The sequence below is a fragment of the Phascolarctos cinereus genome, unplaced genomic scaffold (genome assembly GCF_003287225.1).
Source record: "Phascolarctos cinereus isolate Bilbo 61053 unplaced genomic scaffold, phaCin_HiC Scaffold_8;HRSCAF=390, whole genome shotgun sequence".
In the NCBI taxonomy this organism is placed as follows: domain Eukaryota; kingdom Metazoa; phylum Chordata; class Mammalia; order Diprotodontia; family Phascolarctidae; genus Phascolarctos; species Phascolarctos cinereus.
In genome coordinates, this window is record NW_027556291.1 from 62,993,497 (window position 1) to 63,065,585 (window position 72,089).

Here is a 72,089-nt window from a genome sequence, read left to right on the forward strand (position 1 = left end):
CACACACCAATTATGCAGTATTTACTTTATATATGTAGCACCCTCTCTGGGCTTACTCTCCCAACCCACACTTGCACTGATGTGTTGAATTCCCACAGGGTGGCAGATGACAGTCAGATGGCAATAACTCCCCTCGGGATTCTAAGGAAACCCAGAGGGATTGTGACAGCTAGGTGGTACTGCAGTAGCTAGAGCTCTGGGCCTGGTGTCAGGAATATTGGTTCAAATACAGCCTCAGACACTTACTAGCTATCTGACCCTAGGCAAGTCACTTAACTTCTGTCTGCCTCAGCTTCCTTATCTGTAAAATGGGCATCATGGTAGCACCAAATTTGGACAGCCAAAGAAAGTATTGGATTGAAGAATGAGGTGTAAGAAGATTAGAAAGGTAGGGCCAGGTTAAAGGGTTCCTGATAGGATTTGCTCTGCACTTATCACAGCGCCTGGTACACAGTAAGTACTTAATAAATATTTCCTTCCTTTCTTCCTTCTTTCCTTCCTTCCTTTTAATACTACTGCTCATGAGCCCCCATCTGGTGCATTCACCAACATATATATCAGTCAGGTGACATCAATTAGCTTTTACAAAGGGATATTTATTAAGAAAGTATAACGAGGACAGAGAGTACAAATACATGCCCCAAATAGGAAGCCCCTTCTCCCCTTGCATATACAACGGCCCTGGAGAGAGTAGATTTGGTCTTATAGCAGTTGATTCTAATGCAGTGAGTACACATGTAGGTAACATGTGGGGCCAAGGAGAACCTTGTAGTGGATGACCCCAGGAGTCATCAAGTCCTCACTAACTTTGCATCAGGCTGTGGCATCACAATGGATGAGTTGCCCTCTTGCTCCACAGGGCTGGTTCCTTCCAATGGGGTCTCGAGGCTTCTGGGTCAAACTAATGTGTGCTGGGTCATGTGGCTCCTGCTGCTGGACCCAGAGGTTTCTGCTAGTGACTAGAGTTGCTGAGAGGGATCTCTGATGGTTCTTCTGAGCTTTGGAAGTTCACAAGGTCATAACCTGGTTACTTTCATCTCCAGATATTCATTCACCTAAAATCAGGAAAGAATAAACCAAAAGAAACAGGTAATGTATGTTCATAGGTACATGGAGGCTAGAGGTAGCGAATGGTGCTGGCTGCTGTTCTTCCCCAACCCTGCAGCTCATAGAAGCTCTCCACTAGAGACAAGACTGAGAGGCCATCCATTCAAACTTTTACATGTCCTTTCACCTCTGCCTCAGCCTTTACTGAATCATCAGTCCATTGGACCTTCGGCCAATCAGAAGACTTTTCATCATCCCATAGCACTAAGTGGGGGTCTTCAAGGCTGAAACTGACTTCCAAAGCTCACGTACTAGATTGACAACAGGCAAAGAATACTGCCCATACCCTGTGAAACCCACAAGGAAGGAAAACACTAAGCATGCTCTAAGGATTAGTTCCTCGTTGACCATCCCCACCAGGCAATTTTTAATGGACTTATCTGTGTTTATTTCCCCTACCCAGTATTCATTCCACTCTTCTACCACCTCTTCTCCTGACCCTTTATACCTCTCCCTTAAATCTTCCCTCCCATAGGTCCTTTATGTCACAGCATGATATCACATTGTTCTTTCCTTGACCACAGTTAAATTTCTTTTAAAAATAATAACCTATGAATAAACAAACGAACAAAAAAACCAAACGCTAACATTGCATAGTGGACAGGAAGCTCGTTTGGGAGTCAAATTACATTGGTAGAAAAGCTGATCAACAGAAATCTCACAAACTGATGAAATTACAGGTCTTGTAAAGAAAAAAAACTCCTACAAATATAAAAAAATGGATTTCACTACTTAACATTTTCCTGATTATTATATACTTCATTCCTTTTCTTGTGTTTCCATTGCTTGAGGCATCTGTTTGCAAGCTGAATATTCTGTTCACTTCCCTCCCTCACCCTCCCTCCCTCTGACTCTCTTTTCCTCCCTCCCTCTCTCTCTCTCTCATCCCTCTCTTTCTCTCTGTCTCTAATGCTTCAAATGCCTCTTTCATTGAAAGTTCATCTTTTAAAATTGACCAATAGACTTGGCTTTGAAGTTTATAATATTTGGACTTATATCCCTAGTTGCTTTGCTTTTAGGAATATACTATATTTTGTTTTCTTCCATGATTTCTCTTGACTATAGAACGATACTGGGTTATTCTAATTAGTTTTCCTTCATACTTGAAGGCCTTTCTGCCACGTTTACAAAATCTGTTGCTTGTTATTGACATTGTAAATTGTGAAACTTAACCAACTCTTCATCTCCCACCAGCTAGATTCAACTCTGTTGTCATCATGCCCAAGCCACTCTCACCTTTAGATTTGTAGCTTTTTTTGTATGTTGTCTTCCCCCAATAGATTGTAAGCTACTTGAGGTAAGGAGGGGATGTCTTTCTTTTTCTAATTTGTGTCCCTAGCACTTAGCATGGTGCCCGGCACATTGTAGGCATTTGATAAATGTTTACTGTATTATATTATCCCCCCCCCCAAATTCTCATTGGAGGCTCTAATTTCCAATCTAATGCATTCCTAATATTTTCTTGTAACAGTTTTATTTCTCTTTGGAACCATTGATTTCTAGGTAGTTTGTACAATTGTCTTTTTGATTCAGGAAATATGGTTCATTTCCCTTCATGGTGTAATATTTTTCATACCAGGCAGCTAGGTGGCACAGTGGATAAAGCCCAGGGACTGGAGTCAGGAAGCTTCATCTTCTTGAGTTCAAATCTGGCCTCAGACAATTACTAGCTGTGTGACCCTGGGCAAGTCACTTCACTCTGTTTGCCTCAGCTTCCTCATCTGTCAAATGAGCTGGAGAAGGAAATGACAAACCACTCCAGTATCTTTGCCAAGAAAACCCCAAATGGGGTCATGAAGAGTTGGACACAAATGAAATAACAGAACAACAAAAATATTGTTCATATTATTTCAGTCAGTGTCAATGTATTGAAGAATAAGGTGTAATAAGACTGGAAAGGTGGGGCTAGGTTAAGAAGGGCTTTGAACACCAAAGTGAGGATTTTGTATTTGCTCCTAGAGCCAATAAAGAACTACTGGAGTTTACTGAGTAGAGGGATGGAAGACATGATCAGACCTGTGCTTTAAGAAAATCATTTTAGGGGACAGTAGGTAGTACAGTAGATGGAGCTCTGGCCTTAGATTCAGGAGGGCCTGAGTTCAAATCCAGCCTCAGACACTTGACACTTACTAGCTGTGTGACCTTGGGTAAGTCACTTCACTTCGATCACCTCACCAAAAAAAAGGAAAATTATTTTGTGCAGCTGGAGGATGGTTTGGAGTGGGGAGAGCCTTGTGGCAGACAGACCCACCAGCAGCTCTTGCAATAGTCCAGATGGGAGGTGATGAGGGCCTGCACCAGGGTTGGGGCAGTGTCAGAGGGTATAAGGGTTTGTATTCAAGATTCTGCAAAGATGAAATTGACAGGCCTTGACAACAGCTTGGATATAGGGGGTGGGAGAGAGTGAGGAGTTCACCTAGGTTTTGAGCCTAGGGAACTGGGAGGATGGTATTGCCTTCCGCAGTAATAGGTGGCAGTGCAGTGAATACAGCACTGGCCTTGGAGTCAGGAGACTCCTTTTTCTGAGTTCAAATCCAGCTTCCAAGCTGTGTGACCTTGGACAAGGCAGTTCACCCTGTTTGCCTCAGTTTCCTCGTCTGTCAAATGAGCTGGAGAAGGAAATGGCAAACAACTCTAGTATCTCTATAAAGAAAACCCCAAATGGGATCATAGAGAGTCAGATAGGACTGAAAAACAAGTATAACTCTAAATGATCCTCCACTCATAGTAGGAGGCAAGAGGAAAACTATTTCTCCCTTTGGCCCTTTTACAACTAGGAAAAAGCTGTGTCTCAAAGATATTATGTGACTTGCAAACCTGAAAGGGAAGTTTCTTGAATGTCAATCTCATTTCTACATCAAAGAGCTTATAGGATCACATTTCCAATTTGTACCAAACACTGGCTCTCTGACTTTTCGGGTCCATTTCAAAAGGTGATATTAGTTCAAATTGGTTTGTAGCTCAAACTTAGCTGAGAGCAATTTCTGAGGCTGCCATCCAGAGTGGAACATTTCACTTGCCTATTAATCACAGAAATACAAAATGTCAGAGCTGAAAGGTGCTTTCGGGACCATCTATTCTAAATTCGGAGAGAGAAATTGAGGCTTGGTGAGGGGAAATGACTTGTCCAGATTCGCATAGCTAGTATGTAGGTCTTCCGAATTCCTACCAGTTCAGGGCTCTCTGTTTCCCTGTAAATGTCAGATGCATTAATAGCTTGCATTCCAAGTACTACATTTTTCTTGCAAAGGACAATTTCACTGAATTACCAGTTTGCTAGTAATGTGTCACAGCTAGAATTCTATTTTTGCCCCTGAATGAGTAACACTATTCCTCCTTACCCCAACTCTGCCCTCCCAAATAACAAGGGGTTTCTAGGAAAAGATATTTCCAAAGGAAGTCTTGCTTGCACTTAAAAGTTAACCTGCTAATATGGATCAGTTGGTCAGTCAATGAATATGGGGAAATTAGGAATGGGTTTTTTTTCTTAAAATTTCAGTTTTGGGCATTTGGAGTTTAAAATATCTATAGGACATCTAGTTCAGGAATGTTTAATAGGCATTTGGAGATGTGAGACTTGAGGTTAGCAGAGATGTTAGGGCTGGATAAGTAGATTTGGGAATCATCAGTATAGAGATGATAATTAAATCCATGAGAGCTGATGAGATCACCAAGTGAAATGGTATAGAGAGAGAAGTGAAGAGAGGCCAGAACAGAGCCCTGTGGGACACCCACAGTAAGCAGGTATGACCTAGATGAAGATCCAGTAAAGGAGACTAAGGAGCATAGTTCCAAACTGTTTTCCAGAATGGTTGGACTAGTTCACAGTTCCACCTACAATGCGTTAAAGTACCTGTTTTGCCACAGCCACTCCAGCATTTGCCGTTTGTCTTTTTTTGTCCATTTAGTCAATCTGATGGTTGTGAGGTGGCATCTCAGAGATGTTTTATTTTACATTTCTCCAGCTATTAGTGATTTAGAGCATTTTTTCAAATTGTTATTGATAGTTTGACTTTCTTCCTCTGAAAACTGTCTATTCTTATCCTTTGACTATCAATTGAAGAATGGCTCTTTTTCTTATACGTTTTACTTGGATCCATATATATATGCATATATATATATATATATATACACATACATACATATGTATATATTATATATATTTTAAAGAGAAACTTACTGCAAAGATTTTTCTTTCCAATTTTCTGCTTCTCTTCTAATTTTAGTTGCATCGGTTTTATTTGTACAAAAACTTTTTAATTTTATGTAATCAAAATTGTCCATTTTATCTCCTAGGAACCTCTCTATCTCTTGTTTGGTCATGAACCCTTCCCCTATCCATGGGTCTGACAGGTGATTTCTTCCATGCTCCTCTAATTTGCTTACACCTTTGTATGTCTAAATTATGTTCTCATTTGGAGCTTATTGGAAAACAGGGTGAGATATTGGTCCATACCTAGTTTTTGCCAGACTACTTTCCAGTTTTCCCAACAGTTTTGAATAGTGAGTTCTTTTCTCAATAGGGATCTTTGGATTCATCAAATACTAGGCTATTGTGTGCATTTGCATATATTGTGTACCTAATCTATTCCACTGATTAGCTATTCTATTTCTTACCCAGTAACAAATTGTGATGATTACAACTTTGTAGTATATTTTGAGATATTATCCTTCCTTTTTAAAAAATATTGATTCCCTTAATATTCTTGACCTTTTGTTCCTCCAGGTGAATTTTGTTATTATTTTTTCTAGTCCTATAAAGTAAACCTTTGGTAGTTTGATTAGTATGGCATTGGATAAGTAAACTAATTCAGGCAGTCATTTTTATTATATTACCTCAGCCTATCCATGAGTGCTTACTATTTTTCCAATTACTTAGATCTTCTCTTTTTGTAAAAAGTGCTTTATAACTGTGTTCATAAAGTTCTTGTGTGTTTCTTGGCAGGTAGATCCCCAAGTATTTTATACCTCCTGTAGTTTTTTTGAAAGAAATTTCTCTTGCTATTTCTTCCTGCAAGATAATACGCAGAAATGCTGATTATTTTTGTCAGTTTATTTTATATCCTGCAACTTTGTTGAAGGTGTTAATTATGTCACTTAGTTTTCTAGTTGGCTTTTTTTTTTTTGGCTAGGCAATGGGGTTAAGTGACTTGCTCAGGGTCACACAGCTAGTAAGTGTTATGTGTTTGAGTCTGGATTTGAACTCAGGTCCTCCTGAATCCAGGGCCAGTGCTCTGCCCATTGCGCTACCTAGCTGCCCCTCTAATTGACTCTTTAGGGCTATCTAAGTAAACGTCACATCATCTGCAAAAGGTGACAATTTTTTTTCCTTACTGCCTATGTTTATTCCTTAAATTTCCTTTTCTTATTTTATTGCTATAGCTAGCATTTCTAGTACAATGTTGAATAGTGATGGTGATGAGCATCCTTGCTTCCCCCTTGATCTTACTAGAAAGGCAACTAACATACTCATTACAGATAATGTTGGCTCTTGGTTTTAGATAGATATTACTTATCATTTTAAGGGAAACTCAATTTATTGCTCTCCTATCCAGTGTTTTTCTTTAAAAAACAGGAATGGGTATTGTACTTTGTCAAAAGCTTTTTCTACATCAATTGAAATAATAATATGATTTTGTAGTTTTTTATTATTAATAGAGTCGATTATGTGTATAGTTTTCCTGATATTGAACTAGCCCCACATTTCTGGTATAAATCCAGCCTGGTCATAATTTATGATCTTTGTGACATATTGCTGTCATCTCCTTGCTGACATTTTATTTAAAAAATTTTGCATCAATATTCATTAAGGATATTGGTCTATAGTCTTCTTTTTCTGGTTTGATTCTCCCTGGCTTAGTATCAGGGCCATATTTGCGCCATAGAAGGAATTTGGGAGGACTCCTTCTCCTATTTTTTCTAATAGCTTATGTAGTATTGGGATTGTTTTTTAAATGTTTGGTAGAATTTGCTTATAAATCTATCTGGTCTTGGGTTTTTCCCCACTTTGGGAGTTCATTTTTGATTTGTTCAATTTCTTCTTCTAAGATAGGGTTAAGTATTTTATTTCTAGGTTTGTTCATCTAAGAAATTATTATAGTTTCATAAACATCCATCCATTTCATTTAGATTATCCATTTTATTGGCATATAGCTGGGTGAAATCACTTTTAATAATTGCTTTTATTTCTTCCTCATTGATTGTGAACCCACTTTTTTCGTTTTTGATATTCCTAATTTGGTTTTCTTCTTTATTTTTAAATCAAGTTAGCTAATGGTTTTTCTATTTTATTTTTTCCCAAAACAACACAGCTTCTAGCTTTATTGGTTCAATACTGTTGTTTTTTTAAACTTTCAATTGTGTTAATCTCTACTTTGATTTTCAGGATTTCTATTTTGGTGTTTAATTAATGGTTTTAATTAATTGGTTTTCTAGTTTTTTAGTTGCATGCCAAATCCTTGATCTGCTCTTTTTCTCTATATTGATGAAAGCAGTTAGATATATAAAATTTTCCCTAAGCACTGCTTCGGCTGCATCCCACAAATTTTGGTATATTGTCTCATTGTTGCCATTATCTTTAATGGAATTAAACAAATAGAATAAGAGAAATCTATGATTTGTTTTTTGACCAACTCATCCTTTAGGATTAAATTATTTAGCAGTCAATTAATTTTTAGTGTTTGTTTCAAAGGCTCTTGTTGAATTTATTGTGTTATGGTTGGTAAAAGATGCATTTTATATATTTGCTTTTCCACATTTGTTTGTGAGGTTTTTATGCCCCCAATAAATTGTCAGTTTTTGTGATGGTGACATGCACAGCTGACAAATTGGTATACTCCTATTCCCATTCAATATTCTCCAGAGGTCTATCAATCTAACTTTCCTAACATTCTATCAGGTTCTTAACTTTTTTTTTTTTTGTTATATGTATCTAAGTCTGGGAGGGATAAATCGAGGTCCTCCACTATTATAATTTTACTGTCTATTTCTCCTTATAACTAATTTAATTTTTCCTTGAGATGCTATGCCATTTGGTACATATGTTTAGCATTGATATTAATTCATTATCTATGGAACCTTTTAGTAAAATGTAGTTTCTCTGTTTATCTCTTTTAATTATGTCCATTTTTGCTTTGGCTTTGTCTGAGATCATGACTGCTACCCCTATGGTCTCTAATTTTATAGAGGAAACTGAGGCCCAGAGAGGGCCAAGGTCACATAGCTTGTTAGTGCCAGAGCCAGGACTAGAAGCAGGATCTCTTGGTTTCTGTTCAGTTTCCTTTCTACTATACTGTGCTTCCTCCCTACCTTCTTGTATACATTTACCTCTATCTAGTCATCAAAAGGTAGTTAGGATATAATATGATGATAGGACTTGGGGAACACATAACTCCTTAAGCAATTACATGGTCCCCAGGCCCCATCATCACATTATGTTACATATTATAATTGCATCACATCATACTGTGTTACAAGATCATATTACATATTATAATTATATCACATCCTATTTTGTTATGTGATCGTGTTACATATTATATTATATCATATTATGTTATATGATCATGTTACAGTGGAAAGAGGGTAGGATCTAAAGTCGTGCCTCTACCAATTATTACTTTCCTCTGTGACCTTGGGCAAACCACTTTCCATCTCTGAGCCTTAGTTTCTCCAGCTGTCAAATGAAGGGATTGCATTATATGACCTCAAAGGTCCCTTTCAGCTTGAGCTCTCGGATCCTTTTGGTGAGTTTGGGCAAATTGCTTTACTTTCCTGAGCCTCAGTTTCCCAAGTAGAAAATTAGAGGGTTGATCTCAATGGCTTCTGCAGTCCCTTCTAGCCCTAAATCTATGAATACTTCAAAGAAGGGAGTAAAATTGATAGAAGGGTCAACTCATCAAGATCTGTCTCTCTAGCCCTAACCTCCACCTGGAGATAAAGTCCAACAGTGCTGACTGTCCATTGGACTACCCATTGGACTGCTCTACCTCAAGGTCATGCTGGTGTATATCGAACTCTTAACTCATCATCTTCCCCAAGAAAAATTGCCTCTTTTTCTAACTTTTTTTGGGTTTTGTTTGTTTTTAGGCAATTGGGGTTAAATGACTTGCTCAGGGTCACACAGCTAGCAAGTGTCAAGTGTTTGGTCTAAGGCCAGATTTGAACTCAGATCCTCCTGACTTCAGAGCTGGTGCTCTATCCACTGCACCACCTAGCCACCCCTCTTTTTCTAACTTCTTAAAATGTCTGTGAATGGCACCATCATCCTTCCAGTCTCTAAGGTTAAAACCTCAGTGTCATCCTCTTTCCCCAGCCACATAGTTGTAAAGGTCATTTTTTTGTCATTCAGTCATTTTAGTCATGTCCAACTCTCCATGTCCCCATTTGGGGTTTTCTTGGCAAAGATACTAGAGTGGTTTGCCATTTCCTTATCCAGCTCATTTTACAGATGAGGAACTGAGGCAAACAGGGTGAAGTGACTTGCCTAGGGTCACACAGCTAGTAAGTGTCTGAGGCCGGATTTGAACTCAGTTCTTCCTGATTCCAGGCCTGGAGCTCTAACCACTATACCACCTAGTTACCCACGTGCTTCTTAAGTGCCATACTACATTGTTGGTTCATAATGAGCTAGTCTTTCTCAAATAATCTTCTCTCTTTTCACGCCTCCCCCATTTTATAGTTGTGAGTTTGATTTTTTTCAAACCATAGTTATTCTTACTGAATTTCATTTTATTAGAGCCAGACCACTGCTCCTGTCTATTGAAAATTTATTGGATTCTGACTCAATCATCCAGTGTGTTTGCTTGCCCTCCCAGCTTAGTGTTATCTGCACATTTGGTTAATTATTCCATTTATGCTTTTATCCAAGTCATTGCTAAATGTGTTAAATAGCACAGGGCCAAACACAGATCCTGGGGTCCTCCACTAGAGACCTTTTGCCAAGCCGACATTGAACTCTTCTTTCAGTCTGGCCATTCAACCAAGTGTCAAATTCTGCTGATTGTATGTTCTATCATTTAGCCACATTTCCCCAGTAACAGGATGAGATACTTTATTAAATCCTTTGCTCAAATCAGTGTATACTATTTCACATTCCTTGGTCTATCCATTTGAGAGGCACCAAACATGTGATTTCATTGGCATAGATAACTTCCTGTAAGGAAACTCCCTCTACCCATGTAGGTTAGCATCTGCTCTTCAAATTCTGGTCTTAGAGGAAGAACTGTGTGGAGTACAATGTAATGGGTTTGGTCAGTGGGGGTCAGAGGTGAGATCTGAAGCCAGGTAGGAGTCAACTATCAGGCATTTGCTGCGTGTTTGAAACCCTTGAATGTGGTTAATTTTAATTTATAAGCAATGGAAAAATGAAATGTGACTGACAGGAGGAATTAATAATATTCAAGCCTTAAGTTGTTGTTAGTAAAATTTTGCTATTTGAGGTAAAAACTCTCAGGACTATAATTTGACATTGTTTTGAGTTTTGATTACAGGGATGGTTGTCTGAATTGTCTTAAAGCCAATAGTAGAAAGTAGCATGTGCTGCAGTTTGAGAACTGCTACAGGTGGATGCCGTGCCTGGGAAAGGCTTTGGGGATGACCTTGGCGTGGCCCTCTTGACTCAGGTTCCCCATTCTTATATTTCCTTTTTGAATGGGAAATTGCCCCACCTGGTTAATCCTGAGCCTGGTTTTTGATACCCTGTGACTACATGACTGATTGTCATGACTCATGCCTGGAATCAAACAGAGCTGAGGGAGATTTTCCCCCTATTATGGCACAGGTCAGATCAGTCTGTACCCTGGAGGGAACTAGTCTTGACATTATCATAACTATGTCTCTCCTTTTCCTTTCATAGAAAATTTCTATAATCGAGGCAGGTGAGCAGTAGAGGTTTTGTAAGTGTAATACTAAATCTGTTAATTAACAGACTGATACTGGAACATCTCTGAGTTACTGTAGTAGAATGCAAGTATGAACAATCTTGGCGGGGTGGGCAGCCAGGTGGCACACTGGATAGAGCAGCTTCCCTGAAGTCAGGAGGACCTGAGTTCAAATCCGGCCTCAGACAATTGACACTTCCTAGCTGTGTGACCCTGGGCAAGTCACTTAACTCCACTGCCTAGCCAAAAACAAAGAAACAAACAAAAATCTTAGGGTCCAGCTAGGTGGCACAGCAGTGGACAGGGTGCTGGCCCTGGAGCCAGGAGGACCTGAGTTCAAATATGGCCTCAGAAACTTACTTGCTGTGTGACCCTGGGCAAGTCATTTTACCCTGTTTGCCTCAGTTTCCTCATCTGTCAAAATGAGCTGGAGAAGGAAATGGCAAACCAAACCAGTATCTCTTCCAAGAAAACTCCCAAAAGGGTCACAGAATTAGACAAAACTGAAAAATGAACAACCATTGCTTCTGACTCCAAATCCAGCATTCTATCCACTCTACTCTATGGTCTTGCTCAAGGTTGCATAGCTAATGGTAAGTAGCAGAACCCAACCTCAAAGTCCAGGCCTTTTCCTACCATTTCTATGTACCACACTTCCTCTCATGCCCAGAGATGCCTCTTTCTCCTCCCCAAATGGATCATCTCCAGCACCATAGGCTTCCCTTTCTTTTTTTTTAGGCAATTGGGGTTAAGTGACTTGCCCAGGGTCACACAGCGAGTAAGTGTTATATGTCTGAAGCCGGATTTGAACTCAGGTCCTCCTGACTTCAGGACCAGTGCTCTATCCACTGTGCCATCCAGCTGCCCCAGGCTTCTCCTTCTTTAGAGCCTCCTTCAGACATTAACTACTTATGACTGGCATCCAAGTCTCAAAGTGTTGCCTCCTGGCAAATAATACAGAAGGTTGTTGACTTTCAAGTGAGTCTTCTACTTAGAGTAGAATTCTTCTACTTTGAGGTTGGTACACTTGGGACTAAAAAAAAAAATTTTAGGTCTCTTGTCTAGACCTATGACTTCAATTTTCAAGTATAGGAGACAAAAACGGGAGTAATGGGTAGAAATTGTTGTTTTTGTCAATTTAGTCATATCCAACTCTTTCTGATCCCATTTTTGGGTTTTTCTTGGCAGAGATACTGGACAGGTTCGCCATTTCCTTCTCCAGCTCATTTGACAGATGAGGAAACTGAGGCAAACAGGGTGAAGTGAGTTGCCTGGGGTCATGAAGCCAGTAAGTGTCTGAGGCCACATTTGAACTCAGGTCCTGACTCCAGAGACAGCATTCTCTCTACTGCAGCGCCACCTAGCTGCCCAATGGGTAGAAGTTACAGACAGGTAAATTTAAATTTGATGTAAAGAAAACTTGCTAACAAAAGAACCATGCCTTCAGAGGCTACTTTAGTGACTACATGTTGAGGATGCTCAATGGAGATTACTGGCCAGGGAGGGTTTAGACTAGATGTTTCTTAGGCCCCTTCCAACTCTGAGATGCTATAGTCATATACTTCTAGGTGTAGACCTGTAAAGGGGAATCCCAGAGGCCATCTAGCCCAATCTCCTTATTTTACAGATGAGGACAGTGAGGCCCAGAAAGGTTAAGTGACTTGCCCCATGTCATACAGGCATAAGTGGAAGAACTGGGATTCAGACCCAGGTAGAGGACCTAAGTTGAAACCCAGCACTCTCTAATGGACTGGACTGCCTCCCAGTACATGTGTGCAAGACTGGATTTCTTCAGTTTTCTGGATTAGTCCTTTAAAAACTCACATCTGACGAGTTTCTGAATAAGAAGTAAACTCAGCAGGCTTCTCCTTCTCTCTCAAGATTCAGGCAAACAGCTTTTGTGTGCTTCAGCCTGGCCACTGAATGACTGGACTCAAGCAACAGGCAATGGATGGTCTGTGGTTTGCTGATGCTCGCCCCCTGGGCAGTGGGAGTGTCAGCTGGAATGCTTGGGTCCTGCTCTGCCCCTCATCAAGGCTCACTGCACACAGATCCTGACTGGCTGCCTTCTCCCCACACCCCACTGACCTCGGAGGCCAGCAAAGAAAGGGCCATACTTAATCGCCAGTTGAGTGTGTAATTCAGTTATCTACATGGTTGAGTGGTTATCAGTGTGAGGAGCTCAGAAGCATGGGGCTTGTTGGAACGATTCCATAACACCAGGGAGGGTCTGAAGCCCTGTTTATATCATTGAGAAAGAAAGAGGGGACAGTGAGGGAGAGAGTAGCAGACTTGGAGTCAGGAAGACCTGGGTTTGAATCCCACCATATTAGATGCTTGACCCTGGGTAAATCACTTCACCTCAATGGGTCTCAGTTTCCTTATCTGTAAACTGAGAGATGTGGACTCACTGACATCCAAGCTCCCTTCCAGTTCTAGAGCTACAATCCTGTAAGCTTACAGGAAAGACTAAAGGGCTATTAAGCAGAATCAAAGGGATCGAGGACTTGAGTTTTGGGAAGAAAGACAGCACAGCCTTCTTGTGATGGTGAACTTCTCCAGAATCAACAAGTAAAAGTGCCTGCTCTGTGCCAGGCACCATGCTAGGTGCTGGGGATACAGCCGTAACAACGAAAAAGAAACAGCCCCTGACCTCAAGGAGCTTATATTCTATCAGGGGAGATGACTTATACATATGTAAGCATTTACAACAAACAAATGGTAATGGGGAGGGCAGGGAGGCACTAGCAGCTGGAGGTGGCACTAGATCTGATCTTTGAAAGAAGCCAGCAGGCAGCATGAAGAAGAGGGAGGGCATTCCAGGTATGAGGGACCACCTGCACAAAGGTAGTGATGGGAGATGAAATATTATGTGTGCAAGAAAGCCAGTTCAAAGGGCAGCTAGGTGGCACAGTGGATAGAGCACCAGACCTGGATTCAGGAGGACCTGAGTTCAAATCTGGCCTCAGACACATAACACTTACTAGCTGTGTGACCCTGGGCAAGTCACTTAACCGCCTAACTCCTCCCCCCCAAAAAAGCCAGTTCATTGAAGTGATGGAGGCTGGGTGTGGTGGTGGTAGTAGAGGGTGAAATACCTCATAGACCTTAGCCATAGAGACTAAAGAGGAGAAAAATTCATCTCAGGGTCGCCCTGCTACTTTGTAGGGGCGGAAAGTTTGAAGCAGTCATATGCCTTATTCAACTTCTTTCCCCTACTGAATTGTTTAGGAATTTTCTTTTTTTTAATTCTTGCTCTCAAGGTAGAAGCCCTTCTTTGACACCAACTAGATTCATTTTTGGAAAAAGCTGTCCAGCCTGGGGTGTAATGAGCCAGAATTTTATCCTGCTTCCTCTATTATCCCCATTCCTTAAAAGATAAGAATCAGAAGGAGATGTAGCCAGAGCAGATTGAGTTCTTGGCAACAAACTGAGGCTAAAAATTGGAACTATTTGGGTTTTGAAGTATTTCAAGGTCAACTCTTTCAAGGCGCTCACATCTGTCTGAATTACGAGATCCAGAACAGCCTTGATTAAGGAATCAATGTTAACATGGAGAGAGGTCACTAGGAATATGTTGCAAGATGTGCCCTTGCCCTGATTTTCCTTTTGTTTACCCCAATGTATTTATCAGTGAGCTTGAATAAAAATGTGCACAAAAGCTTTCTAAAATTTTGCTTCTGGAAAATGATCTGGAAAATTTCCAGAACTGAAATGTCTAAAGAAAAGCAAATGAAAGAAAATGCATGTGACATTGAACCTCTTCACCCCAACTTTCCCTCCTTTCCTCAAGGATAGTTTGGGTCTCAAAGAGAAATGTTACTGAATACCAACAAGTGTAGCTTTGAGCAGCTGCTCAGGTGCTATATCATTACAAGCCACTAGATGGCGCTCAAAGCTCAACTTAATAGTTCATAGCCCCAGAGCTGGAAGGTATCTCAGGGGTCTCCTATTTTTTTTTTTTTTAACAGATGAGGAAACTGAGGCCCAGGGAGGGGAAGGGACTTGTCCAAGGTTGCCCTTGTAATGAATGTTAGAGCAGGGACTTGAACCCAGGTTTTCTGACTCCAGAGATAATGCTCTTTCTAGTGTATGCCAGTACATTCACAGCCTTACTAGTGATTCCAGGTACTATCTTTAAAGCTCCAAATAACCTGGAACCAATCCACAAAAGGCAAAAATACATTTGAAAGTGGGCACAGTCTTGTTTAAGTCTTACTTGTATTCTCAGTCCATTCCCAAAGAATCTACTTAGTTCACTTATCGGCTGAATGGATTTGCTATAGTTAAAATGATCAGAGATTTAGAGCCAAAGGGACGGTAGAGGCTGTGGAGTCTATCCCCCACCCCCATTTTACAGCTGAAGGAACTGAGTAACAGGAAGAGGCATGTAGCTAATAAGTGGCAGAGGCAGGATTTGAACTTGTAGCTGCTGCCTCCAAATCTGGTGCTGTAGCTCTGTGTATTACTCCAAAAGTAAAGTGTTATCAACATTAACCCCCCAAAAAGAAAAGAGCAGGGGTAGCCAAGTAGCTCAGTGGATAGAGCACTGGCCCTGGAGTCAGGAGGACCTGAGTTCAAATTTGGCCTCGGACCAAACACTTGACACTTACTAGCTGTGTGACCCTGGGCAAGTCACTTAACCCCAATTGCCTAAAAAACAAAAAAAAAGCCAGACCAATCTCTTTCTTTTTCAATGGCAGTGTGGTACAATGTATAGTGAGCTGGCCTCAGAGCCAGGAAGATCTGGGTTCAAGTGCGACCTTTAACCTTACTGCCTCTATGGCTGTGGGTAAGTCACCTAACCTCTCAATACTCCAGGCCAGTGGGGTCAAACTCAAATAGAAATGGGGGCCGCTAGACTTGTATCTAAGGATCCCTGTGGATGTATACTGGCTTTGAAAGCCACATATGAATATTAGCTGTGTTTTGATGTATTTTTATCCATGTTGTGAAATATTTCCCAATTACATTTTCCTCTGGTTCTCGCTATACCCAGCAGTATTGTGGGTCATGAGTTTGATACCTCTGCTCTAGGTGACTCTCAAAGATGGTCAGTTGCAGAAGTAAGTGCCTACCTGCATTGGCAGAGAGAGGTTCCTTATCCAGGATCATACCGCTGTTCTGGATGACAGGGAAGACTCACAACCAGGTCCTTCTGGGTCCTGAGGCCAGCTCGTCACACAATGCTGTATGGTTGCAGATCAACTAAGTCCACATTCTCTGGAAAAGCAAATCTGCAGGTAAGCCAAAAGTCTCATGCCTTTCTTAAAATGCCTGATTCTTAAGCTGGCACCAGCCTGTTACAGGCTCTCATCAGCTAACACTTGGACTACTGTAATAGCTGCTGGTTGGCCTCCCTGCTTCCAGTCTCCCCTCATTCCAGTCCTTCCTATACTCAGCTGTCAAAGTGATCTTCCTAAATCACAGGTCTGACCTGTCACTTCCCTATTCCATAAACTCCACTGGCTCCCTATCACCTCCAAGATCAAATACAAAACTCTCTGTTTGGCTTTCAAAGACCTTCATTACCTGTGTCCCCTCTCAGTCCTGTCACAAACTATGCAATCTCCTAACACTGGCCTTCTTGTAATTCCCCGTACAAGACACCATCTCCCAACTCCATGCTCTTTAACTTGCAGTCCCCCATGCCTGGAATGCTCTTCTTCCTCATCTTCACTGCCTCATTTCTCTGGCTTCCTTCAACTCTCAGCTAAAATCTCACCTTCTGCATGAGGCCCTTCCCAATCCCCCTTAATTGAACATTCCCCTCTATTGATTATCTCCCATTTACCCTGTATATATCTTGTTTGGACATAGCTGTTTGCATGCTGTCGCCTCCATTAGATTGTGAGCTTCTCGAGGGCAGGGACTGTCTTTGATCTTTTTTTGTACATGTTGTTGTTCAGTCATTTTCAGTCCTGTCTGATTCTTTGCAACCCCATTTGGGATTTTCTTGGCAAAGATACTCAAGTGGTTTGCCATTTCCTTCTCCAGCTTATTTTACAGATGAGGAAACTGAGGCAGATAGGGGTAAGTGACTTGCCCAGGGTCACCCAGCTAGTAAGCTTCTGTGAGAGATGAGGCCATCCTGACTCCACGCCTGGCACTCTATGCACCGCAGCGCCACCTAGCTGTCACATAGTAGGTGCTTAATAAACGGTTCACTGATTTAATCTATCAGTTTGGCAAATAAGGGTTATACGGAATGGACCTGTGATTTTATTAATATGGAAAACAAGAAAATTCCCTTTACCAATGTAGGTCAGCTCCTTTTTTTTTTTTTTTTGTAATTCGTAGTCTTAGAGAGTTGCTTGGAGAACTGAGAAGTTAAGTGACTTGCTCAGCGTCTTGCAGCCGGGATGGGTCACAGGTGACATTTGGACCCAGAGGCCAGCTCTCTACCCACTATACCACATTGACTCCCTTTGGCCTCAATAACTTGCATGAATAAGTCAAGGTGCAGTTTTAATTTTATACCCTGTCTTTTTCTAATTTTATTCTTTCTCTTAGTTTTATGGTAATTATTATCTTTGCTCTAACAAACTGATGGTCTGACAGACTACCAATTCATATCAGGAACAAGTCATTTTCCACTCCATTGAAATATAATCAATTTCATTTGCTAATGTTATTTGGTACTCTCCATATTAAATACCTTTGTCTTTTTTTCTGGAAGAAAGTATTCATGACAGATAGTCATGACAGACAGATGAGGCTTCTTTATAGTCTACAAATATTTGGTCTCTCTCAGTCCTTGGCTCCTAAGCTATATTTTCCAACATATTTTTCACTGAACAGAAGAGGATAGCAGATGGATTAAAAAGCAGAGTCCAACAATATGGTACTTACAAGAAACATACCTGAAACTGAAAGATGTACACAAAGTTAAAAGAAGTGGCTGGAACAAAATCTCTTATACTTTACCTGAAGCAAGCGTAGCAATCATGATCTCAGATAGAGCAGCAGCAAAAATAGACCTAAAAAGATAAACAGGGAAACTATATTTTGCTGAAATATACCATAGACAATGAATTAATATTAATACCAAACGAAAGATGCCAAACAGCATAGCATCTAAATTCTTTTTTTTGGCAAGGCAATCAAGGTTAAGTGACTTGTCTGGGGTCACACAGCTAATGAGTATCATGTGTCTGAGGCGAGATTTGAACTCAGGTCCTCCTGACTTCAGGGCCGGTGCTCTATCCACTGTGTCACCTAGCTGCCCGTAGCATCTAAATTCTTAAAGAAAAAGTTAAATAAGTTATAGGGAGAAAAAGACAGTGGGGGGGGGCATCACATTAGCCCTCTCAGACCTAGATAAATCTAAACAAAAAAGAAGTGAAGAACCTGAATAGAATTTTAGAAAGGTTAGCTATAGATCCCTGGAAACTAGTGAATGGGAATAGAAAGATGTATACCTGTTTCTTAGCTGTGTGTGACACCTTCACAAAAATGGACCATGTATTACAGAATAAAAAAATTAAAAATGAATGTAAGATAGAAATATGAAATGCTTCTTCTATAGACTACAAGAAATAAATATATTCAATAAAGAGCTGTTGAAGAAATTATTAGAAATTAATTCAAAACTACATAACTTAATCCTAAAGAATGGGTGAGTCAAAGAAAAATGGAATAATGTAAACTATGGGTAGGCCAAGCCATGCTACCAACATCCTGATAAAGACTATGGGTTCAGAGTACAGATTCTGAGACATAATTTTTTGGAACTTGGCAAAGAGAGGAATTTGTTTCTAACTGGGGCTTTTATTTTTCTTGCTTTCTCAATACAGGGGATGGGGGAAGATGGGAAGGAGGTAAAATAAATATATCATTATTTGAAAATAATTTTCATTAAAATTAAAAAAAAATAAATGGGACTACAAAATAATACATGTATTTTAAGTACCACATGGACCATTTATAAAAAAACTGATAGCGTATTAGGGCACAGGGACATTATAAATAAATGAAAAAAAGCAGAAATAATATGCTCATCCATTACAAACCATACTGCAACAAAAAGAGTAATCAGTTCAGTGATCACATATAGGAAAGGCACAGACCCAAAAGGAGACTTAATAATGAAATTCTAAATAATGAATGGGCCTTTGGGTATTAAAACCAAAGTTAGCGCTTGGAATACATAATGGGCCTGATGAATGCACATTTAAGGGAATTCTGTATAATGATGATGATGATGATGATGATGAGAAGGAGGAGAAGGAGGATAATGATAGATAATGATAGTTAACATTTATATAATGCTTACTATCTGCTGGGCACTAAGTTACAATTACTATCTCATTTGAGCCTCACGACAACCTGGGAAGGCAGGTGCTAATTATTATTCCCATTTTACAGATGAGGAAACCGAGGCAAACAAAGGTTAAGTGACTTGTCCAGGGTCACACAACTAGTAAGTGTCTGAGGTAGGATTTGAACTTAGGTCCTACTAACTCCAGGCCCAGCACTCAATTCACTGTATCACTGAGCTGCTTTTATGTTTTCTTAGGGATTCCAAGAACAAAGGGGCCCACTGGAGAGCCTGGAGTGGCAGGTTGCATTGTGGATGTGAGTGATTGCTGAAGTAATCTGGTCACAACAGGTTTCCCTGTACCCCAGCTGTGGGGATCAACCAGCTGTTACTATGGAAGGATGAAGAAAAGCTCACCATAGAGGATTTGGTAGCCTGTCCAAATGGAAGAGGAAAGGACTTGACCAGTTTCCTCTAGCCACCTTGGGTCATGAACAAGGTGATATGTTTATGATATATAGCTAGAGTGCTATATATCATATAGCATATATGTGCTATAGCTAGCACATAGCTAGCTAGAGTGCCCCCTCTACCCTCCTCATCTCCCACCCAAGCGAAATCCCCTCTCTTACCTTAGCTTGAGTGGCCAATATAGTCACCATCTCTTTGGACCCCATCATCCTTCCCTAACTCTACCTTGATTCCATGTCACTTCTTATATATTTTGATTATAACTAGAATAGTAAGCATAACAATAATAATATTATTATACAACTCATTATTATATAAATAACATTATTATCATCATTATAGCTAGCATTAATAGAGCTCGTACTACGTGCTAGGCACTGCATTAAGCACTTTACAAATATTATCTCATGTGACCCTTAGTATAACCCTGGGAGGTAGATGCTACCTATCATTTTATAGTTGAGGAAACCAAGATAAATAGAGGTGAAGTGACTTGCCCAGGGTCACATAGCTAGTAAGTATCTGAAGCTATAATTGAACTCAAGTCTTCCTGACTTTAGGCCCAGAGCTCTAGCCACTGTGCCACCTAGCTGCCTCCAAACTTGACTGGGTGGAAAAGAGAAGAACAGTAAACAATGATGAATTTTTGAACAACATTTTGCCATGACTCACCTAACAAAACATCATATAACCTATTTGTATACCTTGTTCACCCCACCACCTGCTCTCCATACCCCCTGAATTAAGAATTAAAGCCTTGAAGCAATCCACTGGGATGGACTTGGAAACTTACTATTCACTGTGATTCCAAGTTCTGGAATTACCTGGGCTGAGGACCCCCTTCCCTGCCCAGGTTCATCCCTATCCCTGTCAACCCCAACTTTGTTGCTACCTCAGTCTTTCCTGCACTTTCACTAGGCCCTCTGTAACCCCTGATGTATTTTGAACAAACTATGCTTCATATCACACAGGTGATTGCCCCTACTATCCCCACTCCAGACTTAAGTACAGTTATCCCTTCCACATTGTGATTTTCTCCATCACGATTTCAATATATTGCAGGTCAACATAAGAAATTAAATGGGAATTTGGGAGGAGCTTTGCAGAAGCTGCAGATGACATGTGAAGGCCAGCAGACAACCCCAAAAAAGTTTAGAAATTCAGAAATGCATAACATATATGGATGGTCTTGTATAATATCAAGAAAAAAGAGAAGGAAATCTATGAAGCTGGAAGACTTCTCTGGTATGAACAGAGAGCCAAAAAATTTTATGTGGATTTCCCAGCTCATGGGGTGCCACACCCCTAACCCCTGCAATGTGTAAACGATAACTGTATGATTTTTTTGTATTTAATTTACTATGTATGCATCATTTTCCTGCAATAGCCTGTAAGCTCCTAGAGGCTTAGGGGGGCTTTGGATTTTGCCTTTATGTCCTAAAACTTAGCCTGGCACCTGACACACAATCCGGGTCTGCTATATGCATGTTTAAGGAAATTCTTTCTCTCAGTCTCTTTTTTATCATTCCTCAGGGGTGGAGCCTGGAGTGGCAGGCTTCATTGTAGATGTGGGTGATGCCCTGGGCTCCAGCTATGGGGATGATCCAGCTGTTACTACAGAAGGACAGGTGAAAGCACATAACACAGGTCTTGGGAACTTATTCCAAATGGAAGGGGGAAAGGACTTGACAGGTTTCTTCCATCTACTTTGGATCGTAAGAAATAGAACCCATAAATACAGTGCCCCCCACCCACCTCTAGCCTTTTCCTGAGATCACTCATCTTACACCGAAGCCAACTCAACTTCTTACCTTAGCTCAGTAGCCATTTCCTAACTTGGCAACCCCTCCTTTTTGCCCCCATCATCCTTTCTTACCTCTCTTTTGCCTCTTTTCATATACTTTTACTTTCATACAGTTTACTCTTCACATAGTCTGATTAGAAGTGGACCAGGAAACATGACTGCATGAAAGGAAAAGAGAAATACAACAATAAATTATAATGGCCTGCTGAGTAACAATGGGTACATTTTCCCATGAGTCACCAAGGAATAAATACATCATCAACTGACAGGTGTACCATCACCACCCACCCCACCCAAGCTATTCCCTTTCCCCACCCTCCCCACCTTGAAACAAGCATGAAAATCCCAATTTACAAAAATGATTCATCTTAGACACTTTGCTCTCTTTTTTCCGAAGGATGCCTTTAGAAAGTATATGGATACTCTTATGTATGTGAGGCATCAGCAAATGGACAAAGGGGACAAAATATGGTAATGGTCAATGTTGGAGGGTTTCAAGTTGACAGATGGATTGAGTCACTGTTGGTAGGAGTCTTTAATTGGTCCAGCCGTTCTGGGAATCAATTTGAAATTAATTTAAAAATGTGAATAACATGTCCGTGACTCTTGACCTCCTGATTCTACCACTAGGCATAAATTCTAAGCCATCAAAGACACACAGAATGGTCCCAGGAGAACCAAATGTTCATAGTCGCCATTTTTTTGAAGCTAGCAAGGAACTGTAATCAAAGTAGTACATTAAGTAAAAAGTTGTGGCATGAGATTGTAAAGGAACACGAGTGTGTTGTCAAAAATGATCAGTGTGAAGAGTTCAGAAAGCATGGAAATGTTTAGACTAACAGATGCAGAATCAAGTTATCAGGATCTGAAAAACAATATAGTCTATGACTACAACAATGGAAAAAGAATAACAAAAAGAAACTGAAAGGTACTGTAATGCTAATGATCTCATTTGGCCCCAGTGAATAATTGACAAAGTTTACCTCTTTCCCTTCACTTGAGAAGAGGGAGACTCATGGTGTGGAATGTAGTATAGACTTTTTGACTCAGTTTACATCTTGGTTCCTTTGGTTAAATTGCTTTTTCTTTCAACTCTTCCTTCCCTCCTGCCCCCATGGACATGGCTGGCTGGTTAGGAGGGAAACATGAGGTATACCTTTGGAGAGGAAGGTGATGTCAAAAGAAAAGATACCAATAAAACAGATTTTCCTTGAAAAGACAAATCAAAATGCAATTCATAAGCATATATTATGTTCCAGGTACTTTGCACATTGAGGTTAGGGGAAGGAAGATGCCCCCAAATAGGTTTTATTAATGATTTTGTGGATGCGAGGCATCTAGCAAATTGGCAAAGGTGACAAAAGATAGCAGTAGTGAACATTGCAGGACTTTGAATAATCGGGTAGACTGACCGACTCTCAGTAAAAAATGTAGTCTAATCATTCTGGAAATTAATTTGGAAGTATTTGAAAGAAGTTATCATAATTCTTGATCTCCAGGTTTTATAGCTAGGCATAAACACTAAGCCAGTCAAAGACACAAAGAAAGGTTTCAGGAGTGCTGGATATTCATAGCAAGGAAATGGGAATAAGCCATTGCCCACTGATGTTGTTGTTGTTGCCTTTTAGTTGATCAATCGTGTCTGACTCTCTGTGATCCTGTTTGGGGTTTTCTCGGCAAAGATACTGGAGTGGTTTGCCATTTCCCTCTCCAGCTCACTTTATGGATGAGGAAACTGAGGCAAACAGAGTGAAGTGATTTGCCCAGAGTCGCATAGCTAGTAAGTGTCTGGGTCCAGATTTGAACTCAGGTCCTGTTGACTCTAGGGGTGGCACTTTATCGACTGCAGCGCCACCTAGCTGCCCTTGCCCACAGACGGGGAATGGCTAAAAAAATTGTACTGGATTGTAAAAGAACATGAGTATGTCATCAGAAATGACAAATGTAAAGAGTTCAGAAAAGAGTGGAAACGTTTTGACTAGCTGATGCAAAATTAAGTTAGCAGGACCAGAAAAACAACAATGGAAAAATAAAGAATGACAAAACAAAACTGCAAGATATGTAAGGACAATGAGCCCATTTGGCCCCAGTGAAGAGCTGACAAAGTCTACCTCTTTCCCTTCACGGAAGTAGTGGGAGGATGCTCATTTGGAATGTGATGGACATCTTCAGTCTTAGTTGATTCCTTGGTTCCTTTGGCTGAATTGCTTTTTCTTTCTACTTTTCTCTTTTTCTCTCCTCCATGGCAGTGGATGGGTTGCTGGGAGGGAACCATAAGCAATACCTGTGGACATGAAGGTAATGTAGAAAGAGAAGATATTAGTAAAATTTATTTTCTTTGAAAAGTCAAGTCAAAATGCAATTAATAAACATGCGCTATATTCCAGGAACTATTTACAGAGAAGTTAGGTGGGGGAAGGAAAGGATACAAAAAAAATTTATTAATGCTCTTTTTTCCATTTTAGGAATTTCCCACTGTCTATATGCCCACCCACCTTGTCACATAATCCATTACTCTAGCCAAAGCAGTCCAAGAAAACCTATTGGCCCTGTCTGAGCATGGATTCCACACCTTAAGACCACCACTTGCCTCCAGAAAGGAGCAGGGGTGGTGGGGCATTGCTACACCATCAGTGTCCTGAAGTCATGATGGGACATTTCATTGATCAGACTTCTACATTCTTTTTGTTTGTTTGTTTGTTTTGTTTTGTTTTGGCTAGGTAATGGGGTTAAGTGACTTGCCCAGGGTCACACAGCTAGTAAGTGTTATGTGCCTGAGGCCAGATTTGAACTCAGGTCCTCCTGACTTTAGGGCCGATGCTCTATCTACTGCTCCATCTAGCTGCCCCTAGACTTCTACATTCTTGTAAGTCTTTACTTCAAACATACTCTAGATCTCTTTTACAAGTGACTCCTACCTTCCTGTAGCCTTTCCCTGGTAACACTCATGTCAACTCTCCTTTTTACCCTAGCTTGGGTGTGTAAGTTCAGATTCACGCTCTCAGAGCTAGAGCACAGGGGGCCGATAGCCCCTTAATGATAACTGCTTTTGACTCCTATCATCCTTCCTTACCTCTTCTTTGCCTCTGAGTCAATTACAATATATTTTGATTATATCTGGACCAGACAACATGCCTGCATGACTGGAAAAGAGAAGAGGAAGAGTAACAATGATTATCTGCTCAGCTACCTCATTCTTCCCTGACATTACACTGTGCCCTCTGCAATCCCTGTTATATTGTAAACAACCTATCTTTCATTTTACACATAAGATCACTCTCACCACCCCACCCCAAAACTATTTTTAATACGCTTTGCATTTTTCTATGTATTATTTCCCAGCAATTGCTGGTAGGTTCTTAGATGCATGAAAGCCTTTTGCTTTTCTCTTTGGGTCCTGAAACTTAACTTAGCACCTGGCACATAGCCTGGGTCTGACAAATGCTTGTTCAAGGGAATTCTGACTCTCAGCCTCCAATGATGATGGAGCCTAATGAGGGGCATGGTATGGCAGGCTGCATTGGGGAAGTGAGCAATACCTTAGTGAAGCAATCCAGTTGTAGGTGGCCCTGCTGTGGGGAGAAACTTGCTGTTATTACAGAAGGACAAGGTAATACCCACAACAAACTTCTTGCTATCTTACACCAATTGAAAGGGAAATGAGCTTGACAAGTTTCCCCCAGTAACCTTGTATCACAATCAAGGGAACCTATAAGTAAAGTGACCTCACCCCCTCCTAGCCTTCCCTGGGATCACTCTTCTCCCATTCAAGCCAACTCTCCTTACCTTAGCTTCAGTGGTCAAGTTTAGATTCATTCTCTCAGAACTGGAGCTCAAGAAGTCTTTGCAGTTTGGTAACCAATCTTTTTGACCCCCTTGATTTTTCCTTACCTTTTCTTTTCCTCCAAGTCACTTCCTAGACATTTTGATTATATCTGGACCAGGTAACATAACTGGTTAAGTGGATAAGAAAAGAGGAGCAGTAAGCAACTAAGTGTAATTCAGCCAAATCACAAACACATATTGGCCATGTTTGCTAATGGATGCCAAACCTTTGGTCCACCTTGGAATTACGGTTTTGCCCCCAGAGCCTGTTGTACAAGGATGCCACTTTTACATCCCCTGGCACCATAAGAATTGTCACATCACCACCATGAATACTCTTACGTTGACATAGTCCCTTTCACATCTCTATCACTATCATTTCTGTAGCTCTACAGTCCTCATTGGCACATGGCCACTACCATCACTATCATCTCCAAGATCATCATTGTTAAATCAGCACTTTCTGATCATAACCATTACTTTCTTTTTTGGATACTTTTTGTTCTGAACTCAAACACACAAAAATAATGTTTCCAGATAAATATCAGAACATAAAATAGGATGTTTTATGTAACCAGGAATCTCCATTTCATACTTTTTATTTTTAAAATTATTAAGTTAATTCTGGACATTGCTCTCAAAACCATCCTGCTGTTTGTGTCCCCTCTTTACCTCAAACATACTCCAGATCTCTTTTATGAGTGACTACTTTGACTTGATTCTGTTTTCTTCTATTTTTTAAAAACTGTATCAATGGACCTATTTTTGAAATTATTAGTATTACTGACACAACCTTACAATCAATTGTCCATCTGGTTTTTTTACTTCGCTCTGCATCATTTCATACTACCCATGACTTTCTAAAATTATTTTCCATAATTTCTTGTGGCCCAATAATATTCCATTATCTTCAAATAACATAAACTTTTGTCTTTTGGTATATTGTATTCCATGATACTCTTCTGGTTTTTAGTAAAAGCTTCCAGGTTTTGTGTCATCCTGATTATAATGTAACATACAAAATTGATTCTTATATAAAATGATTCTTAAATACCTCTTTTTGACTTGTTTTCCAAGGCCATTGTTGTTATCATGTATATTATATTTGTTATACTTAAATAAGTTTTTTGGTACTTAAACTCTTTCTTTCTGGCTGCTTCTAGTATTTTTTATTTGCCTCAAGAGCTTTGGATTGGCTATGAGGTTTTTGGGACTTTTTATCTTTGGATTCTTTTAAGGAAGTGATAGGTGGATCTTTTCTGTCTATAATTTGCCCTCTGCTTCTAATAGATGTGGGGTAATTTTCATTGATAATTTCTTATACTATATAGTCCAAGTCTTTTAAAATTACGTTTTTTTTTTCCCAGAAAATCTAATGTTTGGTTTTTTGGGGGGTTTTTTGGTGAGGCAATTGGAGTTAAGTGACTTGCTCAGAGTCAAACCACTAATGAGTGTTATGTGTCTGCAGTTGGATTTGAACTCAAGTCCTCCTGACTCCAGAACAGGTGCTCTGTCCACTGCGTCACCTAGCTGTCCCTGAAAATCTAATGATTCTTAAATACTCCTTTTTTACTTGTTTTCTGAGGCAATTGTTATCATGTACATTACATTTTTTTAACTTAGCCCTAAATCCCTATCTTGCACCATATTAAGCCAAACATAAAAAAATCAACACACTGACCATGTCTGGAAATGGATTTCACAATTAATCCACCATATCTCTCCAGAAAAATGGGAAGCATGCCTCACCATCAGACTCTGGTTAGAATTGGATGCTGCCTTGATAAGACTTCTGAAATTGGCCATTATTGTTTTCTTTCACATTACCATGGCCATCTCTACCACCATCAATTTCACATCACTGGCACTGCTTTCACATTCCTACTATCTCATAACATTAGAACCATCAGCACTGCCACATCCTTACCACCTTCACTTTCAAAAAGTCATGAACAGCTTTGTCAAAATCCCATAAGCTTCACTGTCACATTCTCAGCTCCATTACTATTACATTCTTACAATCCACATTGTCATATGGTCACCATAAGTACTAGAACTCCATCATCATCATTTTCACATCCCCATCAATCATTGTTACATATGTACCCACTAATAATACTTTCACATCCCCACTATCAAAGTCATGTCAAAACTATAAACACTGTTATATAATCACCATTAGAGGCTATATCCCCATCATCACCAACTTCACATTGCCAACACACTATCACATTTATACCATCAATGAAAAGTGTTAGGCCATTCCTAGCCAGCCCAACACTTTCACCAATCCTCTTTCATGTTTTTTCAAGGTAAACACAAGAATAATGGGGGGGCAGAGCCAAGATGGTAGAGTAAAAGCAGTGACTTGCTTGAGCTCTCCCCCAAATCCTTCCAAATACCTGTAAAAATGGCTCTAAACAAATTCTAGAGCAGCATAACCCACAAAAAGACAGAGTGAAACAAAGTGACAGCCCAAGACAACGTGGATGGTTGATGGGAAAGGTCTGTTGAGCCGGGCCGGTAGAGGAGCACAATTCAACGTAGGCCACACAAACAAAGACCAGGCCTCAGCAGCCCTGGGAGCAGGCCTCAGGGGAATGAATCACTACCAGCTGTAGTGGTTTCCAGACTTCTCAACCCACAAACGCCAAAGACAACTTAGAAGGTCAATAGGAAAGGTCTGTTGAACCTGGGTGAGAGAGGAGTGCTGTCTGGCCCCAGTTCTGGCACAGCCCCAGGGCAGCGGCTGCTTCCAGAGCTCTCAGCCCACAGACAGTGGGGGGATCAAGTGGCTGATCAGAGGGGGATTGCAGGGATCTCTTGGCTGGTGCTGAGGCAGTATTCTCTTGCTTTGACCATGTTTGGAGCTGGGTTGCAGTCCTAGCTGGTGGTCCTGGGGTGAGGAGGAACATTGGCATGGTGGAGCTTGTGGTGGTGGTGCAGAGCGAATCCTCCTCACAGTTCCAAGGCAGAAAAGTGTGCTTGTGGTCACTCAAAGACTAGAGCACAGGCCAGGAAAGGAGTAAACACCTCACCCTTGATCAAACTACCTCAGAAGAAGTGAAAATTTACAGGTCCCTAGAAGTATCTCTGAAAACAGCTGCACAAAACCCCTGAAGCTTGGGACAGTACATTCTTCACACTGGAAGCAGATCCCTACCTTAACAAAGAGTTTAAAACTCAAGTAATTGGCTGGAAACATAAGCAAACAGCACAAAAAAGGCAGGCCACAGACTCTTACTTTGGTGACAAAGAAGATCAAAACATACAACCAGAAGAAGACAACAAAGTCAAAGCTCCTACATCCAAAGCCTCCAAGAAAAATACGAATCTGTCTCAGGCCATGGAAGAGCTCAAAAAGGATTTTGAGAAGCAAGTAAGAGAAGTAGAGGAAAAACTGGGAAGAGAAACAAGAGTTATGCAAGAAAATCATGAAAAACAAGTCAACAGCTTGCTAAAGGAGACCCCAGAGGGTGGGGGAACCAGTGGAAACCAGCTTGGAAAACCACCAGGTGCCTAGGCATTCTACAGCAACAGGCTTTCCCAGTGCCTCAGCAAAACTAAAGGAAGCAGTGCTCCAAAGGGCCCCGGAAGGATAAATATCCTGCAACATCCATATGAAAGGAGCTGAAGAAAACAAAAGGAAGGAAAGGCCTGGGCGAGCAGGAAATCTCCAAAGAGGCACACTACCCAATCCTACCCCTAGAGTTCCAGGGTTGCTGATTCCAGCCCAACACCAGGTAAGCTGCCAGAACCTTACAGCCTCCAACTGCCAGTACTGGAGGCCCCAGCACATACAGCCAGTGACTAGGCCCTAGGCTCCCAACACAATAAGCTTGGGTCAGTGCCCTCTGCACCCCAGAAGGAGAGCTCAACCTCTTTAAAGGCCAGGAAATAAGCAAACACCAGGAGCAAAAAGAAACATACGATAGATTCTTATTATGGGAAGAGTGAAGATAAAGGCAGAAATTCTGAAGAGGACAACATTGTCAACAAACCCATATCTGGAACCTCAAAAAGGAATATGAACTGCTCTGAAGCCCAAAAAGCCTTCTTAGAAGAGCTCAAGAAGGATTTTAAAAGTCAAAGGAGAGAGGTAGAAGAAAAAATAGGAAAAGAAATGAGAGGTATGCAAGAAAGAGTCAATAGCTTGGAAAAGGAAAGACAAAAATTAACTGTAGAAAACAAGTCCTTAAAAAATACAACTGGCCAACTGTAAAAAAAGTACACTGAAGAAAACAAGTCCCTAAAAAATACAATTGGCCAAATGGGGAAGGAGGTACAAAATCTAATAGAAGAAAACAATTTGTTAAAAATTACAATTCGGCAAACGGAAGCGAATGACTCTATGAGAGAACAAGAACTGGTCAAACAGAAACAAAAAAAGAATGAAAAAAAATACATGAAAACATAAAATACCTTATTGATAAAACAACTGACCTGGAAAAGCGATCAAGGAGAGACAATTTAAAAATTATTGGTCTACCTGAAAATCACAATGAAAACAAGAGCCTGGACAGTATCTTTCAGGAAGTCATAAAGGACAACTACCCTGAGGTCCTAGAACCAGAGGGTAAAATAGAAAGAATCCACTGATCACCTCTTGAAAGAGATCCCAAATTGAAAATGTCAAGGAATATAGCAGCCAAATTCCCAAACTACCAGGTCAAAGAGAAAATACTGCAAGCAGCCAGAAGGAAACAATTTAAATATCATGGAATCACAGTCAGGATTACACAGAACCCTGCAGCTTCTACATTAAAAGACCATAGGGTATGGAACATGATATTCCGTAAGGCAAAGGAGCTTGGATTACAAATAAGGATCAACTACCCAGTGAAAATGAGCATGATCTTTCAGGGGAGGAGATGGATATTCAATGAAATAGGGGACTTCCAAACCTTCCTGATAAAAAGAACAGAGCTCAATTGAAAATTTGATCTTCAAATACAAGACTCAAGAGAGACATAAAAAGGTAAACAGGACAGAAAGAAACAACACGCTATTAATAAGGGCAAACTGTTTACATCACTACAAGGGAAGATGACACTTGGAATCTTGAGAATTATACTGTTATTACAGCATGTTAAAGGGGTATACATAAAGGGGGTGGGTATAAGTTGACTTTGATGTAATGATAAAAAAATTAATCAAGTGGGTTAAATGGATCTAAGTAAGTGGATTAATCTGATCTGACTAAGAAAATGTATTGAGAGAAAAGGAAAGAAGGAGGCAGACAAGGGTAAATTACCTTACAGGAAAAGGCACAAAAACCTATTACAGCAGAGGGAAAGAAGGGAGGGAGATGAGCATTGTTCAAACCTTACTCTCATCAGATTTGGCTCAAGAAGGGAATAACATAATCAGTTAGGTACTAATATTGATAGACTTAACCCTTCTCAGCAACACAAGGATCTAAGATATCTCACAAAGGCCTCATGATGGAAAATGCTATACACATCCTAAGAAAGAACTATGGAATTTGAATGCAGATAGAAGCATACCATTTGCTATTTTTTTCTTCTGTTGTGTTTTGGTTCCTCTTTCTGGTAGTTCCTCCGATTGGTTCTAATTCTTACTTACAACATGACTAAAGTGAAAATATGTTTAAAAGGAAAGTATATGTATAGCCTAAATCAGATTGTGTGCCATCTTGGGGAGGGTGGGGGAGAAAAATTTAAGACTCAAAAGCTTATGGAAGTGATTGTTGATAAATCAAAATAAATTAATTTAAAAAAAGAGAGACAAAAAAGGTGCTCAGATTCTTAGTATCTAGCCACTGTTCAGGTTCCTTAAGAGTTTGCTCAATATGACAGATGTTCTAATAAACCTTGTCTTTGGATGGAAAAAAAAAAAAAAGCAGAACTGGCCAAATGGAAAAGGAAGTCCAAAAGCTCACTGAAGAAAATAATTCCCTAAAAACCAGAATGGAGCAAATGGAAGCTAATGGTTTTATGAGAAATCAATAAATTATAAAATAAAACCAAAAGAATGAAAAAATAGAAGACAATGTGAAATATCTCATTAGAAAAACAACTGACCTGGAAAATAGATCCAGAAGAGAGAATTTAAAATTACTGGATTACCTGAAAGCCACAATCAAAAAAAGAGCCTAGATATATCTTCTTTCAAGAAATTATCAAGGAAAACTGCCCTGATATTTTAGAATCATATGGTAAAATAGAAATTGAAAGAATCCATAGATCACCTCCTGAAAGAAATCCCCAAAGAAAACTCCTAGGAATATTATAGCCAAATTCAAGAGTTCCCAAGTCAAAGAGGAAAATATTGCAAGCAGCCAGAAAGAAACAATTCAAGCATTGTGAAACACAATCAGCATAACACAAGATTTAGCAGCTTCTACATTAAGATATCAGAGGGCTTAAAATATGATATTCCAGAGGTCAAAGGAACTAGGATTACAACCAAGAATCACCTACTCAGCAAAACTGAGTATAATCCTTCAGGGGAAAAAAATGGACATTCAGTGAAACAGAGGACTTTCAAGCATTCTTGATGAAAAGACCAGAACTGAATAGAAAATCTGACTTTCAAATACAAGGCTCAAGAGAAGCATGAAAAGTTCCATCTAAGCAGAAGGATAGAGGGAGAGGAAAAAAGAAGATGCAGCTACCCCCAGCCAAGCCAGTTGCTTGAAAGAAAGGAGGAAAAGTGTACTACTGCTCAAGACTTTCTGCTAGTCCTGTGTGCATGCTGTGGGGAATGAGGCTGCCCTATGACCCACTGAACAGTCTCTGCTGGGCTTCCTGGGCTCCAGGTCACAGCTACTGCTTCCCTCTCAGCCACAAAAGCTCCTCTTGCTGCAGCTTCCTCCCAATGCTGCTGGATCTCAACCCAAACTCTAAGACATTTACCTTATCTTATCTCAGCTTAAGAAAAAAGCAAACTGCTACTCCCAAGATGTCTAGCTGTCATACAAAATATTTGTTCTAGTGAGATTCTCCAGTTCTGACCATGCCTGTGAAGTGTTTCACTAGATTTTTACCAAAGAATATAATAAAGTATCTCCCTTCTTTTCGAAAAGATGGAGAAGTGTAAATTACAAAAAAAACCCAACAACACAAAAACAAAAACAAAAAAACCCACACAAGGACAAGGATTCTCCTTGATATTTCCCTTCCTTTACATAACTGAGTCCTTGATGTGCTCTTCAGAGGAGTGCTAGAAATGCCATGCTTACATCAACCTCTTGAACATTCAGAATCTCTGTCACAATTTAGAGACAGCTTCTTCATTTCACAGAAATTTCTAAGTGTGTACTCCAGAATGACGCAATAACTTTGATTGAGTCCAGGAAGGATATAGGACCAGCTCACACTATTGAGTCAATAAAAAAGTATTCACACCTAGTTAATGCACCAGAGCCCAAATGGCGGTGCTTTCAATTCTAACACACAATGGCCACATCTGAAATCGTATGTCTATCTTCGTGTCTGTCTCCTCTTCATTGAGGGTGGAACATGAGGGAGGAGGAAAGCTTCATTACAGGTACTCTAGAGACGTGGTCGTGGATTGCCACAGTTCTTAAACACAACAAAGCTGTAGGGGGACCGAGATAAGCTCACAAACATTTACTTTCATTTTTCACAATGATGGAAAAAAAACAGAAAATGGACCTGCTTTAATGTGAGGATTGAGGGGCACTCTGGGTTTTCAGTGAACTATCATAGATTTACTAACTACATGGAGAGAAGGAAGGAGGAGAGGCAGATGCCTTCTGCTGTGTCTTGACGGCCTCCTGCCTCATCTCCAGCCGCCACATGGAAGAAGAGAGAAGGAAGTAGGAGAGGCAGATCTTTCTGTTGTATCTTCACTGTCTCCTGCCTCATCTCCAGCCACCACATGGAACAGGAGAGAAGGAAGGAGGAGAGGCAGATGCCTTCTGCTGTGTCTTCACTGCCTCCTGCCTCATCTCCAGCCATCACATGGAAGAGGAGAGAAGGAAGGAGGAGAGGCAGATGCCTTCTGCTGTGTCTTGACTGCCTCCTGCCTCATCTCCAGCGGCCAGATGGAAGAGGAGAAAAGGAAGGAGGAGAGGCAGATGCCTTCTGTTGTGTCTTCATTGCCTCCTGCCTCATCTCCAGCCGCCAGATGGAAGTGCAGAGAAGGAAGGAGGAGAGGCAGATCCTTCTGTCGTGACTTCACTGCCTCCTGCCTCACCTCCAGCCGCCACATGGAAGAGGAGAGAAGGAAGGAGAGCAGATCCTTTTGTTGGCCTTGACTGTCTCCTGCCTCATTCCTGCCTCCACAGGGAAAGGAGAGCAAGGAGGGGAGAGGTTGGGATGCTTCCAGAATGCTCCAGGAGACTTCTACCTGAATTTCATGAGTCTCCTGCCTAGACTCTAGCCTCCAATGGAAATGGGAAAGGAGAGTCACTGCTTTCCACTCTACTTCATCTTTCTCTGCCCTGATCTCCATCCTCTGCAGGGGGAGGAGAAAGGAAGAGAAAAGGTGGGTGCATTCCATCATGCCCCATGCTGCTCCATCCTGATTACCACGAGTTTCCAACCAAGTCTCTAAATCTGAATCAAAGAAGAGAGGTGGATACCTCCATTGTGCAGGCGGTCTCCTGCTGATCTCCAATCACCAAAAGGAAGAGAGAAAAGGAAAGAGTAGATACCTTCCATCAGCTCCAAGCGTCTCCTGCTTGATCTCCATCAGTCTTCTGCCTGGTCTCTAGTCTCTAGGAGAACTGGAAGAGGAAAGGTGGTTCTTTCCATCATGCCCTATGCATTTCCTTCCTAATCTAAGTGAGTCTCTTGACTGGCCTCTGGCCTCTGGATCACTGGAGAGATTGGCACCTCGCATTATCCTCTTCATATTTACTGCCTGATTTCTTGAGGGGAAGGTACATAGTCTATCACTCTCCATGGGTCTCCTGCCTGATATCCATGAGGCTCATCTGTCTCTTCCCTGATCTCCATCCTCTGAGGGAAGAGGAGATGTAGGTACGTTTTATCATTCTTGTATATCTTCTACCTGATCTTCACAAGTTTCTTGCCTGGTCTCCTGATAGGTCTCCAGTCTCCAATGAGAATAGGAAGAGACAATGTGGGTGCATTCCATCATGTCCTGTGCTTCTCCATCCTGAGCTCCACAAATGTCCTGCTAAGTCTCCAAGATCTGGATTGAAGAGGAGAGGTGGCACCTTCCCTTGTGCCTCCTGCCTGATTTCCATCCTCCAAAGGGAAGAAGAGAGAAGGAAAGAACATGGGCAGGTACCTTCCATCAAGCTCCATGGGCCTCCTTTCTGCACTCCATGTATCTTCTGCCTGATTTCCCACCTCTGGTCAGAGTGGGAAGAGAAGTGGGTGCCTTCCACAATGCCCTGTGCATTTCCTTCCCGATTTCCATGAGTCTCATACTTGGTATCGAAACTCTGGATTGAAGAGGAAGGTGAGTACCTTCCATTTTCCCATACCTGTCTTCTGCCTGATCTCCAACTGCCAAAGGAAAGAGGAGAGAGAAAAGAGGAGAGGCAGGTACCTTCCATCACGTTCCAAGAGTTTCTTGCTTTATTTCCATTCGTTTTCTAGTTCATCTGCATAAATGATCTCTATAAAGCCTGGTCTGCAGCCTCTAGTGGAAATGGGAAGAGGGAGGTGGCCATCTTTCATTGTGCCCATTCTTCTCATTTCTCATCTCCATGAGTGTCATACATAGTTTTCAGCCTCAGGAAGGAAGAGGGGAAGACAGAGGAGAAGCAGAGGACTCATCATGCTCCACATTTATCCTGTTTGACCGCTATGAATCCCCCATCTGGTCTCCAGCCCCTGGATCCAAGAGAAGAGCTGGCACTTCCATTGTTTCTTGTATGGATCCTTTCTGATTGCTGTTACTCCGTCTGGTCTCCAGCATCCCCTGGGAGTGAGAAGAGGAAAGATGGGCACCTTACACTGTTTCCTGTGAATCTCCTGCCCGATCTCCACAAGTCTCCTGCCTGGACTCTAGCCTCCAATGGGAGTGGGAAGTGGAGAGTCAGGTGCCTTCTCACGTGTCACATCTGTCTCTTCCTTGATCTCCATCCTCAGCAGGGAAGAGGAGAGAAGAGAAGAGGTAGGCACCTTTCATCATTCTTGTTTTATCTTCTGCCTGGTCTCTATAAGTTCCCTTCCTGTCTCCTGCTGGGTCTCCAGTTGCCAATAGAAGTAGAAACGGAAAAGGTGGGTGTATCCCATCGTGTCCCGTGCTTTGCCATGCTCATCTCCACAAATCTCCTGCAAGTCTCCAGGATCCGGATCGAACAGGGGAGGTGGCTACTTTCTATTTGCTTTGCCTGCCTCCTACCTGATCTCCAACCTCCAAAGGGAAGATGAGAATAGGAAAGAGGAAGGCGGGCAACTTCTATCACACTCCTTGGGTCTCTTGCCTGATTTACATGAGTCTATCGATCTTCGCCTGGTTTCCCACTTCTGGTAAGAGGGAGAAGAGAAGTGTGCACCTTCCCATAGTGCTCCGTGCAATTCCTTCCGGATGTCCACAAGCCTCCTACCTGGTCTCCAGCCTCTAGATCAAAAGAGGAGAGCTGGGTGAGTTCCACTGTGCCATGGCTGTCTTCTGTCTGATCTCCAGCTTCCAGCCTCCAGTGGAGAGATGAGAGAAGGAGAGAGGAGAGGCAGGCACCTTTCATTACATACCATGCATCTCCCTCCTGATTCCCATGAGTCTCCTGCCTGGTGTCCAGCCTCCAGTGGGAGTGGGAAGGGGGAGTGGGTACCTCCATCATGTCTCGTGCCTCTCCTTTCTGATTTCCACAGCCTCTGGATGAAAAAGGAGAGATGAGTGTGTTCCACTGGATCACATCTGTCTTTCCCCTGATTTCTAGCTTCCAAAGGGAAGGGGAGAGAAGGAAAAGAAGAAGCAGGTCCCTTCCATCATGCCCAATGCGTTTACTTCTTCATCTCCATGAATCTCCTGCCTGGTCTCCACTCTCTGGATTGAAGAGCAGACATGGGCAGCTTCCATTGTGTCCTGCATATTTTCTGCCTTATCTGGAGAGACAGCTAACTTCTATAATGCTCCCTGAGTCTTCTCCCTGATTTCTGTGAGTCTTCTTCTTCACCTCTATAAATCTTCTGCCTGTTCTCCACCTTGGGTGAAAGCGGAAAGAGGGAGGTGGGCAACTTCCATTGTACCCATTCTCTCCTTCCAAATGTCCATGAGTCTCCTTTCTGGTTTTCAGCCTCTGCATGGAAGAGAGAGAGAGAAGAAAGGAGAAGCAGAGGCCCCACTGTCCTCCACATTTATCCTCTCTGATCTCCACGGATCTGTCGCCTGGTCTCCAGCCTCTTCGTCCAAGAGGAGAGAGAGGGGCACCTCCATTGTTCTTTGTATATATCCCTCTTGGTCGCTATTAGTCTCCTGTCTGGTCTCCAGCATCCACTGGGAATGAAAGAAGAAAAGATGGACACCTTCCCATTATGTCCTACATATCTCCGGCCTGATGTACAGCTTCCAGTGGGAAAAGGAGAGAAGAAAAGAGAGAGGCAGCCTCCTTCTATAATGCTCCCTGAGTCTCTTCCCTGGTTTCCATGATTCTCCTGCCTGGTCTCCAGCCTCCAGTGGGAGTGGAAAGAGAGGAATGGGCATCTTCCTTAATGCCCCACGCCTCTCCTTCTTGATCTCCATGAGTCTCCTGTCTGGCCTCCAGCCTCCAGCGGGAGAGGAAAGAGAGGAAATGGGCATCTTCCATAATGTCCCATGCCTCTCCTTCTTGATCTCCATGAGTCTCCTGTCTGGGCTCCAGCCTCTGCATCTATGAGGAGTGAATGCTTTCTATCGTGGCCTGCCTGTCTCCTGCCTGATCTCCAGCCTCCAAAGGGAAGAGGAGAGAAGAAAGAAAGAGGTAGTAACATGTGCTCCGTGGGCCTCCTCCCCGATTTCCATCAGTGTCCTGCCTGTTCTTCAGACTCCAGCGAGAGTGGAAGAGGGGAGGTGAACATCTTCCATCATGTCCATTCCTCTCCTTTTGTTAATAATTAATTTCATTTTAGTTTTCAACATTCACTTCCATAAGCTTGTGAGTTTTAAATTTTCTCCCCACCTTCCCTGCCTCCTCCCCAAGACGGCACGCAATCTGATATAGGCTCCACTTATACATTCATATTAACCATATTTTCACATTAGTCATGATGTAAAGAAGAATAAGAACTAATGGAAGAACCACAAAAAGATGAAACAAAACAAAACAACAAAAGAAAAGGAGAGCAAATACTATGCTACCATCTGCATTCAGACTCCTAAGTTCTTTCCCTGGATGTGGATAGGCATTTTCCATCGTGAGCCTTTTGGAGTTGTCTTAGATCCTTGCATTGCTGAGAAGAGCTAAGTCTATCAAAGTCAATCATCACACAGTGTGGCTGTTACTGTGTACAATGTTCTCCTGGTTCTGCTCATTTCACTCTGCATCAGTTCATATAACCCAGGAACTATATGAACACAATTACAAAACACTTTTCACACAAGTAAAATCACATCTAAATAATTGGGAAAATATCAGTTGCTCATGGGTAGGCTGAGCTCATATACTGAAAATGACAATTCTACCTAAGCTAATTCACTTATTCAGTCCACACCAATCAAACTACCAAAAACTTATTCCATAGAGTTAGAAACAATAATAAAAAGATCCATTTGGAATAACAAAAGGTCCAGAATATCAAGAGAAGTAATGAAAAGAAATGTAAAAGAAGTTGGCCTAGCCATACCAGATCTTAAATTGTATTACAAAGCAGCAATCATCAAAACTACTTGGTACTTTGGTTAAGAAATGTGTGGTGGATCACTGGAATATGTTAGATATGTGAGACACAGTAGTCAACGACTACAGTAATCTACTGTTTAAGAAGCCAAAGACCCCAGCTTCTGGGATAAGAACTCAGTATTTGACAAAAACTGCTGGGAAAACTGGAAAAGAGTACAGCAGAAACTACGCAGAGACCAAAATCTTACACCCATATACCAAATAAAGTCAAATGGGTACATGATTTGGATGTAAAGGCTGATACTATAAGCAAACTGGGAGAGCAAGGAATAGTTTTACCTATCAGATCTATGGAGAACAGAAGAATTTATGACCAAACAAGAGATAGAGACCATTACAAAAATGCAAAATGGATGATTTTGATTACATTACAAGAAAAGTTCTTGTATAAGCAAAGCCAATGCAACCAAGATTAGGAGCAAAGCAGAAAACTGGGAAAGAATTTTTACAACCAGTGTTTCTGATAAAGGCATGAATTCATACAAGTCTTTCCAGGTTTTTCTGAAGCCCACCTGCTCATCATTTCTCATAGCACAATTGTATTCCATTACATTCATATATCACAACTTGTTCAGCCATTCCCCAACTGATGGACACCCCTCAATTTCCAATTCTTGGCCACACAAAAAGAGTTGCTATGAATATTTTTATACATGTGGGCCCTCTTCCCGTTTTTGTGATCTTTTTTGAGTATAGACCTACAGGGGTATTGCTGGGTCAAAGGGTATGCACAGTTTTATAGCCCTCTGGGCATAGTTCCAAATTGTTCTCCAGAATGGTTGGATGAGTTCACAACTCCACCAACGACGCATTGGTGTTCCAGTTTTTCTCACGTCTTCTCCAACATTTACCATTTTCATGTTTGTCATGTTAGCCAATCTGATAGGTGTGATGTGGTACCTCAGAGTGTTTTGATTTGCATTTCTCTAATCAATAGTGATTTAGAGCATGTTTCCTATGGTTGTAGATGGCTTTAATTTCTTCCTCTGAAAACTGCCTGTTCATATCCTTTGACCATTGTCAACTGGGGAATGACTTGTACTCTTAGAAATTTGACCAGTTCTCTATATATTTTAGAAATGAGGCCTTCATCAGAAATACTGGGTGTAAGGTTGTTACTGAGCTTTCTGCCTCCCTTCTCATCTTGGTTGCACTGGCTTTGTTTGTGCAAAACCTTTTCAATTTAATGTAATCAAAATCATCCATTTTGCATTTCTTAATGTTCTCTATCTCTTTTTTGATCATAAATTTTTCCTTTCTGCAGAGATCTGACAGGTAAATTATTCCTTGCTCTCCTAGTCATTCCTCTCCTTCTTGATCTCCATGAGTTTTCTACCTGGTTTTCAGCCTCCACAAGGAAAAGAAGAGGAAAGGAGGAGTAAGGAGAAGTGAATGCCTTCACATGTATTGTGCCTGATCTCTATGAATCTCCCTTCTGGTCTCAAGCCTCTGGATCTAAGAGGAGAGTGAGCACCTTACATTGTGCCCCACAGGGCTTCTACCTAACCTCCCATCACTAGATAGAAGAGGAAGGAGAGGAGAGGAGAGGAAAGTGCCTTAATTCATGCCCTCTGTATTTCCTGCCTGCCTCTCCATAAGTCTTCTGCCTGGTCTCTAGCCTTTAGTGGAAGTGAGAAGAGGGCAGAAAGAAGTCTTTCACCATGCCCTCTCTATCTCCTGCCTGATCTCAATGATTGTCCTACATGGCCTCCAGTTTCTGGATCAAAGAGGAAAATGGGAACCTTCCATTGCATCCAAAACATCTCCTGCTGACTGTGGATGGAATAGAGGTGTTGCCATTCAAAGTGCCCTTCCTGTCTCCTGCCTTATCTCCAGCCACCAGATGGAAGAGGAGAGAAGGAAGGAGGAGAGGCAGATGCCTTCTGCTGTGTCTTCACTGCCTCCTGCCTCATCTCCAGCCACCACATGGAAGAGGAGAGAAGGAGGAGAGGCAGATGCCTTCTCTTATCCTTGACTGTCTGCTGTCTCATCACAGCCGCCAGATGGAAGAGGAGAGAAGGAAGGAGGAGAGGCAGATGCCTTCTGCTGTGTCTTGACTGCCTCCTGCCTCATCTCCAGCCGCCACATGGAAGAGGAGGAAGGAAGGAAGGAGAGGCAGATGCCTTCTGTTGTGTCTTCACTGCCTCCTGCCTCATCTCCAGCCATCACATGGAGGAGAGAAGGAAGGAGGAGAGGCAGATGCCTTCTGCTGTGTCTTGACTGCCTCTTGCCTCATCTCCAGCCACCACATGGAAGAAGGAAGGAAGGAGGAGAGGCAGATGCCTTTTGTTGTGTCTTCACTGTCCTGCCTCATCTCCAGCCACCACATGGAAGAGGAGAGAAGGAAGGAGGAGAGCATATGCCTTCTGCTGTGTCTTCACTGCCTCCTGCCTCATCTCCAGCCCACATGGAGAGGAGAGAAGGAAGGAGGAGAGGCAATGCCTTCTGCTGTGTCTTGACTCTCCTGCCTCATCTCCAGCCGCCAGATGGAAGAGGAGAGAAGGAAGGAAGGAGAGGCAGATGCCTTCTGTTGTCTTGACTGCCTCCTGCCTCATCTCCAGCCACCATGGAGGAGGAGAAGGAAGGAAGGCAGATGCCTTCTGTTGTGTCTTCACTGCCTCCTGCTCACCTCCAGCCGCCAGATGGAAGAGGAGAGAAGGAAGGAGAGGCAGATCCTTTTGTTGCCTTGACTGTCTCCTGCCTCATCTCCTGCCTCACAGGGAAGAGGAGAGCAAGGGAGGGGAGAGGTTGGGTGCCTTCAGAATGCTCCAGGAGACTTCTGCCTAATTTTCATGAGTCTCCTGCCTGGACTCTAGCCTCCAATGGAAATGGGAAGAGGAGAGTCACGTGCTTTCCACTCTACTTCATCTTTCTCTGCCCTGATCTCCATCCTCTGCAGGGGGAGGAGAAGAGGGAAGAGAAAAGGTGGGTGCATTCCATCATGCCCCATGCTGCTCCATCCTGATTACCATGAGTTTCCAACCAAGTCTCTAAGATCTGAATCAAAGAAGAGAGGTGGATACCTCCATTGTGCCAGGCGGGTCTCCTGCCTGATCTCCAATCACCAAAAGGAAGAGGAGAAAAGGAAAGAGTAGATACCTTCCATCAGGCTCCAAGCGTCTCCTGCTTGATCTCCATCAGTCTTCTGCCTGGTCTCTAGTCTCTAGAGGAACTGGGAAGAGGAAAGGTGGGTTCTTTCCATCATGCCCTATGCATTTCCTTCCTAATCTAAGTGAGTCTCTTGACTGGCCTCTGGCCTCTGGATCACTGGAGAGATTGGCACCTCGCATTATCCTCTTCATATTTACTGCCTGATTTCTTGAGGGGAAGGTACATAGTCTATCACTCTCCATGGGTCTCCTGCCTGATATCCATGAGGCTCATCTGTCTCTTCCCTGATCTCCATCCTCTGAGGGAAGAGGAGATGTAGGTACGTTTTATCATTCTTGTATATCTTCTACCTGATCTTCACAAGTTTCTTGCCTGGTCTCCTGATAGGTCTCCAGTCTCCAATGAGAATAGGAAGAGACAATGTGGGTGCATTCCATCATGTCCTGTGCTTCTCCATCCTGAGCTCCACAAATGTCCTGCTAAGTCTCCAAGATCTGGATTGAAGAGGAGAGGTGGCACCTTCCCTTGTGCCTCCTGCCTGATTTCCATCCTCCAAAGGGAAGAAGAGAGAAGGAAAGAACATGGGCAGGTACCTTCCATCAAGCTCCATGGGCCTCCTTTCTGCACTCCATGTATCTTCTGCCTGATTTCCCACCTCTGGTCAGAGTGGGAAGAGAAGTGGGTGCCTTCCACAATGCCCTGTGCATTTCCTTCCCGATTTCCATGAGTCTCATACTTGGTATCGAAACTCTGGATTGAAGAGGAGAGGTGAGTACCTTCCATTTTCCCATACCTGTCTTCTGCCTGATCTCCAACTGCCAAAGGAAAGAGGAGAGAGGAAAAGAGGAGAGGCAGGTACCTTCCATCACGTTCCAAGAGTTTCTTGCTTTATTTCCATTCGTTTTCTAGTTCATCTGCATAAATGATCTCTATAAAGCCTGGTCTGCAGCCTCTAGTGGAAATGGGAAGAGGGGAGGTGGCCATCTTTCATTGTGCCCATTCTTCTCATTTCTCATCTCCATGAGTGTCATACATAGTTTTCAGCCTCAGGAAGGAAGAGGGGAAGACAGAGGAGAAGCAGAGGACTCATCATGCTCCACATTTATCCTGTTTGACCGCTATGAATCCCCATCTGGTCTCCAGCCCCTGGATCCAAGAGAAGAGCTGGGCACTTCCATTGTTTCTTGTATGGATCCTTTCTGATTGCTGTTAGTCTGCCGTCTGGTCTCCAGCATCCCCTGGGAGTGAGAAGAGGAAAGATGGGCACCTTACACTGTTTCCTGTGAATCTCCTGCCCGATCTCCACAAGTCTCCTGCCTGGACTCTAGCCTCCAATGGGAGTGGGAAGTGGAGAGTCAGGTGCCTTCTCACGTGTCACATCTGTCTCTTCCTTGATCTCCATCCTCAGCAGGGAAGAGGAGAGAAGAGAAGAGGTAGGCACCTTTCATCATTCTTGTTTATCTTCTGCCTGGTCTCTATAAGTTCCCTTCCTGGTCTCCTGCTGGGTCTCCAGTTGCCAATAGAAGTAGAAACGGAAAAGGTGGGTGTATCCCATCGTGTCCCGTGCTTTGCCATGCTCATCTCCACAAATCTCCTGCCAAGTCTCCAGGATCCGGATCGAACAGGGGAGGTGGCTACTTTCTATTTGCTTTGCCTGCCTCCTACCTGATCTCCAACCTCCAAAGGGAAGATGAGAATAGGAAAGAGGAGAGGCGGGCAACTTCTATCACACTCCTTGGGTCTCTTGCCTGATTTACATGAGTCTATCGATCTTCGGCCTGGTTTCCCACTTCTGGTAAGAGGGAGAAGAGAAGTGTGCACCTTCCCATAGTGCTCCGTGCAATTCCTTCCGGATGTCCACAAGCCTCCTACCTGGTCTCCAGCCTCTAGATCAAAAGAGGAGAGCTGGGTGAGTTCCACTGTGCCATGGCTGTCTTCTGTCTGATCTCCAGCTTCCAGCCTCCAGTGGAGAGATGAGAGAAGGAGAGAGGAGAGGCAGGCACCTTTCATTACATACCATGCATCTCCCTCCTGATTCCCATGAGTCTCCTGCCTGGTGTCCAGCCTCCAGTGGGAGTGGGAAGGGGGGAGGTGGGTACCTCCATCATGTCTCGTGCCTCTCCTTTCTGATTTCCACAGCCTCTGGATGAAAAAGGAGAGATGAGTGTGTTCCACTGGATCACATCTGTCTTTCCCCTGATTTCTAGCTTCCAAAGGGAAGGGGAGAGAAGGAAAGAAGAGAAGCAGGTCCCTTCCATCATGCCCAATGCGTTTACTTCTTCATCTCCATGAATCTCCTGCCTGGTCTCCACTCTCTGGATTGAAGAGCAGACATGGGCAGCTTCCATTGTGTCCTGCATATTTTCTGCCTTATCTGGAGAGACAGCTAACTTCTATAATGCTCCCTGAGTCTTCTCCCTGATTTCTGTGAGTCTTCTTCTTCACCTCTATAAATCTTCTGCCTGTTCTCCAGCCTTGGGTGAAAGCGGAAAGAGGGGAGGTGGGCAACTTCCATTGTACCCATTCTCTCCTTCCAAATGTCCATGAGTCTCCTTTCTGGTTTTCAGCCTCTGCATGGAAGAGGAGAGAAGAGAAGAAAGGAGAAGCAGAGGCCCCACTGTCCTCCACATTTATCCTCTCTGATCTCCACGGATCTGTCGCCTGGTCTCCAGCCTCTTCGTCCAAGAGGAGAGAGAGGTGGGCACCTCCCATTGTTCTTTGTATATATCCCTCTTGGTCGCTATTAGTCTCCTGTCTGGTCTCCAGCATCCACTGGGAATGAGAGAGAAAAGATGGACACCTTCCCATTATGTCCTACATATCTCCGGCCTGATGTACAGCTTCCAGTGGGAAAAGGAGAGAAGAAAAGAGGAGAGGCAGCCTCCTTCTATAATGCTCCCTGAGTCTCTTCCCTGGTTTCCATGATTCTCCTGCCTGGTCTCCAGCCTCCAGTGGGAGTGGAAAGAGAGGAAATGGGCATCTTCCTTAATGCCCCACGCCTCTCCTTCTTGATCTCCATGAGTCTCCTGTCTGGCCTCCAGCCTCCAGCGGGAGAGGAAAGAGAGGAAATGGGCATCTTCCATAATGTCCCATGCCTCTCCTTCTTGATCTCCATGAGTCTCCTGTCTGGGCTCCAGCCTCTGCATCTATGAGGAGTGGTGAATGCTTTCTATCGTGGCCTGCCTGTCTCCTGCCTGATCTCCAGCCTCCAAAGGGAAGAGGAGAGAAGGAAAGAAGAGAGGTAGTAACATGTGCTCCGTGGGCCTCCTCCCCGATTTCCATCAGTGTCCTGCCTGTTCTTCAGACTCCAGCGAGAGTGGGAAGAGGGGAGGTGAACATCTTCCATCATGTCCATTCCTCTCCTTTTGTTAATAATTAATTTCATTTTAGTTTTCAACATTCACTTCCATAAGCTTGTGAGTTTTAAATTTTCTCCCCCACCTTCCCTGCCTCCCTCCCCAAGACGGCACGCAATCTGATATAGGCTCCACTTATACATTCATATTAACCATATTTTCACATTAGTCATGATGTAAAGAAGAATAAGAACTAATGGGAAGAACCACAAGAAAGATGAAACAAAACAAAACAACAAAAGAAAAGGAGAGCAAATACTATGCTACCATCTGCATTCAGACTCCTAAGTTCTTTCCCTGGATGTGGATAGCATTTTCCATCGTGAGCCTTTTGGAGTTGTCTTAGATCCTTGCATTGCTGAGAAGAGCTAAGTCTATCAAAGTCAATCATCACACAGTGTGGCTGTTACTGTGTACAATGTTCTCCTGGTTCTGCTCATTTCACTCTGCATCAGTTCATATAAACCCAGGAACTATATGAACACAATTACAAAACACTTTTCACACAAGTAAAATCACATCTAAATAATTGGGAAAATATCAGTTGCTCATGGGTAGGCTGAGCTCATATACTGAAAATGACAATTCTACCTAAGCTAATTCACTTATTCAGTGCCACACCAATCAAACTACCAAAAAACTTATTCCATAGAGTTAGAAACAATAAAAAAAGATCCATTTGGAATAACAAAAGGTCCAGAATATCAAGAGAAGTAATGAAAAGAAATGTAAAAGAAGTTGGCCTAGCCATACCAGATCTTAAATTGTATTACAAAGCAGCAATCATCAAAACTACTTGGTACTTTGGTTAAGAAATGGTGTGGTGGATCACTGAATATGTTAGATATGTGAGACACAGTAGTCAACGACTACAGTAATCTACTGTTTAAGAAAGCAAAGACCCCAGCTTCTGGGATAAGAACTCAGTATTTGACAAAAACTGCTGGGAAAACTGGAAAAGAGTACAGCAGAAACTACGCAGAGACCAAAATCTTACACCATATACCAAAATAAAGTCAAAATGGGTACATGATTTGGATGTAAAGGCTGATACTATAAGCAAACTGGAGAGCAAGGAATAGTTTACCTATCAGATCTATGGAGAACAGAAGAATTTATGACCAAACAAGAGATAGAGACCATTACAAAATGCAAAATGGATGATTTTGATTACATTACAAGAAAAAGTTCTTGTAAAGCAAAGCCAATGCAACCAAGATTAGGAGCAAAGCAGAAAACTGGGAAAGAATTTTTACAACCAGTGTTTCTGATAAAGGCATGAATTCATTACAAGTCTTTCCAGTTTTTCTGAAGCCCACCTGCTCATCATTTCTCATAGCACAATTGTATTCCATTACATTCATATATCACAACTTGTTCAGCCATTCCCCAACTGATGGACACCCCCTCAATTTCCAATTCTTGGCCACCACAAAAGAGTTGCTATGAATATTTTTATACATGTGGGCCCTCTTCCCGTTTTTGTGATCTTTTTTGAGTATAGACCTACAAGGGGTATTGCTGGGTCAAAGGGTATGCACAGTTTTATAGCCCTCTGGGCATAGTTCCAAATTGTTCTCCAGAATTGGTTGGATGAGTTCACAACTCCACCAACGACGCATTGGTGTTCCAGTTTTCTCACGTCTTCTCCAACATTTACCATTTCATGTTTTGTCATGTTAGCCAATCTGATAGGTGTGATGTGGTACCTCAGAGTGTTTTGATTTGCATTTCTCTAATCAATAGTGATTTAGAGCATGTTTCCTATGGTTGTAGATGGCTTTAATTTCTTCCTCTGAAAACTGCTGTTCATATCCTTTGACCATTTGTCAACTGGGGAATGACTTGTACTCTTAGAAATTTGACCCAGTTCTCTTATATTTTAGAAATGAGGCCTTCATCAGAAATACTGGGTGTAAGGTTGTTACTGAGCTTTCTGCCTCCCTTTTCATCTTGGTTGCACTGGCTTTGTTTGTGCAAACCTTTTCAATTTAATGTAATCAAAATCATCCATTTTGCATTTCTTAATGTTCTCTATCTCTTTTGATCATAAATTTTTCCTTTCTGCAGAGATCTGACAGGTAAATTATTCCTTGCTCTCCTAGTCATTCCTCTCCTTCTTGATCTCCATGAGTTTTCTACCTGGTTTTCAGCCTCCACAAGGAAAAGAAGAGAAAGAGGAGTAAGGAGAAGTGAATGCCTTCACATTATTGTGCCTGATCTCTATGAATCTCCCTTCTGGTCTCAAGCCTCTGGATCTAAGAGGAGAGGTGAGCACCTTACATTGTGCCCCACAGGGCTTCTACCTAACCTCCCATCACTAGATAGAAGAGGAAGGAGAGGAGAGGAGAGGAAAGTGCCTTAATTCATGCCCTCTGTATTTCCTGCCTGCTCTCCATAAGTCTTCTGCCTGGTCTCTAGCCTTTAGTGGAAGTGAGAAGAGGGCAGAAAGAAGTCTTTCACCATGCCCTCTCTATCTCCTGCCTGATCTCAATGATTGTCCTACATGGCCTCCAGTTTCTGGATCAAAGAGGAAAAATGGGAACCTTCCATTGCATCCAAAACATCTCCTGCCTGACCTGTGGATGGAATAGAGGTGTGTGCCATTCAAAGTGCCCTTCCTGTCTCCTGCCTTATCTCCAGCCACCAGATGGAAGAGGAGAGAAGGAAGGAGGAGAGGCAGATGCCTTCTGCTGTGTCTTCACTGCCTCCTGCCTCATCTCCAGCCACCACATGGAAGAGGAGAGAAGGAAGGAGAGGCAGATGCCTTCTCTTATGCCTTGACTGTCTGCTGTCTCATCCACAGCCGCCAGATGGAAGAGGAGAGAAGGAAGAGGAGAGGCAGATGCCTTCTGCTGTGTCTTCACTGCCTCCTGCCTCATCTCCAGCCGCCACATGGAAGAGGAGAGAAGGAAGGAGGAGAGGCAGATGCCTTCTGTTGTGTCTTCACTGCCTCCTGCCTCATCTCCAGCCATCACATGGAAGAGGAGAGAAGGAAGGAGGAGAGGCAGATGCCTTCTGCTGTGTCTTCACTGCCTCTTGCCTCATCTCCAGCCACCACATGGAAGAGGAGAGAAGGAAGGAGGAGAGGCAGATGCCTTCTGCTGTGTCTTCACTGCCTCCTGCCTCATCTCCAGCCGCCACATGGAAGAGGAGAGAAGGAAGGAGGAGAGGCATATGCCTTCTGCTGTGTCTTCACTGCCTCCTGCCTCATCTCCAGCCATCACATGGAAGAGGAGAGAAGGAAGGAGAGAGGCAGATGCCTTCTGCTGTGTCTTGACTGCCTCCTGCCTCATCTCCAGCCGCCACATGGAAGAGGAGAGAAGGAAGGAAGGAGAGGCAGATGCCTTCTGTTTTGTCTTGACTGCCTCCTGCCTCATCTCCAGCCGCCACATGGAGAGGAGAGAAGGAAGGAGAGGCAGATGCCTTCTGTTGTGTCTTCACTGCCTCCTGCCTCACCTCTCCAGCCGCCACATGGAGAGAGGAGAGAGAGAAGGGAGGCGATCCTTTTGTGGCTTGACGGTCTCCTTAGTCATCTCCTGCCTCCAGAGGGAACAGGATGGCAAATAAGGTGGAGAGCAGATGCTTTTGTTGTGCTTGACTGTCTCCTGCCTCATCACTCCAGCCACCAGATGGAGAGAGGAGAGAAGGAAGAGAGGCAGATGCCTTCTGTTGTGTCTTGACTGCCTCCTGCCTCATCTCCAGCGCCACATGGAGGAGGAGAGAAGGAAGGAAGAGGCAAATCCTTCTGTGTGCTTGACGTCTCCTATAGTCATCTCCTGCCTCCAGAGGGAACAGTGGAGAAATAAGGTGGAGAGGCAGATGCCTTTTGTTGTGCTTGACTGTCTCCTGCCTCATCTCCAGCCAGATGGAAGAGGAGAGAAGAAGGAGAGCAGATGCCTTCTGTGTGTCTTGACTGTGTCCTGTCATCTCCATCGCCAGCATGGAAGAGGAAGAAGGAGAGGCAGAGTCTTTTGTATGCCTTGACTGTCTCCTGCCTCATCTCCTGCCTCTAGATCGAAGAGGGAGCAAGGAGGGGAGGGTTGGAGTGCCTTTCAGAATGCTCCAGGAGATTCTCCTGCCTAATTTTCATGAGTCTCCTGCCTGGACTCTAAGCCTCCAATGGAAATGGGAAGAGGAGAGTCACGTGCTTTCCACTCTACTTCATCTTTCTCTGCCCTGATCTCCATCCTCTGCAGGGGGGGGAAGAGGGAAGAGAAAAGGTGGGTGCATTCCATCATGCCCCATGCTGCTCCATCCTGATTACCACGAGTTTCCAACCAAGTCTCTAAGATCTGAATCAAAGAAGAGAGGTGGATACCTCCATTGTGCCAGGGGGTCTCCTGCCTGATCTCCAATCACCAAAAGGAAGAGGAGAAAAGGAAAGAGTAGATACCTTCCATCAGGCTCCAAGCGTCTCCTGCTTGATCTCCATCAGTCTTCTGCCTGGTCTCTAGTCTCTAGAGGAACTGGGAAGAGGAAAGGTGGGTTCTTTCCATCATGCCCTATGCATTTCCTTCCTAATCTAAGTGAGTCTCTTGACTGGCCTCTGGCCTCTGGATCACTGGAGAGACTGGCACCTCGCATTATCCTCTTCATATTTACTGCCTGATTTCTTGAGGGGAAGGTACATAGTCTATCACTCTCCATGGGTCTCCTGCCTGATATCCATGAGGCTCATCTGTCTTTCCCTGATCTCCATCCTCTGAGGGAAGAGGAGATGTAGGTACGTTTTATCATTCTTGTATATCTTCTACCTGATCTTCACAAGTTTCTTGCCTGGTCTCCTGATAGGTCTCCAGTCTCCAATGAGAATAGGAAGAGACAATGTGGGTGCATTCCATCATGTCCTGTGCTTCTCCATCCTGAGCTCCACAAATGTCCTGCTAAGTCTCCAAGATCTGGATTGAAGAGAGAGGGCACTTCCCTTGTGCCTCCTGCCTGATTTCCATCCTCCAAAGGGAAGAAGAGAGAGGAAAGAACATGGGCAGGTACCTTCCATCAAGCTCCATGGGCCTCCTTTCTGCACTCCATGTATCTTCTGCCTGATTTCCCACCTCTGGTCAGAGTGGGAAGAGAAGTGGGTGCCTTCCACAATGCCCTGTGCATTTCCTTCCCGATTTCCATGAGTCTCATACTTGGTATCGAAACTCTGGATTGAAGAGGAGAGGTGAGTACCTTCCATTTTCCCATACCTGTCTTCTGCCTGATCTCCAACTGCCAAAGGAAAGAGGAGAGAGGAAAAGAGGAGAGGCAGGTACCTTCCATCACGTTCCAAGAGTTTCTTGCTTTATTTCCATTCGTTTTCTAGTTCATCTGCATAAATGATCTCTATAAAGCCTGGTCTGCAGCCTCTAGTGGAAATGGGAAGAGGGAGGTGGCCATCTTTCATTGTGCCCATTCTTCTCATTTCTCATCTCCATGAGTGTCATACATAGTTTTCAGCCTCAGGAAGGAAGAGGGGAAGACAGAGGAGAAGCAGAGGACTCATCATGCTCCACATTTATCCTGTTTGACCGCTATGAATCCCCATCTGGTCTCCAGCCCCTGGATCCAAGAGAAGAGCTGGGCACTTCCATTGTTTCTTGTATGGATCCTTTCTGATTGCTGTTAGTCTGCCGTCTGGTCTCCAGCATCCCCTGGGAGTGAGAAGAGGAAAGATGGGCACCTTACACTGTTTCCTGTGAATCTCCTGCCCGATCTCCACAAGTCTCCTGCCTGGACTCTAGCCTCCAATGGGAGTGGGAAGTGGAGAGTCAGGTGCCTTCTCACGTGTCACATCTGTCTCTTCCTTGATCTCCATCCTCAGCAGGGAAGAGGAGAGAAGAGAAGAGGTAGGCACCTTTCATCATTCTTGTTTTCTTCTGCCTGGTCTCTATAAGTTCCCTTCCTGGTCTCCTGCTGGGTCTCCAGTTGCCAATAGAAGTAGAAACGGAAAAGGTGGGTGTATCCCATCGTGTCCCGTGCTTTGCCATGCTCATCTCCACAAATCTCCTGCCAAGTCTCCAGGATCCGGATCGAACAGGGGAGGTGGCTACTTTCTATTTGCTTTGCCTGCCTCCTACCTGATCTCCAACCTCCAAAGGGAAGATGAGAATAGGAAAGAGGAGAGGCGGGCAACTTCTATCACACTCCTTGGGTCTCTTGCCTGATTTACATGAGTCTATCGATCTTCGGCCTGGTTTCCCACTTCTGGTAAGAGGGAGAAGAGAAGTGTGCACCTTCCCATAGTGCTCCGTGCAATTCCTTCCGGATGTCCACAAGCCTCCTACCTGGTCTCCAGCCTCTAGATCAAAAGAGGAGAGCTGGGTGAGTTCCACTGTGCCATGGCTGTCTTCTGTCTGATCTCCAGCTTCCAGCCTCCAGTGGAGAGATGAGAGAAGGAGAGAGGAGAGGCAGGCACCTTTCATTACATACCATGCATCTCCCTCCTGATTCCCATGAGTCTCCTGCCTGGTGTCCAGCCTCCAGTGGGAGTGGGAAGGGGGAGGTGGGTACCTCCATCATGTCTCGTGCCTCTCCTTTCTGATTTCCACAGCCTCTGGATGAAAAAGGAGAGATGAGTGTGTTCCACTGGATCACATCTGTCTTTCCCCTGATTTCTAGCTTCCAAAGGGAAGGGGAGAGAAGGAAAGAAGAGAAGCAGGTCCCTTCCATCATGCCCAATGCGTTTACTTCTTCATCTCCATGAATCTCCTGCCTGGTCTCCACTCTCTGGATTGAAGAGCAGACATGGGCAGCTTCCATTGTGTCCTGCATATTTTCTGCCTTATCTGGAGAGACAGCTAACTTCTATAATGCTCCCTGAGTCTTCTCCCTGATTTCTGTGAGTCTTCTTCTTCACCTCTATAAATCTTCTGCCTGTTCTCCAGCCTTGGGTGAAAGCGGAAAGAGGGGAGGTGGGCAACTTCCATTGTACCCATTCTCTCCTTCCAAATGTCCATGAGTCTCCTTTCTGGTTTTCAGCCTCTGCATGGAAGAGGAGAGAAGAGAAGAAAGGAGAAGCAGAGGCCCCACTGTCCTCCACATTTATCCTCTCTGATCTCCACGGATCTGTCGCCTGGTCTCCAGCCTCTTCGTCCAAGAGGAGAGAGAGGTGGGCACCTCCCATTGTTCTTTGTATATATCCCTCTTGGTCGCTATTAGTCTCCTGTCTGGTCTCCAGCATCCACTGGGAATGAGAAGAGAAAAGATGGACACCTTCCCATTATGTCCTACATATCTCCGGCCTGATGTACAGCTTCCAGTGGGAAAAGGAGAGAAGAAAAGAGGAGAGGCAGCCTCCTTCTATAATGCTCCCTGAGTCTCTTCCCTGGTTTCCATGATTCTCCTGCCTGGTCTCCAGCCTCCAGTGGGAGTGGAAAGAGAGGAAATGGGCATCTTCCTTAATGCCCCACGCCTCTCCTTCTTGATCTCCATGAGTCTCCTGTCTGGCCTCCAGCCTCCAGCGGGAGAGGAAAGAGAGGAAATGGGCATCTTCCATAATGTCCCATGCCTCTCCTTCTTGATCTCCATGAGTCTCCTGTCTGGGCTCCAGCCTCTGCATCTATGAGGAGTGGTGAATGCTTTCTATCGTGGCCTGCCTGTCTCCTGCCTGATCTCCAGCCTCCAAAGGGAAGAGGAGAGAAGGAAAGAAGAGAGGTAGTAACATGTGCTCCGTGGGCCTCCTCCCCGATTTCCATCAGTGTCCTGCCTGTTCTTCAGACTCCAGCGAGAGTGGGAAGAGGGGAGGTGAACATCTTCCATCATGTCCATTCCTCTCCTTTTGTTAATAATTAATTTCATTTTAGTTTTCAACATTCACTTCCATAAGCTTGTGAGTTTTAAATTTTCTCCCCACCTTCCCTGCCTCCCTCCCCAAGACGGCACGCAATCTGATATAGGCTCCACTTATACATTCATATTAACCATATTTTCACATTAGTCATGATGTAAAGAAGAATAAGAACTAATGGGAAGAACCACAAGAAAGATGAAACAAAACAAAACAACAAAAGAAAAGGAGAGCAAATACTATGCTACCATCTGCATTCAGACTCCTAAGTTCTTTCCCTATGTGGATAGCATTTTCCATCGTGAGCCTTTTGGAGTTGTCTTAGATCCTTGCATTGCTGAGAAGAGCTAAGTCTATCAAAGTCAATCATCACACAGTGTGGCTGTTACTGTGTACAATGTTCTCCTGGTTCTGCTCATTTCACTCTGCATCAGTTCATATAACCCAGGAACTATATGAACACAATTACAAAACACTTTTCACACAAGTAAAATCACATCTAAATAATTGGGAAAATATCAGTTGCTCATGGGTAGGCTGAGCTCATATACTGAAAATGACAATTCTACCTAAGCTAATTCACTTATTCAGTGCCACACCAATCAAACTACCAAAAAACTTATTCCATAGAGTTAGAAACAATAATAAAAAGATCCATTTGGAATAACAAAAGGTCCAGAATATCAAGAGAAGTAATGAAAAGAAATGTAAAAGAAGTTGGCCTAGCCATACCAGATCTTAAATTGTATTACAAAGCAGCAATCATCAAAACTACTTGGTACTTTGGTTAAGAAATGGTGTGGTGGATCACTGGAATATGTTAGATATGTGAGACACAGTAGTCAACGACTACAGTAATCTACTGTTTAAGAAAGCCAAAGACCCCAGCTTCTGGGATAAGAACTCAGTATTTGACAAAAACTGCTGGGAAAACTGGAAAAGAGTACAGCAGAAACTACGCAGAGACCAAAATCTTACACCATATACCAAAATAAAGTCAAAATGGGTACATGATTTGGATGTAAAGGCTGATACTATAAGCAAACTGGGAGAGCAAGGAATAGTTTACCTATCAGATCTATGGAGAACAGAAGAATTTATGACCAAACAAGAGATAGAGACCATTACAAAATGCAAAATGGATGATTTTGATTACATTACAAGAAAAAGTTCTTGTATAAGCAAAGCCAATGCAACCAAGATTAGGAGCAAAGCAGAAAACTGGGAAAGAATTTTTACAACCAGTGTTTCTGATAAAGGCATGAATTCATACAAGTCTTTCCAGGTTTTTCTGAAGCCCACCTGCTCATCATTTCTCATAGCACAATTGTATTCCATTACATTCATATATCACAACTTGTTCAGCCATTCCCCAACTGATGGACACCCCTCAATTTCCAATTCTTGGCCACCACAAAAAGAGTTGCTATGAATATTTTTATACATGTGGGCCCTCTTCCCGTTTTTGTGATCTTTTTTGAGTATAGACCTACAAGGGGTATTGCTGGGTCAAAGGGTATGCACAGTTTTATAGCCCTCTGGGCATAGTTCCAAATTGTTCTCCAGAATGGTTGGATGAGTTCACAACTCCACCAACGACGCATTGGTGTTCCAGTTTTCTCACGTCTTCTCCAACATTTACCATTTTCATGTTTTGTCATGTTAGCCAATCTGATAGGTGTGATGTGGTACCTCAGTGTTTTGATTTGCATTTCTCTAATCAATAGTGATTTAGAGCATGTTTCCTATGGTTGTAGATGGCTTTAATTTCTTCCTCTGAAAACTGCCTGTTCATATCCTTTGACCATTTGTCAACTGGGGAATGACTTGTACTCTTAGAAATTTGACCCAGTTCTCTATATATTTTAGAAATGAGGCCTTCATCAGAAATACTGGGTGTAAGGTTGTTACTGAGCTTTCTGCCTCCCTTCTCATCTTGGTTGCACTGGCTTTGTTTGTGCAAAACCTTTTCAATTTAATGTAATCAAAATCATCCATTTTGCATTTCTTAATGTTCTCTATCTCTTTTTTGATCATAAATTTTTCCTTTCTGCAGAGATCTGACAGGTAAATTATTCCTTGCTCTCCTAGTCATTCCTCTCCTTCTTGATCTCCATGAGTTTTCTACCTGGTTTTCAGCCTCCACAAGGAAAAGAAGAGGAAAGGAGGAGTAAGGAGAAGTGAATGCCTTCACATGTATTGTGCCTGATCTCTATGAATCTCCCTTCTGGTCTCAAGCCTCTGGATCTAAGAGGAGAGGTGAGCACCTTACATTGTGCCCCACAGGGCTTCTACCTAACCTCCCATCACTAGATAGAAGAGGAAGGAGAGGAGAGGAGAGGAAAGTGCCTTAATTCATGCCCTCTGTATTTCCTGCCTGCTCTCCATAAGTCTTCTGCCTGGTCTCTAGCCTTTAGTGGAAGTGAGAAGAGGGCAGAAAGAAGTCTTTCACCATGCCCTCTCTATCTCCTGCCTGATCTCAATGATTGTCCTACATGGCCTCCAGTTTCTGGATCAAAGAGGAAAAATGGGAACCTTCCATTGCATCCAAAACATCTCCTGCCTGACCTGTGGATGGAATAGAGGTTGTGTGCCATTCAAAGTGCCCTTCCTGTCTCCTGCCTTATCTCCAGCCACCAGATGGAAGAGGAGAGAAGGAAGGAGGAGAGGCAGATGCCTTCTGCTGTGTCTTCACTGCCTCCTGCCTCATCTCCAGCCACCACATGGAAGAGGAGAGAAGGAAGGAGAGGCAGATGCCTTCTCTTATGCCTTGACTGTCTGCTGTCTCATCCACAGCCGCCAGATGGAAGAGGAGAGAAGAAGGAAGGAGAGGCAGATGCCTTCTGCTGTGTCTTCACTGCCTCCTGCCTCATCTCCAGCCGCCCATGGAAGAGGAGAGAAGGAAGGAGGAGAGGCAGATGCCTTCTGTTGTGTCTTCACTGCCTCCTGCCTCATCTCCAGCCATCACATGGAAGAGGAGAGAAGGAAGGAGGAGAGGCAGATGCCTTCTGCTGTGTCTTCACTGCCTCTTGCCTCATCTCCAGCCACCACATGGAAGAGGAGAGAAGGAAGGAGGAGAGGCAGATGCCTTCTGCTGTGTCTTCACTGCCTCCTGCCTCATCTCCAGCCGCCACATGGAAGAGGAGAGAAGGAAGGAGGAGAGGCATATGCCTTCTGCTGTGTCTTCACTGCCTCCTGCCTCATCTCCAGCCATCACATGGAAGAGGAGAGAAGGAAGGAGGAGAGGCAGATGCCTTCTGCTGTGTCTTGACTGCCTCCTGCCTCATCTCCAGCCGCCACATGGAAGAGGAGAGAAGGAAGGAAGGAGAGGCAGATGCCTTCTGTTTTGTCTTGACTGCCTCCTGCCTCATCTCCAGCCGCCACATGGAGGAGGAGGAGAAGGAAGGAGAGGCAGATGCCTTCTGTTGTGTCTTCACTGCCTCCTGCCTCACCTCCAGCCGCCACATGGAGGAGGAGAGAAGGAAGGAGAGGCAGATCCTTCTGTTGTGGCTTGACGGTCTCCTTAGTCATCTCCTGCCTCCAGAGGGAACAGGATGGCAAATAAGGTGAGAGAGACAGATGCCTTTTGTTGTGCCTTGACTGTCTCCTGCCTCATCTCCAGCCACCAGATGGAAGAGGAGAGAAGGAAGAGAGCAGATGCCTTCTGTTGTGTCTTGACTGCCTCCTGCCTCATCTCCAGCCGCCACATGGAGGAGAGAGAAGGAAGAGAGGCAAATCCTTCTGTTGTGGCTTGACGGTCTCCTTAGTCATCTCCTGCCTCCAGAGGGAACAGGATGGCAAATAAGGTGGAGAGGAAGATGCCTTTTGTTGTGCCTTGACTGTCTCCTGCCTCATCTCCAGCCACCAGATGGAAGAGGAGAGAAGGAAGGAGAAGCAGATGCCTTCTGTTGTGTCTTGACTGTGTCCTGCTTCATCTCCATCTGCCAGATGGAAGAGGAGAGAAGCAAGGAGAGGCAGACGTCTTCGATTATGCCTTAAGTGTCTCCTGCCTCATCTCCTGCCTCTAGATCGAAGAGGGGAGAAGTAGGAGGGTTGGAGTGCCTTTCAGAATGCTCCAGGAGACTCCTGCCTAATTTTCATGAGTCTCCTGCCTGGACTCTAAGCCTCCAATGGAAATGGGAAGAGGAGAGTCACGTGCTTTCCACTCTACTTCATCTTTCTCTGCCCTGATCTCCATCCTCTGCAGGGGGGAGGAGAAGAGGGAAGAGAAAAGGTGGGTGCATTCCATCATGCCCCATGCTGCTCCATCCTGATTACCACGAGTTTCCAACCAAGTCTCTAAGATCTGAATCAAAGAAGAGAGGTGGATACCTCCATTGTGCCAGGCGGGTCTCCTGCCTGATCTCCAATCACCAAAAGGAAGAGAGAAAAGGAAAGAGTAGATACCTTCCATCAGGCTCCAAGCGTCTCCTGCTTGATCTCCATCAGTCTTCTGCCTGGTCTCTAGTCTCTAGAGGAACTGGAAGAGGAAAGGTGGGTTCTTTCCATCATGCCCTATGCATTTCCTTCCTAATCTAAGTGAGTCTCTTGACTGGCCTCTGGCCTCTGGATCACTGGAGAGATTGGCACCTCGCATTATCCTCTTCATATTTACTGCCTGATTTCTTGAGGGAAGGTACATAGTCTATCACTCTCCATGGGTCTCCTGCCTGATATCCATGAGGCTCATCTGTCTCTTCCTGATCTCCATCCTCTGAGGGAAGAGGAGATGTAGGTACGTTTTATCATTCTTGTATATCTTCTACCTGATCTTCACAAGTTTCTTGCCTGGTCTCCTGATAGGTCTCCAGTCTCCAATGAGAATAGGAAGAGACAATGTGGGTGCATTCCATCATGTCCTGTGCTTCTCCATCCTGAGCTCCACAAATGTCCTGCTAAGTCTCCAAGATCTGGATTGAAGAGGAGAGGTGGCACCTTCCCTTGTGCCTCCTGCCTGATTTCCATCCTCCAAAGGGAAGAAGAGAGAAGGAAAGAACATGGGCAGGTACCTTCCATCAAGCTCCATGGGCCTCCTTTCTGCACTCCATGTATCTTCTGCCTGATTTCCCACCTCTGGTCAGAGTGGGAAGAGAAGTGGGTGCCTTCCACAATGCCCTGTGCATTTCCTTCCCGATTTCCATGAGTCTCATACTTGGTATCGAAACTCTGGATTGAAGAGGAGAGGTGAGTACCTTCCATTTTCCCATACCTGTCTTCTGCCTGATCTCCAACTGCCAAAGGAAAGAGGAGAGAGGAAAAGAGGAGAGGCAGGTACCTTCCATCACGTTCCAAGAGTTTCTTGCTTTATTTCCATTCGTTTTCTAGTTCATCTGCATAAATGATCTCTATAAAGCCTGGTCTGCAGCCTCTAGTGGAAATGGGAAGAGGGGAGGTGGCCATCTTTCATTGTGCCCATTCTTCTCATTTCTCATCTCCATGAGTGTCATACATAGTTTTCAGCCTCAGGAAGGAAGAGGGGAAGACAGAGGAGAAGCAGAGGACTCATCATGCTCCACATTTATCCTGTTTGACCGCTATGAATCCCCCATCTGGTCTCCAGCCCCTGGATCCAAGAGAAGAGCTGGGCACTTCCATTGTTTCTTGTATGGATCCTTTCTGATTGCTGTTAGTCTGCCGTCTGGTCTCCAGCATCCCCTGGGAGTGAGAAGAGGAAAGATGGGCACCTTACACTGTTTCCTGTGAATCTCCTGCCCGATCTCCACAAGTCTCCTGCCTGGACTCTAGCCTCCAATGGGAGTGGGAAGTGGAGAGTCAGGTGCCTTCTCACGTGTCACATCTGTCTCTTCCTTGATCTCCATCCTCAGCAGGGAAGAGGAGAGAAGAGAAGAGGTAGGCACCTTTCATCATTCTTGTTTATCTTCTGCCTGGTCTCTATAAGTTCCCTTCCTGGTCTCCTGCTGGGTCTCCAGTTGCCAATAGAAGTAGAAACGGAAAAGGTGGGTGTATCCCATCGTGTCCCGTGCTTTGCCATGCTCATCTCCACAAATCTCCTGCCAAGTCTCCAGGATCCGGATCGAACAGGGGAGGTGGCTACTTTCTATTTGCTTTGCCTGCCTCCTACCTGATCTCCAACCTCCAAAGGGAAGATGAGAATAGGAAAGAGGAGAGGCGGGCAACTTCTATCACACTCCTTGGGTCTCTTGCCTGATTTACATGAGTCTATCGATCTTCGGCCTGGTTTCCCACTTCTGGTAAGAGGGAGAAGAGAAGTGTGCACCTTCCCATAGTGCTCCGTGCAATTCCTTCCGGATGTCCACAAGCCTCCTACCTGGTCTCCAGCCTCTAGATCAAAAGAGGAGAGCTGGGTGAGTTCCACTGTGCCATGGCTGTCTTCTGTCTGATCTCCAGCTTCCAGCCTCCAGTGGAGAGATGAGAGAAGGAGAGAGGAGAGGCAGGCACCTTTCATTACATACCATGCATCTCCCTCCTGATTCCCATGAGTCTCCTGCCTGGTGTCCAGCCTCCAGTGGGAGTGGGAAGGGGGGAGGTGGGTACCTCCATCATGTCTCGTGCCTCTCCTTTCTGATTTCCACAGCCTCTGGATGAAAAAGGAGAGATGAGTGTGTTCCACTGGATCACATCTGTCTTTCCCCTGATTTCTAGCTTCCAAAGGGAAGGGGAGAGAAGGAAAGAAGAGATGCAGGTCCCTTCCATCATGCCCAATGCGTTTACTTCTTCATCTCCATGAATCTCCTGCCTGGTCTCCACTCTCTGGATTGAAGAGCAGACATGGGCAGCTTCCATTGTGTCCTGCATATTTTCTGCCTTATCTGGAGAGACAGCTAACTTCTATAATGCTCCCTGAGTCTTCTCCCTGATTTCTGTGAGTCTTCTTCTTCACCTCTATAAATCTTCTGCCTGTTCTCCAGCCTTGGGTGAAAGCGGAAAGAGGGGAGGTGGGCAACTTCCATTGTACCCATTCTCTCCTTCCAAATGTCCATGAGTCTCCTTTCTGGTTTTCAGCCTCTGCATGGAAGAGGAGAGAAGAGAAGAAAGGAGAAGCAGAGGCCCCACTGTCCTCCACATTTATCCTCTCTGATCTCCACGGATCTGTCGCCTGGTCTCCAGCCTCTTCGTCCAAGAGGAGAGAGAGGTGGGCACCTCCCATTGTTCTTTGTATATATCCCTCTTGGTCGCTATTAGTCTCCTGTCTGGTCTCCAGCATCCACTGGGAATGAGAAGAGAAAAGATGGACACCTTCCCATTATGTCCTACATATCTCCGGCCTGATGTACAGCTTCCAGTGGGAAAAGGAGAGAAGAAAAGAGGAGAGGCAGCCTCCTTCTATAATGCTCCCTGAGTCTCTTCCCTGGTTTCCATGATTCTCCTGCCTGGTCTCCAGCCTCCAGTGGGAGTGGAAAGAGAGGAAATGGGCATCTTCCTTAATGCCCCACGCCTCTCCTTCTTGATCTCCATGAGTCTCCTGTCTGGCCTCCAGCCTCCAGCGGGAGAGGAAAGAGAGGAAATGGGCATCTTCCATAATGTCCCATGCCTCTCCTTCTTGATCTCCATGAGTCTCCTGTCTGGGCTCCAGCCTCTGCATCTATGAGGAGTGGTGAATGCTTTCTATCGTGGCCTGCCTGTCTCCTGCCTGATCTCCAGCCTCCAAAGGGAAGAGGAGAGAAGGAAAGAAGAGAGGTAGTAACATGTGCTCCGTGGGCCTCCTCCCCGATTTCCATCAGTGTCCTGCCTGTTCTTCAGACTCCAGCGAGAGTGGGAAGAGGGGAGGTGAACATCTTCCATCATGTCCATTCCTCTCCTTTTGTTAATAATTAATTTCATTTTAGTTTTCAACATTCACTTCCATAAGCTTGTGAGTTTTAAATTTTCTCCCCCACCTTCCCTGCCTCCCTCCCCAAGACGGCACGCAATCTGATATAGGCTCCACTTATACATTCATATTAACCATATTTTCACATTAGTCATGATGTAAAGAAGAATAAGAACTAATGGGAAGAACCACAAGAAAGATGAAACAAAACAAAACAACAAAAGAAAAGGAGAGCAAATACTATGCTACCATCTGCATTCAGACTCCTAAGTTCTTTCCCTGGATGTGGATAGCATTTTCCATCGTGAGCCTTTTGGAGTTGTCTTAGATCCTTGCATTGCTGAGAAGAGCTAAGTCTATCAAAGTCAATCATCACACAGTGTGGCTGTTACTGTGTACAATGTTCTCCTGGTTCTGCTCATTTCACTCTGCATCAGTTCATATAACCCAGGAACTATATGAACACAATTACAAAACACTTTTCACACAAGTAAAATCACATCTAAATAATTGGGAAAATATCAGTTGCTCATGGGTAGGCTGAGCTCATATACTGAAAATGACAATTCTACCTAAGCTAATTCACTTATTCAGTGCCACACCAATCAAACTACCAAAAAACTTATTCCATAGAGTTAGAAACAATAATAAAAAGATCCATTTGGAATAACAAAAGGTCCAGAATATCAAGAGAAGTAATGAAAAGAAATGTAAAAGAAGTTGGCCTAGCCATACCAGATCTTAAATTGTATTACAAAGCAGCAATCATCAAAACTACTTGGTACTTTGGTTAAGAAATGGTGTGGTGGATCACTGGAATATGTTAGATATGTGAGACACAGTAGTCAACGACTACAGTAATCTACTGTTTAAGAAAGCCAAAGACCCCAGCTTCTGGGATAAGAACTCAGTATTTGACAAAAACTGCTGGGAAAACTGGAAAAGAGTACAGCAGAAACTACGCAGAGACCAAAATCTTACACCATATACCAAAATAAAGTCAAAATGGGTACATGATTTGGATGTAAAGGCTGATACTATAAGCAAACTGGGAGAGCAAGGAATAGTTTACCTATCAGATCTATGGAGAACAGAAGAATTTATGACCAAACAAGAGATAGAGACCATTACAAAATGCAAAATGGATGATTTTGATTACATTACAAGAAAAAGTTCTTGTATAAGCAAAGCCAATGCAACCAAGATTAGGAGCAAAGCAGAAAACTGGGAAAGAATTTTTACAACCAGTGTTTCTGATAAAGGCATGAATTCATACAAGTCTTTCCAGGTTTTTCTGAAGCCCACCTGCTCATCATTTCTCATAGCACAATTGTATTCCATTACATTCATATATCACAACTTGTTCAGCCATTCCCCAACTGATGGACACCCCCTCAATTTCCAATTCTTGGCCACCACAAAAAGAGTTGCTATGAATATTTTTATACATGTGGGCCCTCTTCCCGTTTTTGTGATCTTTTTTGAGTATAGACCTACAAGGGGTATTGCTGGGTCAAAGGGTATGCACAGTTTTATAGCCCTCTGGGCATAGTTCCAAATTGTTCTCCAGAATGGTTGGATGAGTTCACAACTCCACCAACGACGCATTGGTGTTCCAGTTTTCTCACGTCTTCTCCAACATTTACCATTTTCATGTTTTGTCATGTTAGCCAATCTGATAGGTGTGATGTGGTACCTCAGAGTGTTTTGATTTGCATTTCTCTAATCAATAGTGATTTAGAGCATGTTTCCTATGGTTGTAGATGGCTTTAATTTCTTCCTCTGAAAACTGCCTGTTCATATCCTTTGACCATTTGTCAACTGGGGAATGACTTGTACTCTTAGAAATTTGACCCAGTTCTCTATATATTTTAGAAATGAGGCCTTCATCAGAAATACTGGGTGTAAGGTTGTTACTGAGCTTTCTGCCTCCCTTCTCATCTTGGTTGCACTGGCTTTGTTTGTGCAAAACCTTTTCAATTTAATGTAATCAAAATCATCCATTTTGCATTTCTTAATGTTCTCTATCTCTTTTTTGATCATAAATTTTTCCTTTCTGCAGAGATCTGACAGGTAAATTATTCCTTGCTCTCCTAGTCATTCCTCTCCTTCTTGATCTCCATGAGTTTTCTACCTGGTTTTCAGCCTCCACAAGGAAAAGAAGAGGAAAGGAGGAGTAAGGAGAAGTGAATGCCTTCACATGTATTGTGCCTGATCTCTATGAATCTCCCTTCTGGTCTCAAGCCTCTGGATCTAAGAGGAGAGGTGAGCACCTTACATTGTGCCCCACAGGGCTTCTACCTAACCTCCCATCACTAGATAGAAGAGGAAGGAGAGGAGAGGAGAGGAAAGTGCCTTAATTCATGCCCTCTGTATTTCCTGCCTGCTCTCCATAAGTCTTCTGCCTGGTCTCTAGCCTTTAGTGGAAGTGAGAAGAGGGCAGAAAGAAGTCTTTCACCATGCCCTCTCTATCTCCTGCCTGATCTCAATGATTGTCCTACATGGCCTCCAGTTTCTGGATCAAAGAGGAAAAATGGGAACCTTCCATTGCATCCAAAACATCTCCTGCCTGACCTGTGGATGGAATAGAGGTGTGTGCCATTCAAAGTGCCCTTCCTGTCTCCTGCCTTATCTCCAGCCACCAGATGGAAGAGGAGAGAAGGAAGGAGGAGAGGCAGATGCCTTCTGCTGTGTCTTCACTGCCTCCTGCCTCATCTCCAGCCACCACATGGAAGAGGAGAGAAGGAAGGAGAGGCAGATGCCTTCTCTTATGCCTTGACTGTCTGCTGTCTCATCCACAGCCGCCAGATGGAAGAGGTGAGAAGGAAGGAGGAGAGGCAGATGCCTTCTGCTGTGTCTTCACTGCCTCCTGCCTCATCTCCAGCCGCCACATGGAAGAGGAGAGAAGGAAGGAGGAGAGGCAGATGCCTTCTGTTGTGTCTTCACTGCCTCCTGCCTCATCTCCAGCCATCACATGGAAGAGGAGAGAAGGAAGGAGGAGAGGCAGATGCCTTCTGCTGTGTCTTCACTGCCTCTTGCCTCATCTCCAGCCACCACATGGAAGAGGAGAGAAGGAAGGAGGAGAGGCAGATGCCTTCTGCTGTGTCTTCACTGCCTCCTGCCTCATCTCCAGCCGCCACATGGAAGAGGAGAGAAGGAAGGAGGAGAGGCATATGCCTTCTGCTGTGTCTTCACTGCCTCCTGCCTCATCTCCAGCCATCACATGGAAGAGGAGAGAAGGAAGGAGGAGAGGCAGATGCCTTCTGCTGTGTCTTGACTGCCTCCTGCCTCATCTCCAGCCGCCACATGGAAGAGGAGAGAAGGAAGGAAGGAGAGGCAGATGCCTTCTGTTTTGTCTTGACTGCCTCCTGCCTCATCTCCAGCCGCCACATGGAGGAGGAGAGAAGGAAGGAGAGGCAGATGCCTTCTGTTGTGTCTTCACTGCCTCCTGCCTCACCTCCAGCCGCCACATGGAGGAGGAGAGAAGGAAGGAGAGGCAGATCCTTCTGTTGTGGCTTGACGGTCTCCTTAGTCATCTCCTGCCTCCAGAGGGAACAGGATGGCAAATAAGGTGGAGAGGACAGATGCCTTTTGTTGTGCCTTGACTGTCTCCTGCCTCATCTCCAGCCACCAGATGGAAGAGGAGAGAAGGAAGGAGAGGCAGATGCCTTCTGTTGTGTCTTGACTGCCTCCTGCCTCATCTCCAGCCGCCACATGGAGGAGGAGAGAAGGAAGGAGAGGCAAATCCTTCTGTTGTGGCTTGACGGTCTCCTTAGTCATCTCCTGCCTCCAGAGGGAACAGGATGGCAAATAAGGTGGAGAGGAAGATGCCTTTTGTTGTGCCTTGACTGTCTCCTGCCTCATCTCCAGCCACCAGATGGAAGAGGAGAGAAGGAAGGAGAAGCAGATGCCTTCTGTTGTGTCTTGACTGTGTCCTGCTTCATCTCCATCTGCCAGATGGAAGAGGAGAGAAGAAGGAGAGGCAGACGTCTTCGATTATGCCTTAAGTGTCTCCTGCCTCATCTCCTGCCTCTAGATCGAAGAGGGGAGCAAGGTAGGGGAGGGGTTGGAGTGCCTTTCAGAATGCTCCAGGAGACTCCTGCCTAATTTTCATGAGTCTCCTGCCTGGACTCTAAGCCTCCAATGGAAATGGGAAGAGGAGAGTCACGTGCTTTCCACTCTACTTCATCTTTCTCTGCCCTGATCTCCATCCTCTGCAGGGGGGAGGAGAAGAGGGAAGAGAAAAGGTGGGTGCATTCCATCATGCCCCATGCTGCTCCATCCTGATTACCACGAGTTTCCAACCAAGTCTCTAAGATCTGAATCAAAGAAGAGAGGTGGATACCTCCATTGTGCCAGGCGGGTCTCCTGCCTGATCTCCAATCACCAAAAGGAAGAGGAGAAAAGGAAAGAGTAGATACCTTCCATCAGGCTCCAAGCGTCTCCTGCTTGATCTCCATCAGTCTTCTGCCTGGTCTCTAGTCTCTAGAGGAACTGGGAAGAGGAAAGGTGGGTTCTTTCCATCATGCCCTATGCATTTCCTTCCTAATCTAAGTGAGTCTCTTGACTGGCCTCTGGCCTCTGGATCACTGGAGAGATTGGCACCTCGCATTATCCTCTTCATATTTACTGCCTGATTTCTTGGGGGAAGGTACATAGTCTATCACTCTCCATGGGTCTCCTGCCTGATATCCATGAGGCTCATCTGTCTCTTCCCTGATCTCCATCCTCTGAGGGAAGAGGAGATGTAGGTACGTTTTATCATTCTTGTATATCTTCTACCTGATCTTCACAAGTTTCTTGCCTGGTCTCCTGATAGGTCTCCAGTCTCCAATGAGAATAGGAAGAGACAATGTGGGTGCATTCCATCATGTCCTGTGCTTCTCCATCCTGAGCTCCACAAATGTCCTGCTAAGTCTCCAAGATCTGGATTGAAGAGGAGAGGTGGCACCTTCCCTTGTGCCTCCTGCCTGATTTCCATCCTCCAAAGGGAAGAAGAGAGAAGGAAAGAACATGGGCAGGTACCTTCCATCAAGCTCCATGGGCCTCCTTTCTGCACTCCATGTATCTTCTGCCTGATTTCCCACCTCTGGTCAGAGTGGGAAGAGAAGTGGGTGCCTTCCACAATGCCCTGTGCATTTCCTTCCCGATTTCCATGAGTCTCATACTTGGTATCGAAACTCTGGATTGAAGAGGAGAGGTGAGTACCTTCCATTTTCCCATACCTGTCTTCTGCCTGATCTCCAACTGCCAAAGGAAAGAGGAGAGAAAAAGAGGAGAGGCAGGTACCTTCCATCACGTTCCAAGAGTTTCTTGCTTTATTTCCATTCGTTTTCTAGTTCATCTGCATAAATGATCTCTATAAAGCCTGGTCTGCAGCCTCTAGTGGAAATGGGAAGAGGGGAGGTGGCCATCTTTCATTGTGCCCATTCTTCTCATTTCTCATCTCCATGAGTGTCATACATAGTTTTCAGCCTCAGGAAGGAAGAGGGGAAGACAGAGGAGAAGCAGAGGACTCATCATGCTCCACATTTATCCTGTTTGACCGCTATGAATCCCCCATCTGGTCTCCAGCCCCTGGATCCAAGAGAAGAGCTGGGCACTTCCATTGTTTCTTGTATGGATCCTTTCTGATTGCTGTTAGTCTGCCGTCTGGTCTCCAGCATCCCCTGGGAGTGAGAAGAGGAAAGATGGGCACCTTACACTGTTTCCTGTGAATCTCCTGCCCGATCCCACAAGTCTCCTGCCTGGACTCTAGCCTCCAATGGGAGTGGGAAGTGGAGAGTCAGGTGCCTTCTCACGTGTCACATCTGTCTCTTCCTTGATCTCCATCCTCAGCAGGGAAGAGGAGAGAAGAGAAGAGGTAGGCACCTTTCATCATTCTTGTTTATCTTCTGCCTGGTCTCTATAAGTTCCCTTCCTGGTCTCCTGCTGGGTCTCCAGTTGCCAATAGAAGTAGAAACGGAAAAGGTGGGTGTATCCCATCGTGTCCCGTGCTTTGCCATGCTCATCTCCACAAATCTCCTGCCAAGTCTCCAGGATCCGGATCGAACAGGGGAGGTGGCTACTTTCTATTTGCTTTGCCTGCCTCCTACCTGATCTCCAACCTCCAAAGGGAAGATGAGAATAGGAAAGAGGAGAGGCGGGCAACTTCTATCACACTCCTTGGGTCTCTTGCCTGATTTACATGAGTCTATCGATCTTCGGCCTGGTTTCCCACTTCTGGTAAGAGGGAGAAGAGAAGTGTGCACCTTCCCATAGTGCTCCGTGCAATTCCTTCCGGATGTCCACAAGCCTCCTACCTGGTCTCCAGCCTCTAGATCAAAAGAGGAGAGCTGGGTGAGTTCCACTGTGCCATGGCTGTCTTCTGTCTGATCTCCAGCTTCCAGCCTCCAGTGGAGAGATGAGAGAAGGAGAGAGGAGAGGCAGGCACCTTTCATTACATACCATGCATCTCCCTCCTGATTCCCATGAGTCTCCTGCCTGGTGTCCAGCCTCCAGTGGGAGTGGGAAGGGGGGAGGTGGGTACTCCATCATGTCTCGTGCCTCTCCTTTCTGATTTCCACAGCCTCTGGATGAAAAAGGAGAGATGAGTGTGTTCCACTGGATCACATCTGTCTTTCCCCTGATTTCTAGCTTCCAAAGGGAAGAGGAGAGAAGGAAAGAGGAGAAGCAGGTCCCTTCCATCATGCCCAATGCGTTTACTTCTTCATCTCCATGAATCTCCTGCCTGGTCTCCACTCTCTGGATTGAAGAGCAGACATGGGCAGCTTCCATTGTGTCCTGCATATTTTCTGCCTTATCTGGAGAGACAGCTAACTTCTATAATGCTCCCTGAGTCTTCTCCCTGATTTCTGTGAGTCTTCTTCTTCACCTCTATAAATCTTCTGCCTGTTCTCCAGCCTTGGGTGAAAGCGGAAAGAGGGGAGGTGGGCAACTTCCATTGTACCCATTCTCTCCTTCCAAATGTCCATGAGTCTCCTTTCTGGTTTTCAGCCTCTGCATGGAAGAGGAGAGAAGAGAAGAAAGGAGAAGCAGAGGCCCCACTGTCCTCCACATTTATCCTCTCTGATCTCCACGGATCTGTCGCCTGGTCTCCAGCCTCTTCGTCCAAGAGGAGAGAGAGGTGGGCACCTCCCATTGTTCTTTGTATATATCCCTCTTGGTCGCTATTAGTCTCCTGTCTGGTCTCCAGCATCCACTGGGAATGAGAAGAGAAAAGATGGACACCTTCCCATTATGTCCTACATATCTCCGGCCTGATGTACAGCTTCCAGTGGGAAAAGGAGAGAAGAAAAGAGGAGAGGCAGCCTCCTTCTATAATGCTCCCTGAGTCTCTTCCCTGGTTTCCATGATTCTCCTGCCTGGTCTCCAGCCTCCAGTGGGAGTGGAAAGAGAGGAAATGGGCATCTTCCTTAATGCCCCATGCCTCTCCTTCTTGATATCCATGAGTCTCTTGACTTGCCTCCAGCGGGAGAGGAAAGAGAGGAAATGGGCATCTTCCATAATGTCCCATGCCTCTCCTTCTTGATATCCATGAGTCTCCTGCCTCGTGTCCAGTCTCCAGTGGGAGTGGAAAGAGAGAAAATGGGCACTTTCCATAAGCACAGTGTATTGTAAGCTCCTTGAGGGCAGGGCCTGTCTTATTCCTTTCTTTGTGCCTCCAGTGCTTAGCACAATACCTGGTACATAGTAGGCTTAATAAATACTTATTGAGGGGCAGCTAGGTGGTGCAGTGGATAGAGTACCGGCCTTGAAGTCAGGAGGACCTGAGTTCAAATCCGGCCTCAGACCAAACAGTTGACACATACTAGCTGTGTGACCCCAGCAAGTCACTTAACCCCAACTGCCTAAAAAAATTAAATTAAATTAAATTAAATACTGATTGACTTGACTGAATTCATTCCACAATGATTAACATACTCTTATCACAAGGTTGGTGAACCTGTGGCCTTCCAGGTCCTTAAGTATGGCCTTTTGACTGAATTCAAATTTTACAAAATAAATCCTTTCACTTTTATTAATACATTTTTGTTCATCTTTTATATTTTTATTTTATTTTTAAATGAACATACTTAAAATACAAAAGAATAAAATAATTTTCAACAACATAATCCTCCCAGTTTGACCAGCACAATTAGAACATTAGTAAGCCATAAGTGCTAAATTGATGGTTATAAGGCTCATTATCCCCCACCCAACTGGTACCACTACCATACAATACTGGTTGTCGAGAGTTTATGGGGGTTGAGTACACCAGTGTGTTATCATCTTTTGACAATGGTGCACTGTGTTTCTGTTTGAAATGGAATTTGTGAATAGTTGCACAACCAGACAGAATTTTTTAATGCTGTCTGCTTAACAGTGCATCATGTCAAAGAAGACCAAGAGAATACTGAAAGAAGAAAACAGATTTTTTAATGAGGATTGGGAATTGCAAGGTTATCTTGTTTCTGCTAAAGATGTGATGATTTGCTTGCTTTATGATACTGCAGTATTAACATTAAAGAAATTCAATGGTCATCAGTATTATAACACTCATAACGATCACAAATATTTTAAATTAGAGGAAGAGGCATGAAAGATTGTATTGCAGAAATTAAAAGATGAAAAGCAAAAGCAAAGACAATTCTTTCAAGCAGCAATAAGACATGGAAATAATGCCACTGAAGCAACTGATAAGGTAGCTTATGTACTCAGGGAAAAAAGGGAAGCCATTCAGTGATGTAGAAATCGTAAGAGAATGCATTGTCAAAGTTGTAGGATGCTTAGACCCTAATAACGTTTCAAAGTACAAACAACTGCCTCTTTCAAGGAGAACCATAACTGATCAGCAGCACGAATTAGCCTTCAACTTAAAAGAACAAAAGGAAAATATATATTATTTGATCACTTTGGATAAAGCAACTGCTAGTACTGATCCGGTACAGGTTTTATACTTCATTTGGGTCATAACAGAAGATTTTCTTTACTACAAAGAGTTACTCACTTTGGGTACTCTTGTGAACAGAAGATGGGGAATAGATATCTTCAATAACTTTCAAGATAAATGTCATCAAGTTGGACTGAATTTGATAAATTTAGTAAGTGTGTGTACAGATGGTGCACTTTCCATGACAGGAAAACATGAAGGGCTTATTGCACAGATTTTTAAAAGTATTAACAGATCTAGATGCTCTCATTTCTTTTCATTGTATCTTGCATAAGCAAAATCTCTTTGCTAAAGCTACTATTATAAGTGACACTAGATAACAAGCTATAAGTATGGTTAACCATATTTGTGCAAATGCAACATGGCATCTTCAGTTTCATAACATGCTAAAGCTGAATGATGAGTTATTCAGTGTGGATTTGCCGTATTATTCTAAAGTGTGTTGGCTATCACAGGGACAGGTGTTAGCCAAAATTTTATCTCTGAAAGAACAGATAGTTAAATTTGATGAAGAACAGAATCACCAATGTGAATTATTGAAAGAAGATTTCTATAGGAATCCTGCATTTCTGTGTGATATCATGTCCAATCAAGACGATTTGAATATTTTTTGCAAGGTAAAACTAAGTCTATATATGATATGTGGCAAAAAATCCAAGCATTTCAGAAAAAGCTATCTTTTTTCAAAACACTTCTTCAAAAGTAAATTTCATATGAACATTTTCCCCAGTTAGCAAAGGTCATTGATAAGCAGGATAATATATACAAATCATTTGAAGAATACATAGCTGTTATAGATCTATTAATTGGAGAATAAAGTGAAAGGTCCACTGACTTTGAGAATCATGACATCACACTCAAATTAGCACTTCAGCCTCACCTAACTGATATCACCGATAAGGCACCTAAAGAACTAGAGGTGGAATTGATTGAGCTCTCAATAGATGACATTTTAAAATCATTGTCTAATGCTAAGAAAGATCCAGTTGAAATACGGAAAAATGCAGCAGAATACCCACCCTTTTGGCAACATGCCCCAAAAATGCTTTCTTGCTTTTCAACCACTTATTGCTGTGAATCTACGTTCTACTCCTTAACCGAAATCAAGATGCCATTAAGGTCACAAATGACTGACACCCATCTAGAAGATCAACTGAAACTGTGGACCTCCATGCTGCAACCAAATATTCAAATCCTTCACAACAAAAAACAGACATAACAAAGTCATTACAAGGTTAGTTAACTTTAAAATTAACAAATAGTTTTCATTTTTTTGAAATTATTAAGTACATAGTATTTAGATTTTTATAAAATGATGTAAATTTTTAAGTATATCTAATTGAAGTTTCTTGAATATGGCTTTATTTGATTATAGCTAAATATCAATGCAGCCTTCCAACATGAAAAGGTTACCCCAGAAACTAGACATAGACCAACATCTCACACCATATACCAACATAAAGTCAAAATGGGTACATGATTTAGATAAAAAGGCTGATACTATAAGCAAACTAAGAGAACAAGGAATGGTTCACCTGTCAGATTTATGTCAAATAGAAGAACTTATGACCAAACAGGAGAGAGAAAACATTATGAAATGCAAAATGGATAATTTTGATTACACTAAATTGAAAATTTTTGCAGAAACAAAGCTAGTGTAACCAAGATTAGAAGGGAAGCAGAAAGCTGGACAACAATTTTTGTAGCCAGTGTCTGTGATCGAGGCCTCATTTCTAAAATATACAGAGAACTGGGGCAGCTATATGGCGCAGTGGATAGAGCTCTGGCCTTGGAGTCAGGAGAAGCTGAGTTCAAATCCAGCCTCAGACACATGATACTTACTAGCCGTGTGACCCTGGGCAAGTCACTTAACCCCAATTGCCTCACCGAAAATGAAAAAATAAATAAATAAAAATAAAATAAAATAAAATAAAATATATAGAGAACTGAGTCTAATTTATAAGAATACAAATCATTCCCCAATTGATAAATGGTCAAAGGATATGAACAGGCAGTTTTCAGAGGAAGAAATTATAACCATATGAAAGAATGCTCTAAATCACTATTGATTACAGAAATGAAAATGAAAACAACCCTGACGTACCACATCACACCTTTCAGATTGGCTAACATGACAAAAGAGGAAAATGATAAATGTTGGAGAACATGTGGGAAAATTGGAACACTAATGCATTGTTGGTGGAGTTGTGAACTGATCCAACCATTCTGGAGAACAATTTGGAACTATGCCCAAAGGGCTATAAAAATGTGCGTACCCTTGACCCAGCAATGCCACTTCTAGGTCTATACCCCAAAAAGATCATAAAAACAGGAAAAGGACCCACATGTACAAAAATACTTATAGCAGCTCTTTTTGTAGTGGCAAAGAATTGGAAATTGAGGGGGTGTCCATCAGTTGGGGAATGGCAGAATAAGTTATGGTATATGAATGTAATGGAATATTATTGTGCTATAAGAAAAACCTGGAAAGACTTATATGAACTGATGCAGAATGAAATGAGAAGAACCAAGAGAACAGTGTACACAGTAATAGCCACACTCAGCTCTTCTCAGCAACGCAAGGATCTAAGACAACCCCAAGAGATTCATGATGGAAAATGCTATCCACATCCAGAGAAAGAACTTAGGAGTCTGAATGCAGATGGAAGCATACTATTTGCTCTCCTTTTCTTTTATTGTTTTGTTTTATCTTTCTTGTGGTTCCTTCCATTGTTCTAATTCTTCTTTACATCATGACTAACATGAAAATATGTTTAATAGGAATGCATAAAAAGAGCCTATAGCAGACTGCACACCGTCTTTGGGAGGAGGGAGGAGAGGGAAAGGGAGAAAATTTAAAACTCAAAATGTTATGGAAGTGAATGTTGAAAAATAAAACTAATGTTAAAAACTAAAACTAAAAATAAATAAATAAAATTTTTTAAAAAAAGGCTCCCCACCCCTGTCCTATCCATTCTCTGCCTACTCC

The 72,089-nt window shown here is 43.5% G+C and overlaps 1 long non-coding RNA gene across 1 annotated transcript; it reads right to left on the bottom strand.

Moving 5' to 3' along the window:
- Positions 1-575: 575 nt before the first annotated feature.
- Positions 576-22,667, bottom strand: LOC110194709 (uncharacterized). The gene is made up of 4 exons (XR_002320779.2): positions 22,507-22,667; positions 17,916-21,681; positions 16,067-16,211; positions 576-1,055 (listed from the first exon to the last, which is right to left on the bottom strand). It is a non-coding gene; the product is annotated as an uncharacterized LOC110194709 (long non-coding RNA).
- Positions 22,668-72,089: the final 49,422 nt, after the last annotated feature.